We start from the raw sequence: 71,163 nt of genomic DNA on the forward strand, positions 1-71,163 counted from the left end.
TGACCGGTTTGGCTCAGTGGATAGAGCGTCTGCCTGCGGACTCAAGGGTCTCAGGTTCGATTCCGGTCAAGGGCATGTACCTTGGTTGTGGGCACATCCCCAGTAGGGGGTGTGCAGGAGGCAGCTGATCGATGTTTCTCTCTCATCGATGTTTCTGACTCTCTATCCCTCTCCCTTCCTCTCTGTAAGAAATCAATAAAATATATTAAAAAAAAGAATTTAATAGTTTTGGTGCTACTGTACATGGAATATTTATCCTATATGTATTTCTTCACATCTATTGTACAGACCAGATATAAAATTTTAAACATTTATTTTCTATCTGGCCAGCTCACTAAATTCTTTTATTAATCCTTTTAGTATTCTTTTATTAGTCAGCCAGACTTTCAATACAAACAACCATGTTTTTGGCAAAAATAAGATAGTTTTTTTATTTCTTGCCCAATTTTTTTCTTTTTTTCTGGTCATATTGGAGTTCTAAGGCAGCACTGAATAATGATGACATTGGGCATTCTTGTATAGTTGCTGATTTAGGTTGAGTGTTCATTTAGACTATTTTCTATTAGATTTTGGTAGGTAAGTATTATTTGATAATTTTTATTTTACATTTTATCATATTTCCTTTATTAATTAATCAATTTTTATTTATTAATTTTCTCTTCCTATTTTATTATTTTTATTTTATATATATTTAAATATATTTTTTATTGTTGATGGTATTACAGATATCTGCCATTTTCTCCCTCTTCCTATTTTTTTATTTATTTAAAGTTTTGGCTCTTTTTCTAATTTCTAAAAATCAATCACTATATTTCTTTATATATTTATTTAGTAATGAAAATTTAAGGCTATATATTTTATATTTTCCTCTGAATATGGATTTTGTTGTTAATAGGTTTTGATATGAATTGTTCTCTTCGTTGCTTTCTAGATAGTTTCTAAATGCTATTTTGATTTCTTTAGATACTAGGAGTTGGTTCCTTAATTTATTTTTTAAAAAAATATATTTTATTGATTTTTTACAGAGAGGAAGGGAGAGGGATAGAGAGTTAGAAACATCAATAGGAGAGAAACATTGATCAGCTGCTTCCTGCACACTCCCTACTGGGTATGTGCCCGCAACCAAGGTACATGCCCTTGACTGGAATCGAACCTGGGACCCTTCAGTCCGCAGGCCGACGCTCTATCCACTGAGCCAAACTGGTTAGGGTGGTTCCTTAATTTCTAAGTTGTAAAGTTTTGATTACTTAATTATTGTTAATTTTATTAAATTATAATTAGAAAATGTAGCCAGTTACATAAGTTTGTACAAATTAGTCATGATATATAAAAAAATACATATTGCTTTTATTACACATGTCAATAAAAAAGAGTTGCATTTAATTCTCTGACAATAAACTTTCACATGAAATTTTCCTTGCATTTCTAATATTTTTTGCTTTACATATTTAGTTTCATGTTGTTTGGTGCTTACATATTTACAGCTGTTATATCTTCTCTATAAACTGTGACTTTTATAATGATAACCCTCCTTATTTGATTTAGTTCTTCTAATTTTAAATTTTTTAAAAATATAAAAATGATCAAACTTTATTATTATCATTAGTAGTAGTATTTGTATCGAATCTGTATCTCTTTATCCATCCCTTTATTGTCAGTTATACTTTGTCATTACATATACTGTATTATCATATACTGTTTTCTGCTTATAGTATATAGCTAGCTTTTACATTTTAACTGTCTGACATTTCTATCTTTTATCGGGGTCATTTATTCTGTTTAAACTTATTGTATTAACTGATATTCTTTATTTTATTCCTTTTTTATTTTACTTACTACTTTCTTTACTTTGTTGCATCTATTTTACCTTTTTATTTAGGTGAACATTTAACTTAAATTTTTTTTTTCAATTATAGGGTTCATTCAATATTATTTTGTATTAGTTTCAAGTGCACAGCATAGTGGTTAAACAATCATATACTTTACAAAGTGTTCCTCCTTGATGTTTTAAGTATCTACCTGGTACCATATGTAGTTATTACAATATTATTGACTATACTAGGGGCCCAGTGCATGAATCTGTGCACCTTGAAAGGAACTGTGGGCCTTGAGGCTGCGGTGGGCACAGGGGCGGGTCTCAGCCCATCCTCTGTGCCCCTGCCTGGCCCCTCCCACCACGACCCTGGTCCCCTGTCTGCCTGCAGCCCTACTCCCGTCCCCACCGCTCCCATGCTCTGACAGCGCCGGCCCTGCTCACACCTGCTGACCCACAGAGTGATTGGGGCCGGCACCAGCCGCGAGTGTGAGGGGGGCTGGCGCCTTCAGCAGGTGCGAGTGATGGCTGCTGCCCCAATCACCCCTCAGGAGCAGGGGGAGGTGGAGAAGCCCTCAGGGGAGATTGGGGCGGGCAGCCACTGCTTGCACCCGACAGTGCCGAGCAATCGGGACTGGCACCAGGCACTGGCAATGGGTGCAAGCGGTGGCTCCAGTGCCAGCAGCGGGTGTGAGAGGTGGCTGCCAGCCTTGATTGCCTCTCAGGAGCAGGGGGAGGTAGAGAAGCCCTGAGGGGCTAACGGCGCTGGCCCTGGCAGCAGGTGCAAGTACTGGGCAGGACCATGGCATGTGGGAGCAAAGAATTTTCAGTAACCACCAGAGGTTTGCCTCGATGACAGCGACAGGCTCTCTACCTTGGTCTGGTGCTCCTGCTCACCTGCTCCACCATCCCACCGTGGCCTACTCCCACCATGTTCCGCACTTTGCTGCCTGCTGCCAATGCCCGCCATGTTCTGCGCCCACCCCCTGGTGGTCAGCACATGTCATAGCGACCGGTTGTTCGGTTGTTCTGCTGTTCAGTCTATTTGCATATTAGGGTTTTATATATAGAGATTTCCTAGCTGTACTTTACATCCCCATGATTATTTTGTAATTCCAATATATACTTCTCAATCTCTTCACCTTAACCCAGTCCCACAACCCAGCCCCCTCTCCTCTAGCTACTATCAGTCTGTTATCTGTGTTTATAAGTCTGTTTCTATTTTGTTTGTTGATTTATATTATTCTTTTAGATTCCACATATAAGTGAAATAATTCCGTATGACTGACATATTTCACTTAGCATAATACCTTCTAGGTCTATCTATGCTGCTGCAAGTGGTAAGATTTAAATTTTTTTAAATATATTTTATTTATTTTTTACAGAGAGGAAGGGAGAGAGATAGAGAGCTAGAAACATCAATGAGAGAGAAACATCGATCAGCTGCCTCCTGCACATCCCCCACCGGGGATGTGCCCGCAACCCAGGCACATGCCCCCGACCGGAATCGAACCTGGGACCCCTCAGTCCACAGGCCGACGCTCCATCCACTGAGCCAAACCGGTTTCGGCAAGATTTAAATTTTTTATGGCCAAGTAATATTCCATCATATATATGTACCACAGCTTTTTTAACCACTCATCTACTGATGGGCACTTGGATTGCTTCCATAGTTTGGCTATTGTAAACAACTCTGCAATGAACATAGGGGTGTATATATTCTTTTGGATTTGTGTTTTGTGTTTCTTTAGATATATATCCAGAATTGGAATTGCTGGGTCATAAAGCAGTTCCATTTTTAATTTTTGGAGAAACCTCCATATGGTTTTTCATAGTAGCTGCACCAATCGGAATTCCCACCTGCAGTGCACAAGGGTTCCCTTTTCTCCACAGCTTCACCAATGCTTGTTGTTTGTTGATTTATTGATGATAGCCATTTGACATACATGTATGAAGTGATACCTCATTGTGATTTTAATTTGCATTTCTCTGATGATTAGTGACATTGAACATTTTTCCATGTCTATTGGCCATCACTATGTCCTCTTTGGAGAAGTGTCTGTTCAGATCCCCCCACCCCCCACCCCCATACTTTATAATTGGACTTTTGGGGGGGGGCTTGGTGTTGAGTTATATGAGTTCTTTATAAATTTTGGATATTAACCCCTTATCAGATGTATCATTGGCAAATATATTCTCCCATTCAGTGGGTTGCCTTTTCATTTTGTTGATGGTTTATTTTACTTTTTTAAAATGTTTGTTAATTTGATGAAATTGTTTCCTTTTCTTCCTCTTCCTCTCCCTTCTCTGCCAGTTAGGTAGGGAATATCATTGACTTTTCCCCAGATTCCATAATTTAAAAATATAATTATACTAGAGGCCTGGGGCACGGATTTGTGCACCAGTGGGGTCCCTCAGCCTGGCCTGCACCCTTTTGCAATCCAGGACCCCGTGGGGGATGTTGGACTGCTGGTTTCGGCCTGAGGCCTGCAGGGATCAGGCTGAAACCGGCAGTCTGACATCCCCTGAGAGATGTAGCGGTGTGGGAAGCGGCAGGTGGCTGGGGAGTAGCCCGAGCTGGGGCCAGGCACTGCTCCAGCTCATCCCAGCCCTGCTGCACCTGCTGCTGCCGCTGCTTGGTAGTGCTGCCATGGAGGTGGGAGAGGCTTGCGCCACTGCAGCTGCGCTTGGCAGCTGTGAGCCTGGCTTCTGGCTGAGCGGCACTCCCCTGCATTGAGTGTCTGCTCCCTGGTGGTCAGTATGCGTCATAGCGACCGGTTGACCTGTTGTTCGGTCACTTAGGCATATCCTATCTAATAAAAGAGAAACATGTAAATTGACCACAACCCCAACACCCTTCCCATTGGCTAACCAGCAGGATATGCAAATTAACTGCCAACCAAGATGGCCGCCGGCAGCCTGGCAGCTGAAGCGAACAGGAGGCTTGCTTGCTCCAGTGAAGGAGGAAGCCAACGTTCCCGGCCTGCCGCTGCCAGCCTCTGAGCTGCAGTCTAAGAAACAATGTTTCAATTATAGAAGTTAAACAAGCTCCAGAGACCTGCTTTCAGCCAGCTTCGGCCTCAGAGCTTAGAGCTGAAGTGATGGCAACAGAGTTTCAATTATAGAAGCCAAACAGACCCAGAAACCTGCTTTCAGCCCTCAGAGCTGGAGCCAGCTCTCAGCTCCAGTGACAGCTATAGAAGGTAAATAAATTCCAGAATAAAAAAAGAAAAAAGAAAAAAAGGAGAGGCTGGGAGCTTCAGTTGCCCTCCAGCCTGAAAACGGCTCTCAGGCCCTCACCCAGACTGGCCAGGCACCCCAGTGGGGACCCCCACCCTGAAGGGGGTGTGACCAGCTGCAAACAGCCATCATCCCATCATCCAGGCTGGCCAGGCACCCAAGCGGGACCCCCACCCTGATCCGGGACATGCTTCAGGGCAAACTAGCCGGCCTCCACCCGTGCACCAGGCCTCTATCCTATACTACAGGCAGGGCAGGACACCGAGAGCTGCCATCTGGGCCCCATGTGCAGCCCTGGGCAGCAGGGCATAAGCCCTGCCCCCAGCTGGGACCCCTGTGTGCCACCTGAGCCCCCAGCCGGGACCCCCGTGCCGCCTAAGCCCCCCACTGCTAAGCCCCGCCCCCAGCCAGGACCCTATGACTATTGGAGAGCAGGAAAGTGCCGCTGGGCCCTGGGTCGCTGTGGTGATCTGGCCATTGGTAAGTAGAAAAGTGCGGCCTGCAGGCAGCCCCCAGCTGTGCCTGATCCAGGAGCAGGAAAGCCCAGCCTGCGGGCAGCCCCAAACTTTGCCTGCTCCCCAGTTGCCATGGTGATCTGGGAGCAGGAAAGCAAGCCTGGCCTGAGGGCAGCCCCCAGCTGGGCCTGCTCCCCGGTCGCCATGGAGACCTGGGAGCAGGAAAGCCCAGCCTGTGGGCAGCCCCCAGCTGGGCCTGCTCCCCGGTTGACATGGCGATCTGGGAGCAGGAAAGCCTGGCTTACAAGCAGCACCCACATCCTGGCCATAGCTCAAGGGAGAGTACAACATGCAGTGGAGGCCAGGAGCCTGAGAGATCAACACAGAGGGGCTCCTGCTCCAAGCCTCCATGGTGTGGCTGGGGGCAGGCCCCCAGCAGACACACACACACACACACACACACACACACACACACACACACACACACAGTGCCTGCTCTGAGCCTCCAATGTGGCTGGGGGCAGACCCCCCAGTGGGGACACACACACACACACACACACACACACGCACACGGGACGCCTGCTCTGAGCCTCTGCTGCCAGACTGTGGCCATCAGTAGGACATCCACTGAGGGCTCCCGGACAGTGAGAGGGGCAGGCTGGGCTGAGGGAACCCCACCCCCCAGTGCATGAATTTCGTGCACTGGGCCTCTAGTATATATATAAAACAGGACATAATCCACTCCTCTCACTCCCCCTCAATAAGTTGAGACAAACATAATACTTTCATTTTTCTATCTTCCCAGATGAGACATTTAGAAAGCTTTCACTTCTGAATCCTTTCATGTCTAAGTTTTGCTGACAGTTTAATACTCTTCATTCCAGTTAATATTTGAATTTCTCTTGTAATATGTCTCTTCTATTTATAAATACTTATGTAGTATTTATGCTACACAATTTCACACAGTCTTTTATCCTGTTAGATTTAACAGTATGTGTTTTGAAAGGCCCATTGTTTGCCCAACGGCCCAACAGATGTCTGTTGGGACAGAAAGAATAACCCAGATCCCTGGAATAAACAAGGTCCCAATGATCAATACAAGTTCTACTCAGTGAGTGAATGTAAATTACAGCAAACTGAAGAAAGAAGGGCTGGACTTCTCAACGAAATGTTTCACATTAAACAATAGAATAAAGGTCTTCCAGGAGCCATCCAACAATTTTTCACTTAACCAGGAAATATTTCCTTCCCAAATACTTGAAATCATGTGGTGTATTGTGTTGAGGTTTACACTGGATGAATAAATATGTGGGGGGAAAAATGTAAAGCCTGCAATGGCAGCCCAATGCAATTTCTTCAAGATCAAGTACTTTTTTAAAAAAATCCTCACCCGAGGAATGAGGATATTTTTCCCCAAGTTCTTTAGAGAGAGTGGAAGGGGGAGAGAGAGAAACATTGACGTGGTTGTCTCCTGCTTGCGCCCCAACAGGGGCTGGGAATCAACACCGCAACAGGGGCTGGGGATCAAACCCGCAACAGAGGTACGTGCCCTTGAGCTAGGAATCAAACCAGTGACTCTTAGGTCCGCGGGCTGACACTCTAACCACCGAGCCAAACCGGCCAGGGCAATAAAGTACTTTCAATGATATAGTCATTAAAGGGTTTAAGTGTGCAAATCGCAAAATGACAAACAAAAGACAGTAAAAATTGAGACCAAAGAAATCCTATGCCATCACTTCTACAAACATAATTTTTATAAACAGCATTTAGAAACAATGCTAAGTTTATATGAGTGCATTTGGAATATTAAACAAAACCAGCATTAGAGAAAGCTCTCAGTTTATGCTACACCCAGGTCTCTATTTGGGAGTCTATGGGAGCTGGTACTGTGTCAACCAAGCTAAGCTGGAGTTACGTTTCTCAGCATTCCCTTCACTGAACAGGGCCAGATCAGGGTTGGCTACAAGAGAAACCTGTGCAAAATTTGGAAAGAGACATCAAGCAGCAGCAGGGGATATTACTTTGGAAGACAGGTGCAGGGTCCCATGTCACTGCAGCTGCTTCCGTCCTGGTCCCTGATCTGCTCGATGGCCTCATTGGGGCAGGGAGAGGGGGAGTGGGGTGGGGAGAAGAGGGTCGAGGGGGGCAGTCAGCCACCAGCTCCTCCTCCTCATGCTAAATTCCCTCCATGTGCAGCTCTGAGGTGAGTGCGCTGGTGTGTCTTCAGGTCACCCTCAGGCTGTGAAAGACAGATGCAGGTTCCGGTTTGTCCTCATGGATTCTGGTGTGTCTTTGTGGGTTCCCATTCATTCTTCCTGTCCCCCACTTTCAACCAGCCTTTCTTTTCAGCCTGCACTGGCTGACCCAGGTTTACCACTGATTACAAGGGCAACAGCCTCTTGTAGATTTCATCACTTCCCCTGCTTTGTGGTTCCGGTTTGTGACTTTTTTCTGATCTCCAACCGTCGTCTTCCAGATGTTACCTCCCTGGCTTCTCCCACAAAGGTGGAAGGACTGATCACTGTAATAAAGCATTCTAAGGGCATCCCATCGCTATATGAATGCAACCCCACACTCCTCACGGTAGCCTACAGTTTAAGGCATGACCTGACCGCTCCCACCTCATCCTGTGCCCATCTCCCCCTGCTCTCCTCCCTGCTTGCCTGGGCACTGTTTTCACAGCACAAGAGCCAGGTGACTGGACATTGGAAGTTACATTCTCCGTCTAGTAAATCAGCTATTTCAAGATGGCCTGGTTCTGGGGAGGAAGAGGTTAAGGTTGTTGGAAGGCCTGGACAGCCCAGGCCTGTTCTCAATCAGGGGCACAGCAAGAAGGCGTGAGCTGCTTGCTGCATCTGGGAAGTCTCCATAGCAGAGTGATTAGGGAGTGTGGGAGAGAACATGCCGAACTTTCATTTCTGTGCACGGAGAGGATGGGGTGGGCCAGGGCCCGGCAGGAGGGGCTGTCAAGGTCTCAAAGTGGTGACATTGGGCGGTAGCCCTGAACACTGGCTTTGCAACTGCAGAGCTCTGGCCAGCTCTGGGCGGAGGGTCAGTGTCTCACAAAGCCTGGAAGAGGCCCACGGACCAGGCCCGCTGGTTTGGCTGTCCTGCTCTCCCTTCCTTGGCTCCTTCCAGAGGCTTCTTGGCCCAGTAATCGTATTTATGCTCCAAGAAACTTCCCCCAGCTGGCTCCTCTCAGCCGGGCTGCATCTCCAAGGGAGAGGAGGTGTTGGCTCCCTCTCTGGCCCTGCTTGGACAACCTCCACACATTAGGGAGGGGCAGGACAGCTGTGTTGGAAACACTGCAGGCACCAAGGACCTTGACTGGTCTTGAGTTTTCTTTTTTGGCTGCAAAAGTGGAACATAAAACACCTCTCACTTCCCACCTTCTGTTCCAGCCACACTGGACCACATGCTGTTCTCTGACCAGCCAGGCTTTTCATGGCTTTGAACTTGCTGTAGCGCTGCCTGGAATGTCCTTCTCCATCTAAGCAATTCTAGCTCAGTCTCTAAGACTCAACCCAGGTGTCACCTCCTTCCTGAGGGCTCTCCTCATACACCCTGTCTTGTCTTCCTAGGCCAGTGGTATGGGGGTGGGGCCACAACATTAGTAACAAAGAAACAGAATTTCCGGAGGATGAGGCCCAGAAATCAGGATTTTAAAACGATTCCCAGGTGATTCCAATGTGCAGCCAAGGTTGAGAACCACTGTCCTAGGCGCTTCCGTGTAGCACATGAAACTAAAAAAAAAACACACCACAAAAACCCCACACACAAATTAATTTCTACTCTCTACCTTCATTTTTTTGAGCAGAAAACATCTTGGTTAATTTGTGGTAAACTTGGTCATTTTAAGTTAAATTTGGTTAATTCTGAAATGTTCTTTTCGGTCTGCCCATCCCCACCTTCCTGGGTCTCATTTCAGTTTTGCTGCTGCTGCTGCTGCTGCTGCTGCTGCTGCTGCTGCTGGTGCTGCTGGTGCTGGTGCTGGTGCTGGTGCTGGTGGTGCAGGTGGTGCTGCTGCTGGTGCTGGTGCTGCTGCTGGTGCTGGTGCTGGTGGTGGTGCTGGTGGTGCTAGTGCTGGTGGTGGTGGTGCTGGTGCTGGTGCTGGTGGTGGTGGTGGTGCTGGTGGTGGTGCTGGTGCTGGTGCTGGTGGTGCTGGTGGTGCTGCTGCTGGTGGTGGTGCTGCTGCTGGTGGTGGTGCTGCTGCTGGTGGTGCTGGTGGTGCTGGTGCTGGTGCTGGTGGTGGTGCTGTTGGTGCTGGTGGTGGTGGTGGTGCTGGTGCTGCTGCTGGTGCTGGTGCTGGTGGTGGTGGTGGTGGTGGTGGTGGTGGTGGTGGTGGGGTCATAGAGCATCTTGGCAGTTGGGGGTGGGAGCAGGCACCTGGTCCTGGTGGGTGTCATGCTGGTTCTGGGTACATCCTTCAACCCTGACTCCCTCAACATGTCTGAGTTCCAGTGTGGTCCCTGGCACGGCCCAGACCACTTCCTTTCTGTGGGTCCTCTTGTCTCAACTGTGATATATCCTCAGGTCTCTCAGCTTTCTCCCATCTGACTTCCATGCCCTCCTCTGGGATATAAAAATGTTGGCTGTCTTCCATGCCCTCTATAGCCCCCAGAGTTTTCTGGGTCTGCCTAGGTCCCTCCCCTCCTGAAGATGCCATGGCTGCCGGGTTACTCCAGATTATGCCTGATAGAAAGTGGCATAGTTCTTCTCCACTTTCAGATCCAAAACTGTCCTGAAGTCTGAGGGTCTTACTGTCCACTGCCATCCTTCTGGTATAACTCTATTGAAGAGGCAACATGCTGGACACTTCAGAAATCTCTACCAGTGCCCTGGCCAGTGTGACTCAGTTGGCTGGAGCTTTGTCCTGTACATTGAAAGGCCAATTCTGGTCAGGGCACATACCCAGGTTGCAGGTTTGGTCCCTGGTTGGGGTGCAAGTGGGAGGCAGCTGATTGATGTTTCTCTCTCTCTTTCTCACTCTAAAAATCAATAAAAAATTTTAAAAAGAAAGAAATCTCTACCAGCATCTAACTGACTTGCTTCACTATCAGCCCACCACTTCCTGCATCCCATAGGACTATCTTTTTAAGTTTTTTGATTAGTTAATATATGCATATGAAACAATTCAAATAGTACAAAAGAGCACTCAAATTGCTATATAGTTTAGTTAATCTTCTTAAGACAATATCCTTTGACTCTCCACAAGTGATGATGAATCACTGTGCTTCTACTTTATCCCATCTCTCTTCTTTCCTCTCCTCCCTTCCCCTCCCCTCCCTTCTCCACAGTTTTGGTTGGTTATTGCTACGGTTAGTTCCAGTGCTTTATTTCTCCATGGGGATGAGTGATGTTTTTATATGAGACAAATCTTCTTTGTGCAAGACTGTTGAGCGCTTTGCAGTTTTCTCATTTTCTTTGATCCCAAAACACAAAATGACATCAGCGCTGCTCAAATTTCAAGACCACCAATGATGCAGGCACCCCCCACCCCCACCCCCACCCAGCTGAAAAGCGCTATTCTAGTGGGTACTTGTACAACTTTATATCTCTACTAGAGGCCTGGTGCACAAAATTTGTGTGTGGGTATGGTCCCACGCCTAATCTGCAATCAGGGCCATCTTCCCTGGCTGCTGGCAGCTGGCCCTGCCCCCCGCTGCCACCCACCCAGGTGCCCAGTTTGCCAACGGGCGATCAGAGCCTGACGGCTGGGGTGGGGGTCAGCTGGTCCCGTCCACTTGTGGCTCTGCCCCCACCCTGGGTCGCCCTCTGTGTGTGGGAGGACCAGTGTGTGGGGGGTTAGGCAGGGGCCTTGGCCTGGTGCTGCCCGCATCCCCTGCCACCCACTCCTGGGTCCCTGTTTGCCATTGGGTGATCAGAGTCTGAGGCTGGGGACAGGGACCGAGAGGTGGTCAGTGCCCCTCATAGTGACTGGTTGAGCGGTCGTTCTGGTCATTCTGCCATTATGGTTGCTGGGTTTTTATTATATAGGGTTACCTGGGCTATTTACTTTAAACATATCTTTTTATTCCCCTCCTATAAAAAGTGAAATCTTAACAAATACTTAACAAATTCCTACCTTCATTGGTTTTATAACTTCTACATCATAAGAGTTTATATATTTATGTTGTGTTTTAACTTTAATCCCAGTAGTCGTTTTACCTATAATCTCAAATATAAATGTATTCAGTACCCACTTTGCTGCTTTAGCCTCTGTTTCTCTATTCATTTGTTTTCCAAACTTGGTCTTTTATTATTTCCTTTAAGGTGACTGAATTTCTGTAATTTTGAAAATGTTTGCATGTTTTTAGATTTGAAATGACAGTTTGTGATGACATGTAGTTCCTGGGTCATGTTTTCTTTCTCTAAGGACACCATGGTTCTTTATTTATAGCCACTTTGACATTGTCTCTTAGCTTTGAATGTTTTGGTACTGAAGTCTTTAGCCAGCCTGCCTTTTTTTTTTTTTTTTTAATGGGTGATTTGACCTTTCTGCTGGGGAACCAGAGGAATCTTTATCCCTGCAGTGTGGTAACATTAATAGTGTGTGTCAGTGTTAGTTGGTTTATTCCTTCAGCAATTCAGTCAATGAATGTTTATTGGGGGCTCCTAGGTGCCATGTATTATTTTATACATTAGGGACATTGCAGTGACAAATAGAACAAAAATCCCTGTCCCCATACCTCCTGGAACTTACATTCTGGTGCAAGACTTAGGGAGAAGAAAAAACTATATCCATTCTCTCAGAACATAGTGTGTTCTTTCAGTCAATAAGTTCAAGTTCTTTTGTTTTAGAAAAGTTTTTTAAGTGTATAGGGTGTTCCCAAAGAATGTATACATATACTTTGAATAATTATAAAGGCAGTGTTTATTAAAATACATTTCCAAAATTGAGCTATCAGCTGTTAAAGTGTGTATACATTTTGGGGGACACCCTGTATATAATTGGATGCCAGTTATACATATGTTGGATTTCCTTGGTCTTTGTTCTATATCTATTATTTCTTCTTTTTATTTTCAAATTCATTGCCATCCTGCATGTAATTGTGTTCATTTTTCTGAAGTCTACCTTCCATGTTCTTAGCGGAATTTCCACTAGCGTTTTGATGCTTCATTGGGTCCTTCATGTCTATGATGATTTATTTTCTCTTTCACTTCATTCCTGAACCCTGGTGGTTTATATTGCTCCTCTTTCCCTAGTCTTGAACTTTTTTCTCTCATGTACTTGTAAGTTTTCTTTGAATTATTATTTAGAGGTGATTTTAAAAAATTAAGTTATTAAATTCATGAGAAAATCCTTGGTCTCAATTTTCATTCATCCAAGACAAAGTCTTTCTCAACTGTTAGCAAGAAGGCTCTCTCTGGCTCATTGGGAGCTGTGAATGATGCACAGGTGTGTGTGTGTGTGTGTGTGTGTGTGTGTGTGTGTGTGTGGTTTAGCCTTTCCTATGTTAAACAGAGACTGCAGAGCCACTTATCTCACCATACTGTAGCCCTTGGACCTGGCTTACTTCTTTCTCATCAGTCTTGTAAGAAGCTGTTCTTTAAAATCAAACTCTCTTACTTAGGCTGGCTCAAATGACTTCTGTTTCTTGCAACCAAATGGTGTAGTGAGTTGGTTCCTCTAAGTTTCAGTTTCTGAGCCCACCAAGTGATGTTAGATGAGAGGCTGCCTAATACTTTTTTGGCTCCATGATTCTTATTTTTCTTATCCTTCCTCATACCTAGCATGACACCTTGCATACCACAGCTGTCCAGTAAATATCTATCAATATAATTTTGAATGCATACTCAATTTGTGTTATGAGGGAGCAACATTTTCACACTAAGTCATTAATATTTCACTACAATCAGAAATGGAGGGGGAACTTTGATGGAATGTAACCTTGGGGTTAAGGAAACTTGAATGGATTCCTAGAAAAATTAAATAAAATCTCCCATCTAATTTGAAACACAGTTCAGCTACTTTGTTAGGTGGATAGCTGCCCAGAAAGTTTAGCCTTAAGGCTCCCTACCAAATATTTTATGTGAAAAAAAGATATATTGGCTGGAAATAAATAAGTCAAGGCCATGTACTTTGGAGCCTTTGCTCTCATTTCTTTCTTTCACTAGCCCCTGTTTATTCTTTGACTGGAGGAGGAAAAATCTAGAAAAATAAATCTCCTGAGTCTACTTAGATACCTATGGTACAAGAGCTTTAACTCACCCAACCATCTCCAGGCTGAATCCAGACACGTTCCCTCTGAGTCCCCATCATGACCTCCTGCCAGCGCTTGCCCTAGCCTCCACGGTCAACATGCCCTTTCCATGCTGGCCCTTAGAGCCAATGATTCATGTGTTCTGTGTCACATCCCTTCGGCCCACTTCTCATCCCAGCATAGCTGTGGTGGGCAGCTAGCTACATGCACAACGACTAGTTCCACCTCAAGTGCCAGTGACAGCGGCTCCTGCTCTTCTGCCTCAAATGTTTTCTGGAGGCCAAAGATGTCCACACAGCCAGGAAGTAAGAAGAGGTAAGTAAAGCATTCCCAGGAGTGATCCTCAGCTGGTGAGGGGTGAGATTCAGCGGATAAATGCCCCAGCCCCCTGACCTACAGAAAGGACAATTCTGACACTAATTTTACACAGTTCCTGAGAGGGTTCCCAGAGGGATGGAGCCCCAGTTGTGTATCCTTTATTAGCTTCTTCTCCTTGCCTGTCTCATTTTCTTGCTTTTTGGGATCAACTTTTAAGTAAACAACCTGCACCCATGTCTTTGTCTCAGGTTCTGCTTTTGAGGGAACCCAAGCAGGCCTTATGGAAGGCCCGTGCTTCACAATCCGGTCTCCTTCTGAGGCCTCTGGTCCTTGGGAGCAAGTGGGACCTTCTGCATCATGTCTATGCCATGCAGGAACTGTGAAGAGACTCCAGAAAGCTAAACCCAGGCCCTCCCTCTGTGTAGCCATGGTGATCTACTAAGTTGACCTTAGTGAGGCTGCCCCCTCCCCTTGGTCAGTGCCTGAGAACAGGGGAGAGCAGCCAGTGTGGCAGTCTTCTCTCTTCTATTCCCGGAACTCCATTCACCCCTCAACATACATCTTCACTCTGGTCGAAGGCCACAACCCAAACTGAGTAGATGTGGCATTTCCAACTGTCTGTGTCCCCTGCTTCCTCCCTTCTCCTAGAATCTGCTGGGAGCAGAAGAGTGGGCTTTGGGCACCCACTTCTTCTCTGCAATAGCCTGCTCCTACTCAGGCATAAAACAGGATCTACTGGCAAAAGCTGCCTCTTGAGATGTTATAGGGGGACATAAAGGAATCTGGAAGATCATTTTCTGTCTGGCCGTGCTTGACATTTCTGCTACCGTTCTGTAAATGGTGACGTCCTTGCTTCCTAAACTTGTGCAGGCCCAATATGGTAGCCACCAGCCACAGGTGCTACTGAGCACTTGAAATGTGACTAAAAATTCAAATGTGGAATTGAATTTTAAGTTTATGTAATCTTTAATTTAAAAAATGAATACTTAATTCAGTTATTGAGAAACCTCTACTTTTTCAAGTAGAACTTTTATAAACCCCAAATACAGGTCAAGTATTTTTGATGTAAATTTAATATCCGAATTGAGATGTGTGTAAATGCACCCCTGATTTTAGCTTTGTTAGAAAAATAGAATATAAAACACCTCATGAAGATTTCTTTATATTGTTTACACATTGATATGGTAACATTTGGTTTAAATACAACATATTAAAATTAATTTTACTCGTTTCCTTTTACTACTTTTAATGCGGCTAGAAAGTTTTCAAATTCTTCTGTGGTTTGCATTGCATTTCTGTTAAATGACTGGTTCTAGGCAATGCTTATCTGCTGCTTTCCTGCGGCCGTGTGCCTCCTGGCCCAGTCCCTGGGGGTGGAAGGCTGCAAGAAGCAGGGCTTAAGGGGTGGGGGAGTCTTCAATGTATTAGTTTGCAAAATATTATCCTTGATACAGATGTATTGTCCCTATATTGCCTTGAAGGATAAAAGCCTATTCATTTCTCTCCTGTGGCGCCCATATGGGGAAATTGATGAAAAGACAGTTTCTGGTGTCTAAAACTAATCGATCAATTGATTTATTCACCACCATGGAGAGTACAAGTGAAGGGGAGTGGATTTTGTTTTAAGCAGGGTATATGGCTAGGGTTCCTAGCAGTCTAGTTTGAATAAGTTAAGCCTGCCCCTGTCTCCAGTTGATTGGGCTTTGGGTGGTCACCTGACCCAAGCTGGGCCAATGAGTTGCTCTTCTGGGAGATAGGACTAGAGACTCAGGAATTCTAGCTTCACCTGGTGGCTTTCTTCAACAGGGGAGCTCCAAACCCCAGTGATGAAAGTAATTGCCACCCTTTGTCATGTGTCTGGGGTGCAGAAAAGGCCCGTCTATGATGAAAGGGAAGAGTTGGCCCCTACAGAAGACTTCCTGTGTTACTGGAAGCCCTCTAGGCTCTTGATTTGCCTCTTACTAAGCTTTCCTGCAATCCTGACCCAGAGGCTACAGGGAAACCCTCATGTTCTCAGAACACATTCCCCTGAGAGTGCTCATGCTACCTGCAAATGAACTTAACTAATATAGAGGAGTGGGACTTCATGGGAGAACCTTGTGTTCATAGCTCAAGGGGAAAGAACCAGGTTTTTTTTTTTTTTCTTTTTTCTTTTCTTTCCCCCCCCCCCTGTAAAAAAAGCTGGTCAGTGGCCTCCTTGTTCCTGGGTAGCTGACACAGTTTTCAGCACCACCCTACAGCTGCTTTAGGTTCAAAAGACTTTTGTGGCTGGCCTGGGAAGCAGATCACCATGTATAACATTGTTTCTAAGGGAGACACATTCCAAGATCCAAACAATGAATTTAGTGAAGAATGTTCGGCTTTCAGGAGGGATGAGCTGATCCTGCTTTATCTTAGGGGCTGGCCACCCTCCACTTTTAGGTCCCCTTCCCTTTTGGCGTGGGGACTGACTCTTCAGAATTGGGGTATGCATGTGGGAGGAGAATTCTGAAAATAGGGAAGAAACAGATAAGTCCCCAATCCTCCCCCCACGCCCCCTGCTCCGGGGCAGCTGAGATGTCCTAGGGCTTCCTATGCACTGAGAGCCCCTGGAGGGATGGGTAAGGGGGAGGTGAGAGGTGGACAAAGACACTTGGCCTCCTTCACATTGTTGTCACGTCTGCCAGCCCGCCAAGTCGAAGGGACCTGGCTTAGCTCCTGCTCGGCTCAACCCCTTTTTGGAATAAACCTGTGTGTTAGGAGAAAAAAAAAATCCTACATCCTCGCCTGGGAAATCCGGGGTGCTCGAGCGGGGCTCCCCAGGACAGCGTGACTGTTCCCTGGGAGTGGCTGTCACAGCGCGGGGCCAAGACCCCATCCCTCTTGGAGAGGGCAGAGCGAATGGGGGAGGGAAACCAGGGCATCCTCCCCGCCCTCGCACACTAACCACCTCCACGCACTCACCCCCCGCCCTGGCCCCCCACTCCCCGCCCCCCCAGAGCCCGGAAGAGGCAATGACAGTCCCAGCTCTGACTCAAAGGCAGGGAAGGAGGGGACGCTCAGCCACCCCATTGTCTGGGAGGGAGGGGAGAGGCTCCGCCCCCCGGGGGGAGGGGAAGGGGGAGGGGGAAAGGCGGGAGAGCAGGAGAGGAAGAAAGGCGAGGGAAGAGGGGTGTGGAGAGAGATGGAGAGCTCAGGAAAGAAGTGGAGGGAAGATGATCAAACCGGATAGGGGAAGATAAAGGCTTAGGGGCGGGCAGAGGGCGAGGAGGGCGGTCGCCAGCCCTGCCCCGCCCCGCCGGATTTGATCCGAACCCGCTGAAGGCTGGCCCGCGCAGGCTGGAGCAGCCCCCCTGCCGCGGCACCCCGCTTCCAACCCACGGTCTCCGCGGCGCGCGCGATGCTGCGGGCTCGGAACGCAGGCAAGGCTCTGGGCGCGGGGCGCGGGGCGCGGGGCGCGGGGCGCGGGGGCCAGGCTCCGGGCGCAGCACGCGGGACGCCGGGTGCGGGGTCCCCGCGGTCCTCTCTCCCCTGCCAGTCTCCGCCTCCCCGAAAGTTTCCCCGCACGGCCGGGTCCAGGTCAGCCCCTCTCTCCTCGCCTGCCCCCCGGTCTCCTCCCTCCTGCCCAACCGCTGGGGGTTCCCGTGGGGTTTCTGGGGGTGTGGACTCCCCAGGGACTGCGTAGGCATGGAACCCCAGCCGACCTGCCTTCCGGCCGGAGAAAGTTGTGGCTCCAAGTTCGTCCTCCCGCCCCGAGCCCGGGGGTCCTTCCTTCTCTCCGCAACCTGGGCGGCGGCTGGAAGGCTCCTCCGCCCCATCCCCGGGGTCCCGGGATCTCCCTGGCGAGGTGGGGCAGGGCGGCAGGTGCAGGGAGGGGAGGCCCCCACAACCCTGGTGAGTGCCCGGACTGCAATACGGTCCTCTCCTTCCCGGCCCAACGGACAGTCCGTTCCTCAGAGGCGGGTTCCAGCCCCTCCCCCCCCCCAGGCTCCCTCTGCCTCCACAAGGGCTCAGGGTGCTCGGGGGCCCCTGGTCCTCGGGACACTTCCCCTCTGCGGTCTCCCGCCCGCCTCCGGAGCTGGTGCTTGAGGTCTAGGGGACCTCAGCTTTTCGTCCTCGGCGCCGGAGAGAGGCAGGTGCCTTGGGCGGACGCGGCCACTTCTGCATTTCGAGCGCCTGCTTTGCATTCAGCTTCTAAACTGGGAGAAACCGGGGACGGCCGAGCGGCGCAGTGGCCGGGCTGGGAGGCCCAGGGTCCCCTCTTGCCCCAGGGCGCTCTGTGGGGCCTGGGTGGTTCGCAGCACCTCTGCACCTCCGTGACAGGAGGAACTGAGCAGGCGGCTGCTCGCGGCTGCCATGCGCTTCAGTCCCAGGTGGCCGGAATCTGGGCCCTAGAACGTGTTCTCCCAGAGGACAGAGGCTGTGTCCAGAGCCGGCCAGGCTTATAGTGAGTCCCTTACATGTAATGAATGAACGCCTGAACCAGTGAGCTGACCAGTAACCATTTGCCCTGGAGCGGGACTCAGTTCCTGCCACAGTTGATCTTGGTACAATGGGAGGAAAGAATTAGAAACAATGATTGTTTTGAGCAGCTGCCTCAGCCAGAGCCAGGAGCCTTCTTTCCAGATTATCTGGATGAGGAATCTGGGGTTGGAATGATGGTACTTATCAGTCCACATTTACTTACCGGGAACTTTTTCTGCAGGGGGTCTGAAAAATTAAAGACACTTCTCATGACGAAGTCATATTTATTGCGTTGTTTGAGGAGAGTTCTTTCTTTTTAGCTTGTGTCCGAATGCAGTGTCCTAGGGACAGAGTGTGGCGTTGGCGTGGGAGGTGCCCATTTGGGAACAGAGACCCTGGAGTGGGGCCATGAGTCTGCGCACCAGCTGTGCTTTCTCCACTAGACAGGCCAGCTGATGCCTAGGAGCTGGGGCAGGGAACCTGGGGGGGGGGGGGGGGGGAGGGCGGGGTAGATTGAACAGGGAGGGCCTCAAATGATAGTTGAGCTCAGAGAGGTGGGGTATTTTGGAAAGAGAATAGTTCTTGCTCTGGGAGAAGGAGGCATAGCAAGCAGCCTGCGGGGCACCTGGGAGTGTGGGCTGATACAGGTTGGGGCTCTCTGCTTCAGAAGATGGGAGAGCAGAGGGGGAGTATTGGGGAGATCGGATAATTGTGTGGTGCAGCCTACACATATCCCATGCTCCTCTGGCTTCGTTTTTTTGCTGGTGAAATCTGTTAGAATGATGAGGGGCACCTTTGGGGAGCCTGGCTGAGAGGAGGTCAGGGGATCTGGGGCCCTCCCCAGTCATGCCCTCCTCCTAGGGGGGGTGGGGTGTACCTTCTCCACCAGGCTGAGTGGGCCAGGGCATATGCAGTACTTGCACCTGCTGCATCTGTAGCTGGCAGCACCCCACCTTCCTGAGGGTGGTCTCCCCCTGCCCTGGGTCTCCATAACTCACCTCTCTGCTTTTCTGCCTGGCTTCTGTTTGGGGGTTCAGGCCTTCTCTCCAGTTTGTGTTATCTTGGGAGTGGTAGATGACCCTACATCTTGTTTTTGATCCCTCAGTCCTCCTCAGCTCTCCGATGCACTGGCCTACTTGGGACTTTTCAGTCATCTGCTGGTTTTGCTTGGATTTCTTGGTCTATTTCCTGGTGCCCTGGAGCCAAGATTTGTGTCTGCTAGCAACGAAAATAATTTTATGGCCCTAACCGGTTTGGCTCAGTGGCTAGAGCGTCGGCCTGCGGATTGAAGGGTCCCAGGTTCGATTCCGGTCAAGGGCATGTACCTTGGTTGCGGGCACATCCCCAGTAGGGGATGCAGGAGGCAACTGATAGGTTTCTCTCTCATCGATGTTTCTAACTCTATCCCTCTCCCTTCCTCTCTGTAAAGAATCAATAAAAATATATTTAAAAAAATAATTTTATGGTTCGGGGTTACCACAACATGAGGAACTGTATTAATGGGTCGCGGCATTAGGAAGGTTGAGAACCACTGGCTTAGGAACGGCTGAGAGAGTGGGCTAGAGAGATGCCCAGGAGCACACATCCTGGTATCTCTGTGGGGTGCCCAGGGCTGGACCCTGGACCTTGCCAGAAAGGGGTCCTGTCACCAGAGGACCTCGGCCTGATCATTGCTTTTAGTCCTGTCTAGGGTACTTTGGCAGGACGTGTGCTCACTGGGAGGTGGGGTGTAGAATCAGGGCCAGATTGCCAGAGAACCCCATGGAGAGAAGGGGATTCGAACTGGGTGTTCTAAGAGCAGCTCCGGGACTTGCCCACGTTTCCTTCTCCTCTCCCTCTGAGTGAAACCCCGGGCAGGTCTCCGCTGTGCAGTTGGGATGGAACAAGACCCCCAGTCTCTGTCTGTATCCGTAGCTGCTGAGAACTGTTACAGCTGGGTTTGTAAAACCAGGGCAGCGGTCCTCTCCCCCCACCGGTCACAATATGGTGCAGTGATTTACCCAAGACACACTGTCCTATTTAAACACCTCCCTGCCTCTCCAGAAGAATTTAAAATAAATCTTAGGATGGGTTATGCTCCCACAGACCCATGTTTGTGGTTTTATTTATCTGGCCTGCTTGTGAGTTCCCATGAAGGACGTTGAGGGGTGGGGATGGGGCAGGAGGCAGAGGGAAAGCAGGGCACAGAAAACAGGGACAGTCTTCAGCCTTGACTGGCTGGGGGACTAGGGGTCATTGTTGGTCATCCCTTGGATGGCAGACTAAGCCCGTAATCACAGGTTGATGCAGCTGCTGGGATGATGACAGCTTGGGGCTCAGGACTCCCGCCTAAGGCAATTGTGGCTGAACTTCAGAGGGCAGCCTCTCACAGGAGAAGGGGGTGGGGAAGGGCATTTGGCCTGTTCCCGAGGGAAGAGCAAAGGAACTTAGAAGGGCTTTTCTATTCTACTAATAGAAATTGGTAAAAAGATACCCTGTGCTTTCCTTGGACATGTCCACCCAAAGTGCTTGGACAAAGTAAGTTTACTTCACCAGCAAGTTTACCCATAAGTGGCACTCATTTGAGTGTTTGTTTGATTAATGGCTCATTTCTTCAAGAGTAATGAAAACAGTGTTGAATTTGGAGTTGAATTGTATTTGACCATTTCCTAGCTGCGTGGCATTGAGCAACGGCAGCACTCTTCCCATGTTCCTTTGGCCTCGAGCAATGACTGATGGGGGAAGGTGCAGAAACGCTCCAGCTCCCTCGCCTCTTGGTTGGGGTAACTTCGTCCCTCGCCTCTTGGTTGGGGTAACTTCGGGGCATGTTGTCTGCTGGCTCACAGGTAACTGGCTCCCTCCATTGGCTGCCTTCCCTTCCCTGTGCACTTTCTCATTGCCTTCCACTGGCCCTTGAACCTTTATCTTGGGGTCAGCATCTGGGGAATACCACCCTAAGAGGGGCTTTAGTCCATAATTAAAAAGTCATTGGGAGTCTCTTGAGTTTCAGTTTCCCCAACTGTAAGACAGAACTGATAACTGTCTCACAGGCATGTGGTGCTGTGAGCTCAGCCCGGGCCCTGGCAGACAGCAAGCATTCAGGCAAACATTTACTGGCGCATTGATTAGTACCGAAGGGGCTGTGGTGGATTAGGGAGTGAAAATTATAATGGACCATGGAGAATTATAATGCTGTCCTTAGGTTAGGTGAGGAACCCAGGTCAACTGCTCATGGTTTTCACATCTAGATTGTGACCTGTGATGTGCTGAGGAAGGTTTGTTTGGCTCTGCAGGAAGGTGAATAAGCCCCGTTTGGTGGCGTTTGCTGGTTTCTGTAATGTAAATTTACCCACGTGGCAGATTTCAAGCTGCTAACATGGCATCGCTCAACACTGAGTTGGGATGAGATGTGCTTCATCAGCACTTGAGAGCCGGTAGGAGTCAACCTCAGCACATGTCTGGTCATGTGTGAGCTGGGATGTGACCTCAGATCTTTTTTTTTTTTTTTTTAAATACGTATTTTCATTGATTTCAGAGAGGAAGAGAGAGGGAGAGATAGCAACATCATTGATGAGGGAATCGTTGATTGGCTGCCTCCTGCACCCCCCACACGAGCTGGAAACCCAGGCATGTGCCCTGACTGGGAATCAAAACGTGACCTTCTGGTTCATAGGTTGATGCTCAACCACTGAGCCACGCTGGCTGGGCTGATCTTAGATCTTGATTTCCAGTTTCGTACACAGGGTGAGGAGGATAAGAATTGTACTAGGTGTCAAAATTTGGAGTATGTTCAGCCCTGGCCGGGTGGCTCAATTGGTTGGAACACCGTCCCATACACCAAAATGGTTTTGGGATCCATTCCCCGGGCAGGGCACACCTAGGTTGTGGATTTGATCCCCAGTCAGAGTGTGCGCGGAAGGCAGTCGATGGATGTTTATCATCCCCCACCCCTTTCCTCTCTCTCTAAAATCAATTTTTAAAACCCAAAACATATCCTCAAGTGAGGATTAAAAAAAATTGGGAGTATGTTCAACGCTGCCCTGAACTGGCTGATTCACTGTGTGTGAAATTTCTGGGTTCATTGAAAGATTACTGGAATGTTTATGCTATGAGTCTTTCAGTTTCCTTATCTCCAGGGCACGGGGTTAGATGATTCCACAAGTCCCTCCTAGCCTTTGGTCTCTTTAGGAAGGGTCCATTGCATTCTTCCTTTGTCCACACAAGAACAAAACCTTTCACAAAGGAAAACCTTTCGCGTGTCCACACGTGTGTTGCCCACTGTGGGGCACCCAGCACTGGGCCATCCTAGGTTTTGCTATAGTCTTTTTCTGCTGGCCCAGGGAATTCGGTAGGCATTAACCCAGTAAAATTCCACCTTCCTTGTGTACCAGTGTCACTTCATCACACAGGCATGGTGTGTCCCCAGAGGAAGCCCAATGGGGACAGAGCGGAGAGATGATTTCTCATGGAAAAGGCAGTCCCTACTTCCCCGAACCACTATGCAATGTCATAGACGCCCAAGCGGAATCCGAGAAACGCCCACGTGGAGAAACGGACTTTTATATGACAGAATTCAACACCCCTGCTTCAGTTTTTTGTTGACAGTCCTCCCAAGGAAGTCTTGGACTCAACAATTCCACCTGTAGGAATTCTTACCCTAAGGATTCAATTGGACAAGTGCAGAAGAATACGTGCACAGCGATGTCCTTTGTAGCATTCTTTATAATAATCACCATCAGAATAAAAATGGAGACTAGATGTCCAATCATAGTAAACTTGTTAATTACGGTATATCTATGTACTTTGGAATACTATGTGGCTACAAAACGTATAGGACTAAAGAAGTATATATATTAACATGGGAAAATATGCAGGCTCAATCCCCAGTAGGGGGTGTGCAGGAGGCAGCTGGTCGATGTTTCTCTCTCATTGATGTTTCTCTCTCTCTCTCCCTCTCCCTTCCTCTCTAAAAATCATAAAAACATACAAAAAAAGATGATACATATACAGTGGGGCCTTGACTTATGAGTTTAATTCGTTCTGAGACTGAGCTCGTTAAGGGCTCGTTAAGGAGCTCATTAACTCAAATTACTCTATCAACTCAATGCAAAAAATCAGCCGAGAGACAGCTGGTATCTCAAAAAACTCGTTAGTCGGGACACTTGTAAGTCAAGGCCTCATTGTATTTCTAAAGAGCTGGTTCCTAAACAGTATGCTATTTTTATAAAATATATCATGTCATCCATTTATGTTTGCCTCTGTGTGGGGAGCAGCTACAGTGTTTTGGACAGGTTCAAGCCTTGGACAGATGAGAGGGCACAGTCCTCTCATTGCCACGTGCAAGTCCCAGCTTGGAGGGCAGGGCCCTCCCAGCACAATTACAGCCAACAGCTGTAGTTGTAAGCTTGAACCTATGGTCCGAACACGTGGCCCCACGTGCCTGAGTGATGTGGGCTTGGTAGAGTTCAGGTGCATGTAATTGAGTAGGATTGAAACTCAGGAGAACGTTGTAAACATCTTGGTCACACCCTTACTTTGCCTCGTGGAATCCGGCTATAAAATAAAGGCATGGCTGTGGGCGTGGTCGCTGTCTCTCAGAGAAGCAGCGTCCCACTGAGACCCGGCTTTCATTCTCTTGTCTGTCTTTTCTAAGCCTTTCAGCCGCCCCCACTCAGGTTCACCCTTGGCTGTGCTGGTGCGGCACACCTCTGAAATGATGTTTGGCAAAATGTTACTGCTGCTGAATGCCTCATCATCCCAGGGTTTTTGTATGTGTGTGTGTGTGTCGGGGGGGTGGTGGTGGTGGTGGGATGGGGGGATAGAGAAGTTGTGCTTGGGGTTCACAGCTCTCCTGCAGTGAGTGAGGTCCAAACAAGGTGAAAACCATCTTCCTTAAAGATTGTGAACGAGAGCGTCAACCTTTCTATTTCTATTTGTGTGTTTCAAACTCTGCTAAATACCCACATGGTGACTGTGGATATGGCTGCTGGGATATGTGCACAGTCAGGGTCCGCTGTCCGCTGCTAGAGTCCGGGAGGCCCCCAGAACTCCGGGGAGATGGGTGGTAGCCTCAGATAATGGGTGCTGTCTTCCTTGAGCTCATACCCATCTCACAGCCACTCATATGGACATTTGGGACAAGGATCGCTCTCTTGTGCGTGTGCTGGGTTGTGCGTGTGACGGGGCAGTCAGACACAAGGTGCAGTGGGGTGGGGGATGCGGGGAGGCAGGGGAGGAGGTGTGTGCGCTTTATTCCTGCCTGAGGTGAGAGGAGGTTGGGAAACTTCTGGACCCAGAACCAGGAAACCAGTTCATGACTCTGTTCAGGGGTCACAGGGGTGGGTCAAATGGCTTTGCTCTGGGACAACTAGTGCTGTGGGGGCTGCTCTACCTTCTTCATTGCGGGAGCTCCCGTGAGGGCCCGTGAGGCTTCCACTGAGTTGAGGAGAGATGTAGGTCTGGGAGGGACACGTACCGCCGGGCTCTCCAGGGCTTTCTTTACCTGGCGCCTGGCTCTGCCTGTTTCCTGTCTGCCCAGGAGGAGGCTGCTCTTTCACTCCCAGGAAGTTGGGGAAATGCAAAGAGTTTACAGATGTAAAGAGAGGCTTCTGAAGGCCATTTTGAGGAGAAGTTCTGCTTTTTTGTGGTGCTGGTTTTCTGTCAGGGTTAGTCAGCTGGGGACAAGGCAGCGGGGGAGAGTGTGAATGTGGTTTTGTGAAAAAACTTCCCCTCAGTCTCCTGGAAATGTTCTGGAAACCCCAGGACGTGCCCTCTGTCCTGGCAATTTGAGGGGCAAGAGGTCTGCTGTGTGAGGGATCTGCTGTATGCAGTTGTAGGGAGTACACGAGGTTAAAGGGGAGCGGATGTAAGATGCCCCCCAGTGGCTGCCCAGGGGAGGGCTCAGAACTGGGGACCCTGCCTCCACTCTCCCCTCGGGACTGCTGCCCAAGTGCAAGGAACCTCCCTTCTAGGCTGGAGGAGGCCAGTGGTCCTGGCTGTTGGGGTCCAGTTCTGGCCCCAGGTAGCAGGGAGGGGAAACCCGAAGGTCTCGGCACTCAAGGTCGGTGTCAGCCTGTAGCACCAAAAAAGGAAGCAGTGCTGGGGTTCCCTGAGGAAGGGGATGTGAGGTCAGGGATGAGTCTTAGAGAAAGAGCTCAGTAAACAGGAAGTGTAGCCCGAGAAACCTGTGCTGGTCGGAAATGGGGAACAGGAGGTGCCCCTCCTCACCTGCCCGGATAGGTCGCAGGTCCCTGCAGAGCTGAGAGGCTAACCCACAGCCAGCCAGTTGGGGCTCTGAGCACATGGGGTGATACAGGCCCCGATCACATGGGTCTCCACTTAAAGCCTGTAATTACTGGACTGGAGAAGAGCTTAATGTGCCCTTCCTGAGTTAGGACACGACACTACCCTGTAAAAGGGCCCTCAGTCTTGAGAGATGCAGGTCAGGGAATGCTTCATCTTATTTGCCTCATTAGGGCCAGTGTCACCTCCACCAACTTCCCATGACTTCCTCTCAGTCACACGGAATTTCACACTCTGTTGGCTTTTAGCCCATGAGGGGTGCATCCTGGCTGGGCCCCTCTGGTGGAAGGTGATGTAGGTGCTGCTTTAGAGAGGCAGATGTGACCATGCTCTTCCCTGGGGATCTGAAGATATCGTTAGAGAGTTAGCTATCTATTTCTTTGGTTTCTCTGAGCCAGAATCTAAGTCGCATGCGCGCGCGCACACACACACACACACACACACACACACACACACACACACACACACACACATATGCATATACACTCCATACACACACTCTCACAGATCCATACTTATACATTCACACACATACAGCGTTTTCTGTCTGGAGTTTTTACTTCCTTTATGCCTTTTTTTGGTCTCACTCCAACACCCCGATTCTCTGATGTGAGGCTATGGGCCTTTGGGCTTCTTTCTAAACGTCTATCCAGATGTTGGGATTTCCGTCTTTCTTCCTGGGGTGGTTGTGGGGATGAAGTGAGTCGGAGCAGGTAAGAGCCCACAGTAGGCTCGCATTTATGGTAGCTACCTAGTATTCACATGTGTTGTCTTATTATGAGCACAATAATAACACTGTGATTGTTCTGCTCCGGGTTTATGGGGAACAGGTGTCCAGGCCTCCTGCAACTAGTCTGCTAGTTCTCTTTTCTACCTGCCTTCAGGTAAGTGCCTCTCTTGTCAGGCAAGGCAAGCCACCTTCTCCCATATACCTTTCCCTTCCTTCTTGTATGATGCTTGACATTCTTTGAGGCGGGGAGGGGCCAAGCCTTTTATTCACAGTCACAGTAAAGCTGAGAAAGTGCAGTTCATGCACCAGCACACTTGACCTTAACTTTCCCCCTGGTGGTGTTTGATGCTTAGACCCTTTCCTGAGCAGAGTGCTTGGGTGGATCACCCTGGCCCCCCGGGGTGGGGAAAAAGGATGGAGGTACATTTCAGGAAGGGAGGCTCAGGGATCAGTGGGGTGGGCAGGTCCCAGAGAGGACACGGGCCTGGCCAATAAATGGGCCTTTTATTGAATAACTCAGGCAGGCAGGAGGCAAAATTGCATCCTGTTTCTTTCCAAGGCAGCCCGAATTTTGCCCACGTCCAGGACAGGCTCGGGTTCGGGAATCGGGAGGTGGAATCTCTTGTAATCTCTAGATCTTGGCAGGGCCCCAGGCCACAGCTCAAGTCTCATTCCTCGTGTGGCAACAGGGCTGGGGTTTCCTGCTTGCCATCTACATTTCTTCCTGCCCCGATAGCAGGGCGCCGAAGTGCAGAGGGGCCAGCACCGTCTCCGTCAAAGCTGCTGGGCTGCGAAGCAGAGCCCTCAGGAGACCGGCTAGGGCCGCCTTTAACTCTGTAGCACGAAGCACTGTGTGGGATAAAGTGCTTGTCCAACCCAGGAGATACAGATTGTCCCCAGAGGGCAAGGCGGAGTTCAGAGGAGCGGTGGGGAAGGCCCCAAAAGGGGAAGTCTCCAGCGAGCATTTCCTCTGCATCTGGGCCCGGGGCTGGCTTCCTGGCTTCCTGGCCTCTGTGGTGTGGTGCCTGGCTTTGCGTGACGGGCCCTTTGGGTTGGCTGTGCGCCTGCATACACTGGCCCTCTGGGGGCTCAGCATTGTCCCCTTACCCCTTCGGAATATTAGTTATGGGGAAGGGGGGGGCGCTAAAGGCCAAACTCATTGCTTTTAGAAAATTCTGTCCTCTCCACTCTCGAAAAGCTGCTTTGAGAGCAGGTGTCGGTGTCCTCGGTCTCTGTTCCTGTCAGATTTCACGCTGGTTCTCAGCGCCGGTTGTACATTGGCAGGACCTGGGCCCCACCCAGAGCGTCTGATGTTACAGCCTGGACGTGGGTATTTTAAATCACCATCCTGCCTCCCCCAGCCCCACCCTCTGACCCTGGGAGAGTCTAAAGAGGACCTCTGAGATGTCCTGTGGTGCCTCAAGGTCAGCTGCTCCTCCGTCCCCGTTAGGTGTCAGCGGAGGCCCTGCCAAGTGTGCAGCCCTCTCGCTGCTCAGGTGGTCCTGTGGGGTGGCCCTTGGTATTTTCTGTGGAAACCACGCCCCTCCCCACGCCTGGCCCTTTTCCTAGCTACACTTTCTTAGACACAGACTGCCTGTGTCCTATAAATTAGCTGTTGTCCCCCACCTTCCATCCTACTCTGGGAGCTCAGGTGGGAGTGGGGAGGGGCCCGGCTCCTGCTATACAACCAGGAAGACAGTTTAGGAGACGAAAAAAAACACAAACCACCAAAGGGGGCGTGGTTCTTCATCTCACCCTGGACTTTCCTGCCAGGGTTTGCCTACCTTTCTGTTCTGCATTTGTGTCCCCGCCCCCCGTTCTCTTCCCCTGGGGACTTTACAGATGATAAGTGAGCTGAGAGCCACTTTGTCTCTGGGCTGGAACTGTATAGCGATTAGCCCGAGTCCCAGGGATGCTCCAATACCCGATTAATTGCCTTGTGTTTTCGGGGCGCCCTGGCAGAGTGGGAGTGAGGGCACTGGAGCTTGGAGGAACCAAGAGCTAGGAACAGAGGAGAGTCTACTCTTTGGAGCAAGTTTTGTTTTATTTTATATTTGTTATCATTTTTTTGAAGCGAGTTTTGGATGGCTTTTCCCACCTGCTTGCGTTTCTTGAGAGTTGATGTTTGCCCTCTTCACAGGAAGCTGAGCTGGTGACTTCCATTTATCTGAGAGGCCTGGAGTGGGAGGCTGGAAGCACCTGTGAGTGGGAGGTAGGTCTGTGAGAAGGAAGAGGAAGGGATCCTTCCTGCAATAACTTCAGGGTTTTGACTGGTCCAGAGCTTGGGCAAGTCTATTCCCCGTTCCCACAGCTCAGCCCGTCACTGCACCTGGCTATCCTGTGTGGGCAGCTCTTTCCTCCCGGCCTGAGGGTGTGTGGGAGAAGGTGACAAAGCCAGGAGCTGCTTCAAGCCCAGACATAGGGCAGGTAGTGGACGATGCGGGTGCCCACCAGGATCCCCTGTACCTACCGCATGTTGTGGGTGTTGACGTGGGGGGGGCCTTAGCTGCTCCCTAGTCCTGAGAACTGCTCTTGCAGGGAAATGCCTGGGAGCTCAGCCTGTCCTCTGAGGGCTGGTCTGGAGTCGGTGACTGACTGGCACTGGATACAAAGGCCTGGCCTACTTGTCTCAAGGCGGGACAACTGTGCAGTTATTCACACCCTGCAGCTCCCATGGGATCAGGCTGTGGCTGGACTCCAGCTGGGCCCACACACTCCCGGTCCTGCTTCCCTCGCTCCCTTAATGGGTTCTCCTGAAAGCATTTCCTCAGTAGTCACGTGCACAGGAACCCTCATTTCGGGCTGTGCTTCTAGGAATCCTCATTTCGGGGTGTGCTTCTAGGTTTTCCTTGGGCTGGCTGCTGAACCCACTCCCTCCCTCGAAAAAATAATGATAATGAGAATATTTGCTGGAGAGGCTCAGTGTGGCTGCTGGGGGTCCAGAGAGAGGAGGCTCCAGGTCCAGGAGGGAAGAGAAACACCAGAGGATGGTTTCTGTGTGGGAAGTGCTGGGAGGAAGGACAGGCTGAGGGGTGAGCTCCTATCCCTACGCCCCTCCTGCTCCCACCCCCCCATCACAGCTCAGGGGCAGTGGGGACAGTTTATGGGAAGAGCTGGGTTTTGGATCAGGGTCCAGAAAACATGTGAGGGTGCTCGGGTCTGAGGAGGAGCGTGGGCACGCTCACGGCGGGTGAAACGCAGGCCCAGAAAGTTCTCTGTGGCTGGGATGTCATCATACTCAATGGCTTAGGAATTGTCCCTTTGTCAAGGCCTTCTCTTGAATCTTAGGGGGGGGTCTTACCTCCGGGTTGTCTTTGAAGCAGGCAGCAAGTATGGATGGGCCTCCACATGGGACATATGAGGTTCCACGGACAGGCTGGATGGCATCGCCCAGGCCTTTAACGGAGCTGAGGAGAACCTGGAATATTCTGCAGGGGCATGTCATCAATGCCAGAGACTGACTGGTTAGTGGCCCCAATGTGTCTCCAACAGGATTAGGTCCTGGGAGGCTCCCAGCCCACCTTGGTTCTTATAAATGATTCTTACAAGGCATTTTGGCGTCCAGGTAGGGGCCATAAATTCTTTTTTAAAAACTTGTCATTGTTGTTAATCCTCACCTTGAGGATATTTTCCCACTGATTTTTAGAGAGAGTGGAAGGAAGGGAAATAGGAGAGGGAGAGGGAGGGAAGGAGAGAGAAAGAGAAAGAGAAACATTGATGTGAGAGAGACTTGACTGGGAATCAAACCCCAGACCCTTCCATGCGCAGGCTGACCCTCTAACCAATGACCCACACCAGCCAGGACGGGCCTTAAATTCTTAGTAATAACAGAGTTGCAACAGCCAGCTGAGCGAATCCCTCTCTCGAAGGCTGCAGATATTGGCAGGCACCTCGGAGGAAGTGTCCTCCACATTCCAGCTCATCAATGGTCTTCCTCTGGCCCTTCCTTACATGAGAAACAATGCTCTGTTAAGGAGTCTCAGACTGAACTCTGAGCTTCCGGCCTTTTGTCAGCTCTGCTGCTGTGTTGGCCTTAAAGTGTATGCAGATTTAGCAGGCTTTACTTTTTCTGTCCCCTCCACCCCCCAGCTGGCTGGAATAACCAGTGATTTGTGGTGAAGGTTGGAAAGTTTGTGGGGGGAGACGCAGATGTTGTCCCTGAGGCAGACCAAGGAGGGGCTCGATTGGGTCCTATAATCAGTTACCTGTAATTTCAGTTCGACAACGTGGTAGGCGATGTAAGTATTTTCCTAACACTTTTAACCCAAGGCATGTAAAAGTTCCAAAAAAAGGTGGGGAGGAGTCCGGCTGGAGATAAAGATTGGGCAACATGAGCCTATAGGTCGGATTTATAGTGATGGCCTTGGTAGGGTCACCCGACAGATTGAGAGTGACCAAAAGTCTTGGAGAATTCCCGCATCTGGGCCTCACGACTACTTGATTTATATCTGTAACCGAGAAAAGAGTTTGTCCACCGGGCGCTGCAGATAGCCAGTTGCGCTGACACCGGGTGCAGTGAAAGGGAGTGGCGGTGATTGTATCGCCCTGCACCGGGGAGACCGGGTAGCTTGTGCTGGAAAAACCCGAGCTCCTCGATGCTTTACAGACAAGGGCTTTCACAGAACAGAAACCATGAGCGAGGGGCTCAGGGTCCTGGGCTGTGTTGATTGGTCAGTTCTTACTCAAGCTTCAGCAACCTGATTGTTTTCAACCCCTGGGGCATCCTGTCTGGGTCTACTTGACTGTGGGAGAGAACGCGTCTTGGGGCTGTGAGTCAGTGACATTATCCTAAGAACAGCAGGAAAAGAACAGAGCTTTTCATTCCATGCTTCACGGTGCATGTTCTCCTGTTATCTTAAGCGGAGTATCCATACCTTCTGAAACTTGCTTTGCAGGCGGGACTGCAGGCCCCAGGACATGACTGTATTGCAATGCAGCTATGACTCTGAAGGGCTAATTGAATAATTTTAACTAAAAGCTAGATTCTAATATGTCTAGTATGTTATGATTTGCTGTTTGCTTCTATCAGTTGGTAGGTAAAAGTAAAGTGATGAGAAAGATTTCATAGTTTATTAACTATTTGTGTTTATTTCTCTTCAAATTGTCTGTTCATGTCCTTGGACCAGTTTTTACTGAGTGTAGAATCTTTTTCTTTCTGATTTATTAAAGCCCTATACATAGTAAGGACTGTGCTGCGCCAGCACGGCCAAGGGTGAGCCCGAGTGGGGCCAGTGAAAGATGGAGAAAAGACAGACAAGAGAAGAAAGCTGGGTCTCGGTGGGACGCTGCTTCTCTGAAGGAGAGACAGCGCCAGCGCCCACAGGCCATGTCTTTATGTTGTAGCCGGGTTCCACGAGGCAAAGTGAGGGTGTGACCAAGATGTTTACAACGTTCTCGTGGGTTTCGATCCTACTCAATTACATGCACCTGAACTCTATCAAGCCCACATCACTCAGACACGTGGGGCCATGTGTTCGGACCATAGGTTCAAGCTCACAACTACAGCTGTTGGCTATAATTGTGCTGGGAGGGCCCTGCCCTCCAAGCTGGGACGTGCACGTGGCACTGAGAGGACTATGCCCTCTCCTTAGTCCAAGGCTTGAGCCTGTCCAAACACTGTAGCCGCTCTCCACAAAGGACATTTGACTTTTGTCATGTTTTGAAAATATCTTCTCCCAATTTGTCCTTTGCATTTTGACTTTGGGTAGAGAAAAAATTTTTTTAAACAGAAATTTAAAATTTTTACAGATTGGTATCAATTATGTTTTTATTATGCCTTCTGGGTTTTGTTTTTTTCCCCCCAAACGCAAACACGTTCTTCCCCTTTGGCAACCATCAGCTTGTTCTCTATATCTATGGCTCTGTTTCTGTTTAGTTTCATTTACTTGCTTAATTTTTTAGATTCCATGTATAAGTGAAATCATATGGTATTTGTCTTTGTCTGATTTATTTCACTTAGCATAATATCCTGTAGGTTCATGAATGTTGCTGCAAATGGCAAGATTTCATTATTTTTTATTAATGAGTAATTTTCCATTGTACGTATCATCTTTTTTTGTATGTTTTTATGATTTTTAGAGAGAGAGGCAGGGAGAGGGAGAGAGAGATAGAAACATCAGTGAGAGAGAAACATCGACCAGCTGCTTGCTGCACACCCCCTACTGGGGACTGAGCCTGCAACCTGAGCATGTGCCCTGACTGGGAATTGAACCAGTGACCTCTTGGTTCATGGGCTGACATTCAACCACTGAGCCACACTAGCCAGGCTATATCATATCTTTTTTAATCCATTCACCTATTGATGGACATCTAGTTTTTTTCCGTATCTGTTTGTTTTTGTGTTGTTATTTTATTTTATTTTTTTCAGATAAATACTCAGAAGTAGAATTGCTGGGTCATCTGGCAGCTCTGTTTTTAATTTTTTGAGGAACTTCTGTAGTGTTTTCCATAGAGGCTGCACCAATTTATAATCCCACCAATGGTGCATGAAGATTCCCTTTTCTCTACATCCTCACCTACACTTGTTGTTTGCTGATTTTTTGATGATGGCCATTTTGACAGGTGTGAGGTCATATCCCACAGTGGTTTTAATTTGCATTTTCCTCATGATGAATGATGTTGAGCATCTTTCCATATGTCTGTTGGCCATCTGTATGTGCTCTCTGGAGACATGTCTATTCAAGCCCTTTAGCCATTTTTAAATTGGATTATTCATATTTTTTTTGCTATTAAGTTATATGAGTTCCTTATATATTTTGGATATTAATCATTTACCAGATACATGATGTGCAAATATTTTCTCCTGTTCTGTAGGTTGCTTTTTCATTTTGCTGATTGTTTCCTTTGCTTTTTAGTTTGATGTAGTCTCAATTATTTCTGCTTTTATTTGCTTGTGCTTTTAGTATCATATCTAAAAATTTTTTTGCCAAGATCAATGTCCAGAAGCTTTTTCTCTGTTTTTATTTTCTAGAATTTTTACAATTTCAGGTTTTACATGTAAGTCTAATCGATTTCAAATTATTTTTTGTAAGTGGTGTAAGATAAGGGTCCAATTTCATTCTTTTGCAGGTGAGTTTCGAGCTTTCCCAATATTTATTGAAGAGACTGTTGTTTCCTCATTAAGTATTCTTGGCTCCCTGGTCAAATATTAGTTGACTGTATATGCATGGGTTTATTTCTGAGCTCTTAATTTTGTTTCATTGGTCTACGTGCCAGTATCATACTGTTTTGGTTACTAGACTGTTGTAGAAGACCAAAGAAACCCAAGTGACGCTTAGAGAAATGGAGTTACACAGCTTTATTACACCAGCGGTCTCAGAGGAGTTGCCTCCAAAGTCTGAGCAAACCAATATGGAGGAAGCTCTTTTTTATATACCCCTTTGGCTTCTTTGTCCCCCAAATATGGATCATACTTCTGGATCTTTCATGGGCTTTGCAAAAAGCCCTGTGTGTTGGGATGGGGGCCTTCAGATCATATCTAAGGGCCTGGCCTGATGTCAGTCTTGATAACCCCATCCGGGGGTTCATGGTTTATGGCCTCTGTAAAATGTGAGCATTTAGGTAACAGGTCTTGCAAGACCGGATTGTGGAGAAAGGGGCAGTGATTTAATTATAGGTTATCAAGAATGTACATTAGATTATGTGCCATACTGAGTCCAAAGAAAGAAGACTCTGTATTGATCTTTAGATTAAGAGGATGTGCCATACTGAGTCTAAAGAAATAAGACTCTGTATTGATCTTTTAACACATATGCTTGCTAGCAGAGGAATTAAGATTACTCCCAGTCAGACAGAATGTTTTATACAAGAAGTATGTCCATGCTTTTCTGAGGAAGGAAAGGTAAATGTAAAGGCATGGGAGGAGGTAGGCTCAAGGAGCCTTATCCTTAACCCCACTGCAGCCTTTCCACCCTGGGAAAGTGCAGGATTGGCAAGCTCTCCCTGGGGTGATAGATCAGGACTCAGGTAATAGCAGAAAGCGCCAATACTACTCTTAAAATGGATACAAGAGAGCATTTGGGGTTTTTCTTTTTAATGCCTGCTTTTAAAAAATAAAAAAGGGGGAATTTGCCGGGAGCTGGTCTATCCTTGCTGTTTCAAGGGACCTGGCGTATATGGCATACTGTTCTTAATATGTTTGCTCACCTTCTTGGCACTATGTGTTTTAACCAAGGTCACCTCTCTGAGAAAGGTTGTTTCCCCAGGTAGGGATTTTCCCCTGAAGTTAGGGAGGGAATAAAACCCCTCAACTAAGTGCCAGGCGGGTAATTAATCACTTTAACTACAAACAATCATGCTTAAGCTACATAATCTTTACTCCCTGGAATGGAGATAAGAAACGCCCTAACCTTTGTAATAGAGATTGATAGGATTGAATCAACTGGTATAAATACAGATGTAACAAGACAGAAAGAGACAGAACTTAGAACACAGAACTTAGATGAAGATCCTAGAGACAGAACCTGGCTATGGAACCTGGATAGAAAATGGCAAGAGAACCTGACTAGAACCTGGTGACTGAACCTGGCTGGAGAACCTGGACAGAACCTGGCTGGAGAACCTAGCAAGGGAACATGGCTACAGAACCTGGCTGGAGATCCTAAGCAGAACCTCTCTGGAGATCCAGACCAGAACTTGGCTGGAGATCCTGGCTGGAGATCCTGGCTAGGCTGCTGATTAACTGAACACTGTCTCCGTGTCCTTCCTTCTTCGCCGACTCCATCTACGCCTTTGGGAACCCTGGACCTGCTGGGGTTGGACCCCAGCAATGTATATGCATATATGCATAGACCATGGATAAACAATAGTGTGGAGGAGGCTTGGGGACCCTGGGGAGCGGGTGGAAGCGGGGTGGAGGGGGTCAACGGTGGTGGGGGAAGGGGACATCTGTAATAGTTTCAACAATAAAGATAAAGAAGCTATTAAAAAAAAAAAGAATGTACATTAGATTACTGGCACAGATTCAGATTACTAGCCCCCCCTCCCCAAACATCAGGGTTACATTGGAATTAGCCACTTAGCCTTCTCAAGACCTTTGCAGTGTAGTTTGAAATCAGGAAGTTTGATGCCTCCAGCACTGTTTGTCTTTGGCAGGATTGCTTTGGCTATTTGAAGTCTTTTGTGGTTCCATACAAATTTTAGTATATTTTATTTTATTTCTGTGAAAAATGCCATTGGAATTTTGATAGAGATTGTATTGGATCTAGAGATAGCTTTTGTAATATTGACATTTTAACACTGTTCTTCTGATCCATGAGCATGTGATATCTTTTATTTTAGTCTTATTCAGTTTCTTTCATCGAAGCCATAAGTTTAAGTGTGCAGGTATTTCAACTCCTTGCTTAAATTTATTCCTAAGTATTTTATTATTTCTGATGCTATTATAAATGGAATTGTTTTCTTTATTCCTTTTCAGATAGTTTGTTGCTAGTGTATAGATATGCAACTGATTTTTGTATGTTGATTTTGTGTGCTGCAACTTTCCTGAATTCATTGATTAATTCTAACAGTTTTTTTGGTGGAGTCTTTAATGTAAGATCATATTATCTACAGAGACAATTTTGCTTCTTCCTTACTGATTTAGATGCCTTTTTAAAAATTTTACTTGCCTGATTGCTCTGGCAAGGACTTCCAGTACTATGTTGAATAGGATGGTGAGAGTGGGTACCCTTATCTTGTTTCTCTTCTTAGAAAAAAAGCTTTCAGTTTTCATCACTGAGTACGATGTTAGCTGTGGGCTTGTCATATGTGGCCTTTATTATGCTGAAGTACATTCTTTTTATACGGAACTTGTTGTAATTTTTATCATGAAAGGATGTTGGATTTTGTCAAATGCCTTTTTTTTGTATCTATTGAGATGATCATATGATTTTAATCTTTCATTTGATTAATGTCATTTCATTCTATGGCATTTCATTATAATGTTGATGAAATGCCTTAGGAACTTACTCTTGTTTATATCAACTAGCCTATGGTAAAATTGTGTCATTATACATCGTTTTGCTTAAAGTTATAGAACCAATCGATGACTTTGAGGCCTGACTGCATATATATAATTGAAATCTGAATATATATTTATTCAAGTAAATGTATATATATTAATATTTTATGCTTACATACTAGTGTGTATATATATATGTATATATATATATATATATATATATATATATATTTAAAACACATTTTTACTATTGATAGTATTACAGATATCTCCTATTCCCCCTCATTATCCCCCTTGCTTACATATATTTTTAAAAATATTAGACTCATAGTTGTATAGCATGTGTTTTCATAATGTATTGTCATTTTCCCAGGTAATTCATTTGCCTTCACAGTATCATATTTTAATAGTGATTATAGATGTGTAGGCTGCGATTTTTTGCCCCCAGCTCTGTTTGGGCATTTTCAGGTGGTTTACCAATCTTTAGTAGAATCTGAGCCTTCCTGTCAGATGAATCTCTATTCTGTGTTTGGAGGTCTCTTCAGGGAAGACTCACTGGTTGACCTTGGGACCAAGTTGGGTGTCAACATTCTCTGTGGCTAGGGCACTCGTTCTGGAGCTGTCCACGGTGGTCATCTTTCCTTTGGGCATTTTTTCTCTCAGAGGCTATGGCAAGCAGAGGCAGCAGCCGGCAGTGTGGCATCTCACTAGCCCTGGGTCACCTTTGGGCTGCCCACGCTGTGGGTCTGGAAGGGGGAACAGAGAGCCACGTGCCCCTGGTCCCCTGGCCCAACTCCTGCTTATTCCTAAGGACACAACCTAACTCTAACCTCTGCTTCTCCTTTCAAATACAGGTCTCTCCTTCTGATGAAAAGAGGAAAGAAGAATGGACTACAGTCACCAGACTTCCCTCGTCCCGTGTGGAAAAGATAAATACATTTCCAAGTAAGTCTTTTTGCTGTCCTGTTGTGTCCCCATGTGGATGGAAGCCGCTGGCAGAGATGCCTCCTCTGTACATGAGAGGGCTGAGGCTCTTGTGTGTGAGAAAGAGCTAAGTAAGTAGCTGAGTGTGGACTAGTAAAAGCATCAGCAAGGCTGCTGCTCTAGATAACATGTCCCCAGAGTCTGGCCATAGAGAGTGAACTAAGGGGGGATCTTTAAGATATGTCACCTTTGAAAGCTCAGAAGAGATGGTGTCCTGGAGGGCTACCAGGAGGAGGAGTCAGCAGTGGCTGCTTACTGTCCTGTCTGTGGTGTCTCCCGGGGAGTCCCAGCTGAGTTGTGTCCTTATACTGCTGCGGTGCTGGCTCAATCACAAGTTCCCCTGAAAAGGAGAAGACAGTGTTATTGCTTTATAGGCAATAAAATCTCCTGAACTCAGCTTTTTGCTAATGTGATGGGGCTGAGCCAAAATGGGCTTTTTTGAATTATAAGTTTCAGGTTATATATTTATATCCAACACAGGGATTTACACATCCTGGAAGCTCTCTATCTTAATGAAATGTTTAATTTTTCTGAGTTCAAATTGTACTAATTTTTTAAGACACCCTTGGCCATCTACAGACACATGTTGTGTGAGATAATGGATCATTCCTATCGCTACACTGAAGGATTTCCCCGGGGACTTCTACTGACCAGTAATTTTGCATTCTAGTTTCAGATCTGAGTGTTCAAAAGTACCAACAATTTTTTGGTTTAGGTTAGGCTTGTGTAGAATTACTCCAATTTATCTGGACTTAGCTTGTCAAGGGCTTCTTAGAATTCCCAGCCAGCTTTGATCTCTGGCATGGCCCCAAATATCCCCATTGAATGGCTCCATTGCCCCTTGTCTGAGCATAGACAAAAGCAACTAGCAGCCTCCTCAAGCTTCTCCCCCTCCCAGCCCTCATGCACTACCATGCATTTTTAGACAAACCTCAATCAGACTATTCTTAGGTTTGATGAGGGCTCACTCTGATCACAGAGGGATGAAGCCCTCTCTCTTCCAGGCTCAGTAGACCTGGGTCCCAGGGGGAACACTTGGGAATCAGTATTTAGCAGCTACGAAAGCCTGGTAACAGGCTTGTAGGTTAAAAAACGTTTTTTAAATAAATGAAAAGCACCTAGAATAGAATATTGCCAGGGCCCAGAAACCCTCTCCTGCCCACTTCTAGTCACTGCTCCCCAAGGTGAACCACTATCCCGAATTCTAACACCCATTTCAAACTTTATATACATGGAATCATACAATATGTGCTCGTTTGTGCCTGGCTTTTACTCAGCATAATATCTGTGAGATTCATCTATGTCGTGTGTAGTTTATTCATAGTCTCATTGCCATCTAATATTCTGTTGTGTGATGGTAGCTGCCTTTATTCATCCATTCACTGTCGATGGGAGCTTGTGAGTTTTTAAACACATGATCAGGTCATGTCCACGAAGCATAAGTCCGTGTCTGAGAAGCATTCTCAGAAGCCCAGAAGTTCCTGAGTCTCACAAAAAAAGCCTCCGGCGATTGTCCTCTCCTAACGCCCAGCATGCACGAGGGAGGAGAGGCTGGGAGGCAGGAGAGGCTGGGAGGCAGGAAAGAGGCCTGTCTGTGAGCTCATTCACTGGGGTTTGAAGAGTAGCGTCAGAGCTGCCCACCTTCGCCAGCAGACAAGACCCGCCTTGGTTTTCTAGAGTTGCTCCTTACGTTCAGTCTGTTGTAGGTGGTGTTTACTATTGATCTTAATCCTGAAGGAAGATGGCGATGGGGGTGGTGGTAGACTGTGTGTGTGTGTGTGTGTGTGTGTGTGTGTGTGTGTGTGTGTGTACACACACGTGTGGACAAGCACCCAGACTAGGGTGAACCAGGCCAGGTTAGAGGTGAGAAAAAGAGGGAACAACTGCATTATAAGTGGCTTCAGCTAAGAATGGTTTACCTCTTGTATTTTTTCGCCTAAGGAGTGAGCTTCTCCTGCATCTGAAGACCTACAACCTGTACTATGAAGGCCAGAATTTGCAGCTCCGACACCGTGAGGTGAGGAGGCCCTGGGGAAGACCTATGAGGCTCCTTTTCTGGGGGGCCGGCCCAGTCTTTGTCTCCATGTGTCATAGGTCTGGGGCCCTATGTCCTGGATCCCTGTCCCTCCTGCCACAGTGAGTGGCCTCTCATTTAGGGCTAGTACCAGCCTGACTGGGGGGAATCCTCCAAAGGGAGGCTTTTATGAAATGACCCTTTCAGATGGCTTCCAAGCAGGCTTCTGCCCTTGGGGCAATTCAGGTACTTCCCAGTCCTCTATGTTTACACATTTTGGCCCACGTCTTACGTTGCAACAACCCGGGTACATCATCTAGGCTCTGGGTGGTACCCTTCGCCTTTCTCCAGAACTGCAGCAGCCTTCCTAGGTGTCTTCTTGGAAAGCCACTTGTTATCCACCTGTCTCTCCCCAGCCGCCATCCTGCATCTAAGCTTACTCCTCTTGTATCCATTTCTGTAAAACCTGTTATCAGATAGGTGGTGAGTTATACAGGAGCCTGGCAGAGTAATTTATACTCAAGTGTTCTTGACTGATAAGAAGGGATGTGTAATACCCTTCTAAACACATTTTCAGGTTATCAAGCCAGAGTGATTTAATCCATAGAAAAAGATAGCCGTTGGTGGAATTTCAGCCACTGAGGCAGGCTGGTTGGGGATGGGATGTGGATGCAGTGGCCTTCTCTGTGTCCCTCAAATAATTCCACTTCGGCAAAGCCCTACTGTGGGTTAAATTCTGTTATATAGGAATGTAACGTAAAGCAATGATGCCAGCATAGACCATTTAGAAGGCCATATATGCCGCTTGTACTTAAATAAAGCCTTTCTCCCCAAGATCCACAAATGTCCTGAAGTTGTTCAGCTCTTCTACATTCTTTTTTTTAAAAAAATATTTTTATTGATTTCAGAGAGGAAGGAAGAGGGAGAGAGAGAAAAACACCAATGATGAGAGAGAATCATTGAGCGGTTGCCTCCTGCACCCCGCCCCCCGACTGGGGATTGAGCCCGCAAACTGGGCATGTACCCTTGACCAAAATCGAACCTGGGACCCTTCAGTCCACAGGCCGACGCTCCATCCACTGAGCCAAACTGGCCAGGGCTCTACATTCTTTTATTCCCTCTCCCTCTCTAAGGATGATTCTGGGGCTCAGGTTAATTGTCCCCTGGACAGGTATCATTTTCACCCAGGGGGCTTTTCCTGAAGATGTGTCCACGGCTCGGGTCTGACATCTGTGGGCCCTGCCCCAAATAGATTTTTCTTCGACCTGGAGACAAGGCTTGACCCTTTTAGGCACTGACCTCAAAGCTTCTGCTATTTAGTGGTTGGGCCATTAACAAGATTTTAGTCCTCAAACAGCTTTTTCGGGGTGTGTCCTATAGAATAAATTCCCAAAATGCTTGGTAAGTAAAGAGTTTCATGGTCGTAAATGAGATCCATTTCTCCGGATCATGCAAATGCCCTTAGAAGGCTTTCACATTTAACTTATTAGTGAACAACGCTTGAGTATAAATTTGGAATTCTTGCAAGATTTATTCACCTTTCACATAGTCACAATCTAGCACATACGTTTATTGTAGGCTCTGGGAAGTTCTGCTGTTAAGAATTCTGATTAACAGCATCTCCCAGCACATGATCACGTGACACCCGTTTAAAGGTAACAATTGAGCTGCTAGAGCAGCGGTTCTCAACCTGTGGGTTGCGGCCCCTTTGGGGGTTGAACGACCCTTTCACAGGGATCGCCTAAGACCATCGAAAAACACATATATAATTACATATTATTTTTGTGATTAATCACTATGCTTTAATTATGTTCAACTTGTAACAATGAAATTGGGGGTCACCACAACATGAGGAACTGTATTAAAGGGTCGCGGCATTAGGAAGGTTGAGAACCACTGTACTAGAGGATTCTGGATTCTGCTAGGTGTTCTGTGTATTCTGTAGAATAAACTTGGGGAAATGTTACTTTAAATCTCCTTCAACCGGAAGATCAGATTGCTAAATATATGTTGTAGGTTAAGACATCGTTTTTTTTTTTCATAGTGGGGGAGGGGGAAAAAGCTAATTCTGTTCGCAAGGTCGTCTCATTTACTGCCGGGAGCCGGTCCATCCTTGCTGTTTCAAGGGACCTGGCATATATGGCATACGGTTCTTAATATGTTTGCTCACCTTCTTGGCGCTGTGTTTTAACCAAAGTCACCTCTCCGAGAAAGGTTGAATCCCCAGGTAGGGATTTTCCCCTGAAGTTAGGGAGGGAATAAAACCCCTCAACTAAGTGCCAGGCGGGTAATTAATCCCTTTAACTACGAACAATCATGCTTAAACTACATAATCTTTTCTCCCTGGAATGGAGATAAGAAACGCCCTAACCTTTGTAATAGAGATTGATAGGATTGAATCAACTGGTATAAATACAGTTGTAACAAGACAGAAAGACACAGAACTCAGGAGACAGAATTCAGAAGACAGAACCTACACGGAGCCTAGAGACAGAAGAACTTCGCTGGCGAGAGCATGCCAGAGGATCCTGGACCGGGACTGGCCTCGGAGCCTAGAGACAGAGCCTAGCGGGAGAACATGGCAAGGGATCCTGGACTGAACCTGACTACAGAGATTGGCAGGAGAACCTGACTGGAACCTGGACACTGAACCTGACTGGAGACCCTGGACAGAACCTGGCTGGAGAACCTAGCGAGGGAACATGGCTACAGAACCTCGCTGGAGATCCGAAGCAGAGCCTCTCTGGAGATCAAGACCAGAACTTGGCTGGAGATCCTGGCTAGGCTGCTGATCAACTGAACACTGTCTCCGTGTCCTTCCTTCTTCGCCGACTCCATCCACACCTTTGGGGACCCCTGGACCCGCTGGGGTTGGACCCCGGCAATTTACTTTAAGAGATTCTTCTTTCTTTAAAGTCATTAGTATTAAAAACAACAACAAGGGCGGAGGGAAGCTCATTGGTGGGGCTACTCGCTGAGTGCAGAAACAAAACAAACAAACAAACAAAAACAACAACAACAACCAACACACTCTGTTCTTACAATTTGCACATGTGTACTTGAATCTCGAGGCAACTTGTGTGCTGACCTGCCAGGTCCCCCTCAGGGTGGTTTAGAGTGGAGAGAGTCTGGGAGCTGGGGTGTGAATATAACTCACGTGCACCCAGCCAGGCTCCTGTCCGTTGTCCCCCAGCGTGATGCTGGCTTCCGCAGGGCTTTTCTGCTGGACTCACCGCCCCGATTGCTTTGCGGCAGGAAGAAGATGAGTTCATCGTGGAGGGGCTGCTGAACATCTCCTGGGGGCTGCGCCGGCCCATCCGTCTGCAGATGCAGGATGACAACGAGCGCATTCGCCCCCCTCCCTCCTCTTCCTCCTGGCACTCTGGCTGTAACTTGGGGGCTCAGGGGTGAGTGAGGAGGGATGGGACTGGGGATGTCTGGGGGTTCGGTGTGTTCTTGAGCAGGTAGATGCCACCTTCTTCCAGCCAGCCTTGACCCCCGCTGCTATTCCTACCTGCTCCATTGCCCACCTGCTCTGCTCTGGGATAAGGAGAAAGGGGCAGGTGGGGGTGTGATCAGGCTTCCATGGAACCTGTCACCACAATTACTGAGTGACAGTCAGAGTGAGGAGGGGAGATGCTGAGTCAGAGGGAAGTACCAGAGCCTGGGTGAGCAATGTGTCCTCTCTCATGGAGAATTCCAGAGCCTCTGAGAGGTGTTGGTAGTGGCCAGCCAGGCCCAGCCCGCAGATGTCTGACAGGACAACTGGGGCCCCGCAGCCTCCCCACGGGGACCACCTCAGAGAGAGACCCTGCTCTGGAGACCTTTAGGGTTTCTGTGTCTTGGGGAGATGGGGCAAGGAGGGGAATGTCAGGCCCTGTGCGAGGCAGCCAAGAGAGCTGGGTGGTGGCATGATGGTCAGTCGCCTGGGAGGTCCTCTCTTCGGAGCCCCCACTGGAAGGTCTGCGAAGACCACGCCTGTTCCTCCCCTCCCTTCGCCACCAAAGGAGAAGCTGAGGGTTCTGGGAAGGCACACCCTCCTTACTGTCTTTCTGGGACTTCAGTTTTCAGGGTCAAGTGACTAGCCTTGTGCCATCTTGAAACTTGCTGATGCTGACTGCCTTCTGGCCAGAGCGTGGGTGGAGCGTGCCAACCTCTCGGCCAAAACCACAGTGATGTGTGTGTTTTTTTATATTTTAAATGAGAACCAAACCCTCTCTGTTGGCCACCTTGAACATTTTGTTAAGCTCCACAGCCAAAGCTATCTTTCTCTAAAATTGAGAGGAACCCACATTGGGACCAAGCCCTGGAGCGGACCTGGTTGTTTTCCAAGGGAATTCAAGGAGGAAAGCCTGCCCATCCCATCAGACGCTGGGGTGGCTGGTCATGGCTCTGATTTTGCTGGTTTCACACTCCGCTTTGCATGCAGAACGTCTATGGTGCTTGGTTTCCAGTGGGCCAACCCCTTTCCACAGCCCCACCCTGACCCCCAGACTCGGTTACGTTCTGTTCCCTCAGTGAGATGATTTTTGAAATTCCATTGGACCACGTGGCCTTTGGCTGGGCCTGCTAACGGGTCCTTCTCTCCACACATTTGTTCCTTTTTCCCTTCCCCGTGGCATCAGGCTGGTGCTGGTTGGTTCTTGAAACCTGCAACTACTGTGAGAGAGTTCTCAGGAGTGGAAATAATGTTAACCCAGATGCCTGCTGTGATAAAGGGGGTGCCTGGACCACTGTGTTAAGAAGGATGCTGAGACCAGTTTCTGCTTCAGCCAGAAAGAGGGCTCTGGACAGAGAAGGTGCCCAGTGTTCACCAGTCCCAAGAGTCTCTGACCAGTTCCATTCTGGGGTCAGAAGTTTACAAATTATACTACAATAGGAAGTTCCTGTAGATTTTCAATTTTAAATTGATTTCAGAGAGGAAAGGAGAGAGAGAGAAGAGAGAGAGAGAGAGAGAGAGAGAGAGAGAGAGAGAGAGAGAGAGAGAGAGAGAGAGAGAAAGAGAGAGAGAGAAACATCTGATGGGGAATTGAACTGTAAACTCCTGGTTCATTGGTCGATGTTCAACCACTGAGCCATGCCGGCTAGGCTAGATGTTCAGTTTTAATTGTCCTCCCTTAAAACTGTCATTCCCTGAACATGAGTCCTATCTGTCTACTGGGTCCCAGGGAGACCATGCGCTTCTGTCCATGGGATTATCCTAATCCTATATAATAAAGATGTAATATGCAAATGATCATTACATAACGACCGATGGAGTAACGACCGGATCACAGATCAGCAGGAGGGTGGGGTGAGCTACAAGCAGGCGGCAGAGAGCTATAGGAGGGGGCAGGGCAGCAAGCCAATGGGGGGGCAGAGCTACAGGAGGGCGGGGCAGCAGGCAGAGACCTACAGGAGGGCGGCAGTGAGCTACTGGCACACACATTTGTGCGCAGGGCTACTAGTTGTTAAATATTCTTCTTTCTGGCGAAATCCTCTGTTGATTTGGGGTATGTTTCTTGAAGCTGCTCCCATTGTCCTTTTGGCTTTGAGGAGTTATTTGCCAGTTATGGCAGTACCAGATCTCAGCTCAGACTGCCTGCTTGTGGCCCTTTCTCCAGTGTGGCTCACGAGCACCGCTCAGTCCCTGCAACCCCGAGAACACTGTCATCGGCGCCCCTTCCAGAGCCGCCCCGACCTGTGGCAGCCAGCCCGTTACTGTCCATTCCGTTTAGATGCCAGGAGCAGTTTCTGAGTTACTCCTCTCACAGCAGTGGATCAGAACTGGAATCTTGTCTGAGAAATGAATGAGCATTATTGGGGATTTCCAGATAAGCTATAGAACCTGCACCTGCTTAGAAACTCAGCCCAGGGAACACACGGATTTTGTTCTTTGCTGTTTCCCACCCTACGCTTGACGAATGGGTGCTTATGTTGCTGCAGCTGCTGGGAATGAGCATCTTCTCCCCCCAGACATCCCCCGCCCCACCCAGTGCTCAGCCTGGAGCTGGGCCAGCCTCATGGCACACTCAGCACAGCCCACCCAAATCCTTTATCACCTCATGTGTGCTGGTCCCCAGCCCGGCACAAGCAAAGTGCCCCCCGTGCAGGTGTGGGGTGGGGTGGGGTGGGGTGGGCTTGGGGCATCTCCCACAGGGGCTGGAGCAGCCTCTCTTTGTTTTCTGCCCCCAGCACCGTCGTGAAGCCCATCACCATGCCTGACATTCAGATCACAGAGGTGGATGCTCCTGCTGAGAGCGACCAGATGTCAAGCCCCACAGGTACCTCACGGTGGGAGGAGCCTCCAGTTTGGGGCCAGCGTGTGAAGACTGATGGGATAGATGCTGTAAACTGTTATTTACTTTTTGAATACATAAAATCCACATGGATCAAGATTCAGAAATATTAAAAAGAATGAAGAGGTTTCCATTCAGAAATATTAAAAATAATGAAAAGGTTTCTATGTGGTTCCCTCCATAGAAGCAACTTCAAGGCATCCTCCTGAGATATTCTTTGCAAATATAAGCAAAAATACACCCAGAGACCTTTACGGCTGGATGTCAATTCTTTTCTTCCCCTTTTTATATAAGTGGTAGCACTTGCACATCCCTGTTTCTATATCAGTTTGTCTTGAGGATTGTCCCACACAAATCCATAAAGAACTTCTGCATTCTTCATAGCTCCGCAGTACCCCATTGTATGGAAAAATGACCATTTCTGTAATCGTTCCCTATTGATAGACATGTAAGTCATTTCCAGTCTTTTGCTATGACAGACAAGGTTGCAGCCAGTGGCCTTGTTGACGTGTCATTTCACACATTTGTCTGAGTCTGTAGGATTCTTTCAAGGGGGATTGCCAGGTCTGAGGCCATAAGCATTTGTGACTTTGATAGTCAGTTTGCAATACCTTGCAAGTCCTTTTGTTGTGCTTGTCCTCTGTCAGGCATGGTTCCAAGTGCTTTACATGAATTGACTCATTTAAACCCTCACAACAACCCCATGAGCTGGGTGCCGTTATTCCCATTTTATAGATGAGGAAACTGAAGCAAGAGAGGTTAGTGATTCATAGCAATGGTAGAGTTGGGATTAGAATCTGGGAGTCTGGCTCTGAAGTGTGGGCTCTAAACCTTGTATTGCGTCTCAGTAAGTTATGCATTGTGTTGTTCCCCTGGCAGGAAATACTGATTTTATAAAATCCTAGGGGCCCAGTGCATGAAATTCATGCACTGGGGGGAAGTAGGGGGGCGGGGGTTGTCCCTCAGCCCAGCCTGCACCCTCTCCAATCTGGGACCCCCTCACAATCTGGGACTGCTGGCTCCCAACCACTCACCTGCCTGCCTGCCTGCCTGATTGCCCCTAACCGCTTCTGCCTGCCAGCCTGATTGCCCCCTAACCACTCCCCTGCCAGCCTGATTGATGCCTAACTGCTCCCCTGCTGACCCGATTGCCCCCAACTGCCCTCCCCTGCCAGACCCGGTTCCCCCAACTGCCCTCCCCTGCAGACCTGGTCCCCCCCACCCCAACTGCCCTCCCCTGCAGGCCTGGTTGCCCCTAACTGCCCTCCCCTGCTGGCCTGGTCGCCCCTAACTGCCCTCCCCTGCCAGCCTGGTCCCCCCAACTGCCCTCCCCTGCAGGCCTGGTTGCCTACAACTGCCCTTTCTTGCCGGCCTGATCACCACAACTGCCCTCCCCTGTCGGCCATCTTGTGCAAGGGTGTGACCGTCAATTTGCACATTGCCTCTTTATTATATAGGATATGTTTGGGCAGTAAGTGAGTGCTATAGCATTGGCCACCAAGAGGGTACCGTATGCAAACTGCCACACGTTGGTGCCGGCAGACAGGGCTCATTTCCCCCTTCCTCTCAGACTCCAGGGACCTGAAGCCCGTGCAGGAAGACACCCCGCAGCTGATGCGCACACGCAGTGATGTTGGGGTGCGTCGCCGCGGCAATGTGAGGACAACCAGCGACCAGCGGCGAATCAGACGCCACCGCTTCTCCATTAATGGCCATTTCTACAACCACAAGGTAGAGGGAAGAGGGTGGCAATCTGAAGGGAGGGGGGGGGGCAAAGGTCCTTCCTACACAGCTGACACCTCAGGGCGACAGACACCAGGGAACCCAAGTATTTCCCATTCATTCTTTGAGTTGTGGGTGGGCTGCTAGCTCTGTGAGGAACAAGGAATCCCAGAGCAGGAAACCCCCTAGGTGGTGGGTGAGATGATCCCACAGACACCCCTCGTCGGATACCAGAAAATCCCTGTGTTGTCCTCTTCCTGCCTCCCAGCTGCTGTATGGTCTGACTTTTCCATGAGCTAAGGGCACCCCCTAAGCAGAGTTGTGGGACTCAGATAGGGGGTATTAGGACTCCACCCCAATTAGCTGACCCTCCTTCCTTCCTACTGCCTGGGTCACATCTGGCCCCAGAGGCAGGTGCATCGTGAGAGAGTGGTCAGAGTACTTGCGTTGACGTCGCAGTGGAAGGGACTTTGTGTGTTTTATTGGGGGAGAGGGCCTCCCTTATCTAGTCCTGTTCCCTCCCCAACCCTGCCCCTTGGAGATCAGCCCCCTCGAGCTCCTGAGTTAGGCAAAGCCGAGGGCTCTGTTGACAACAAAGCCAATACTTGCCAGGTTATTCGAGGGCTGTCAGTGAGCACAGGTTGAGTGTGATTGTCCCTGTGCCCTTTAGTCCTGGGAACAGGGTGGGACTCCTCGGTTTTAGACCCTGTCCTTGTCCCCACCCTGAGCTGGACCCCTCTATTGGCAGACGTCGGTGTTCACCCCGGCCTATGGCTCCGTCACCAACGTCCGCATCAACAGCACCATGACCACCCCGCAGGTCCTGAAGCTGCTGCTCAACAAATTTAAGGCAAGTTCCCTCTGCTGGCTGGTTTCAGGAGGCAGCACGTGTGCCTCGGTGGCCCCAGAGGTGTAGAGGTGGGGGCTGTGGAGTGCATGGTGAGGGGGGCACCAGGCAGAAGTTTGAGTTCTTTGGACCCCAGGCAGCAGCATCACCTGAGAACTTCTTAGAAAAGCAGATTCTCAGGCCCCACGCCTGAATCAGACTGGCTGGATCGGAAGTGAGGCCAGGGGACCTGTTCCACAGGCTCGCAGGGAATTCTGGGGCCACAGAAGCCTGAGTGGCTGCAGCCCTTGGGTGCTTTATAGACAGCTGGAAGGACTGCGGGCCTGACAACTAGTCTGGGGTCCTGTGCACTAAGTAGGTTGGGGAACCTACTTTGAAAATGAATCTTCAATAAGATGTGCAAATGATAGTGCATGAATGTTTTTAACGTCCTGTTATTCTATATATTTTCCACAATCCCCTTACTATAAATCTTTGGGAGACCAGGTATTCTTATTTTAATGGAAGCCAGTGTCACCTAGTGGCCTAAGGGCACAGGCTCTGGGTTCAAATTCCAACCATCACCTACTTGCTGATTGGATGAGTTGGGCAACTTACTTAAGCTCCCTATGCTTCTGCTGCTTCATCTGTAAAATGAGGATAACAGGACCCTATTATGGGGGACTAGGTGAGTTAAGACATAAAGTGTTAAAATGTAGAAACACCTCACCCAATCCAATAAATGGTAGCTCTTATCTATTATTACTGATAACATCACCTGCTACCCATTTCCTTATCACTTCTGAGAGAGCTGCAGATGAACAGCCCTCCCTCAGAAGAGCCACAAATCTATGTAGCTTTGCAGTGATGAGGCAGGAATGGCTCGGGTCCGGGTGTGTAATGTGTGCTCTCACCAAGCATCTTTTGCTCCTGATTCAGATTGAGAATTCGGCGGAGGAGTTTGCTTTGTACGTGGTCCATACCAGCGGTGGTAAGTCTGAAGAACATGGTGTACTTTAAGACTTTTAATTAACTCAGAATAGTAAGTTAAAAAAACACATACACAAAACCAACCTCTGCCTCATTTTGCTTGTTGTTTATCGTTTGGAAACTTCCAAGTGCCGTCTGCCTCCAAGGCTGGTGGAATGCCAGGTGTGCTCAGTAAGCAAGCCCTAGAACCTAACTGCCTATTAAAAAAGGAAGTGGATTTTCTTGGGAGACAGATAAAACCAATTTCTCCATTGCAGCATCTTCCAAAGGGTTCGAGGCACAGGGGTATTGCTGGGGAGAGATGAGGGAACAGTTGCATTGAACAACATTTATTAAATTGCACATTTGCAAATCAGTCTCCTGACTTGTATGGCCGCATCTCCTAAGGTGCCTGTTCCATTTGGGACCCTAAGTGGACCCCTACTTATGGTGACAAAGGCGTCAGGCCAAACTCAGGGCTGCTCTTGGCTGTGTGTGTTTCCAGAAAAACAGAAGCTGAAGAACACCGATTACCCGCTGATTGCCCGGATCCTCCAGGGCCCGTGTGAGCAGGTCTCCAAAGTGTTCCTTATGGAGAAGGATCAGGTGGAGGAAGTCACCTATGATGTGAGTCCCCTTTTAGTAGATGGACTGTCCTCAGGAGGGTGGGGGTTTGTTTGGTTTACCTGCAACTGGGCTAGAGCTTGATTTTCTGGCTAAGGACCATGCCCCACGCTGTTGCCATTCCTCAATACAAGGTTTTGTCGAAGCAGTAATGGCCATGGTCCAGGAGAATAAATGTAAGGGACTCGTTTGAGGGTGTGCCCCGTGGGAGTTGTTGGAGGAATGTTCAAGCACGAAGTGATTTCTATAACAGGTATAAATGTCTTGAGCCTGTACTGTAAGAGGTCCTGTAAGAGGGCTGAGAAGTTTCTGAAAACCCTCTCTTAGCAACCTCAAGAAGTTAGCAGTGATTTCACCTTATCTTGTGTATTAGTCAGCTTTTGCTACAGTAAGAAACATCCCCAAATCTTAGCCACTGACAACAGCAAACACTTTTTGTTCAGGATTCTGCAGGCTGGTAGCAGCAGCTCTGCTCTAGGCTGTGGGTTGAGGATCTGCACTGCATGTCTCGTTCAGAGACCGAAGCTCAAGGGGCAGTGGCTACCTGGGGTATGTTTCTCATGGCCGATGGCCGGGATGCATGAGACCAGGCCAAACCATGTAAGCTCATTTGAAGCCTCTACTCAGATTTGCTGTATGTCATATTCATATACATCCCACTGGCCAAAGCAAGTCACATAGCCAAGCCCAACATGAAGAGGGTAGAGAAATATACTTCTCCCAGGGAGAAGAGTGGATAGAGTAGGGTAGGGATTCTGGTGGGGGAGGAAGAAATGGTTGTTTAACTTCAACTCACCTGGGAGCCACCCCACCCACAGCATCTCAGGAACAAGTTCACATTCAGATGCCTGTTTGAGACCGGAGACACAGTCATCATTCTGAGTCATGATTCCTTAAATTCTCTTAGGGGAGAGCAGGGAGGTGTATTAAATGTTATGCGTTCAGGCCTTTCTCTGCATCGTGGAATTAGGAGAAAGTGCTATTCCATGTTGGACATCAATCACCTCAGCATGGATTGGATACGTGAGACGAGAAATGCGAGGTATGAGATATGTGTCATGTATGGTACATGAAGGGCTCTTCTCTGCAGACTCTATATCAGCCTTGGAAGAATGAGGCATGGCTCCTGCCTTTAAGGAAGTCCAGGATCAATGCAGAAACAGATTCCCCAAGGCTCTGTGTCTTACAGGAGAGAGACGCCCAAAGGCATTGGAGTAATGCTGGGGGTGGGGGGGAGGCACCCAGCATTACTTACATCTTCCTCCCCAGGTGGCCCAGTACATAAAGTTCGAGATGCCTGTCCTCAAAAGCTTCATTCAGAAGCTCCAAGAGGAGGAAGACCGGGAAGTAAAGAAGCTGATGCGCAAGTAGGCATGGCCCCGGTGGCTGGTTGGGTTTCTCCTGGGGCCTCAGTGGGAGGGCTCTGTTCAGGGGCCTTGCCTGGGGCTGAGCTGCTGCACAGGCCGTGTCTTCTCAGTCTTCTTCAGGGACCTTCCCTCCGATGAATCCAAATCTCCGAGGGCGACACCAAACTCCAGTGCCCTGGTCTCTCTGCTTCTCAATTTGATGTGAGACATGGACATGTTCTGGAGACTGCAGGCAGGTTGTCTTAGCAGTGGCGAGTAGCCTGAGCAACCTACCTCTGAAGTCCTTTCCTCACACCCTTCCTCTCTTTTTTAACATTTCTCTTGTGGAAATTGCACTTGGGCTGGCAAGTTCAGTAAAACTTCTCTATGGAAAGGATTTTATGATTTTTTTTGAAATGCACAGTCATAACGTAGAATGTGGTAGAACAATTGATTGGTTTTTGTCATTAAAGAAAGCCAATGCTGTATTTGCTGTATCAATGATAATAGCAAGTATGATAACAGTTAACATTTATTGAACACTTACTATGCAGCAAACTTTAAAAATAGCATTTGCTGTGCAGTGCAAAGCCCTGAACATGAGGATCTTCCCCTTTAGCCCTGCATTGCTATAGTTCAGGGAAGGGATGGGGATATTGCGTTCCCCAGCGAGCCGTGGGCCTCCAGGCCTGGTAGTTGCTATGGCCTCTTCTGTAAAATTCAGGAACTGGTATCTGGTTGAACCACATGAAGTGGTCATTTTTGTAGCCTCCCCCACCCACCCAATAATAGTTACATAATGGTAATTTCATACGGTCCAGCCTAGGTGAGGGTCTGCTATTGTGAGTATACAGGACTACGCACAGTGCCTCGGGCACAGTAAACACTCAGTTAATGGGACCCTTATCATTGTTTCTGTTGTTATTCCACCTTCTCACTCTTCTTTGCCAGACTTTCTAACTATAGGAAAGCAATCTAGGTTGGGGTTAGCTTCTTCAGTCCCTCTCACCCGGTTGTGGAAATGAACACAAGCAGCCAAGTGGCTAAAGAGTGGGCCACTGACAGATGCAAAGGGACAGGACAGTCGCCCACACTGTGACCTGGGTTGGGAAGCAGGGTGGAGAGGAGGTGTGTGTTGCTTCCTGCTCTCCACCGCGGCTCTTTCTGTTCCCAGGTACACCGTGCTCCGGCTAATGATTCGGCAGAGGCTGGAGGAGATAGCTGAGACCCCAGAAACAATCTGAGCCACAGAAAGAGGGGATCCAGACACCACAGTGGCCGCTGATGACACGAGAAGACCCACAGGAAGCTGGGTGCCTTCCTTCCACAGAAGCACTGAAAACCTTCAGCTCCTGACAAGCCACCATTGGCAGCCTGGATGGAGAAGCCAGCTGACAGCTCCCCATCCTTGGATCTCTGCTCTTCTTTCCTTCATTCACAAGGACTTTTGATTTTTGTTATAAGGAGGACCCAAATGTGTATGTGCGCGCACACACGTCCATACACATATACTAGTACATGTCCACGTGCCTACCTGATACAGTCACATGCAATTAAATTCCAAGCAACCAGCACACGTGCCATGAGGCTGGCGGAGGTGCTGCTCGTGGTCAGGAACATCAGGGGAGTCACCAATCTGAGGGGCTTTATGCTGAAGAAAAATTTCTCCCCTCAAGTGCCTGGGAGCAGCCACATATACCTGCCCATCTTTAGAAAGGGAAGGGGCCTCAGCCAGCTCACAGTTGGGGTATTTACATTAGTAGGGATTCTCCCTGTAAACCTAGAAGGGTCTGTGAATGTGAGATCCTTGGAAGTTAACAAAATAACAGCCCATGCACTTGGGGCAAGTCTGATGGGAAGAGAAAGAGAAACCATCAGTGGGGTAGCTGCAATAAGCCCACAAGTTGTTACACTGGAAACTTGGATTTTAAATAACAAAGATGTATGTGATGAACTACGTGTTTGCCTGTAGAGAACGGATTCTGCCTCCGTCCTTGCCTCCATGGCCACCTTCCTCTCAGCACGCCAAGCTGCTGACCCCAACTCTGGGGCCTCCTTGAGTTGAAGGAAGGATCTTATGAGACAGGCCTCACTCTCGCTGGTTTGCACATGGCACTGACTGGCTAGTGCGACCCAGGCCTGGGCGTGATCTGGCCTCCTGAGGGTAGTGTAGAGGTGCCTATGAGCCCAGCCCATTTCACAGCGTCAGGGGGGCTTGCTGCACTAATGTGTGTTTGAAGTCAAGGCTTTGTTCCTTCCAAGGCTGGATTCTTGCAAGTTGCCCTTGCTTTGTGAAGACAGACTCCAAGGATGAGGACTTGTCCTGCTGCCAACCCACTGTGGGGTCCAGGGAAGCTCTTCGGGCTGCCCCGTGAAGGTTCAGAGCGATCATGGAACTTCAATTGCAGCGTCTCTGAGCAGCCACCTCGGTGATCTTTAGAGCAGACCCCAATTGGCGGGGGTGGGTGGGGGGGGACGGGACGGCAGGAACAGTCTGTCCCCCGTGGCCCCGATCGGGAAGATTGCCAGGCAGCTGGACGCCAGTGTGACTGCTGCTGTTTGATGAGGGGCAGACAGATGCTTGGAGAAGGGTGCCTGGCTGTGGAGAGCAACCAAGCAAGGCCAGGAGCTCCTGATAGCAGGCATCTGTGAGCCCTGTGCGGGCAGGGACGTTTCCCATCTCTTCTCCACCTCCTCGCCAAGAGTGGTTTGAAGAGCTGGCCAGTTGAGGAAAGGAGAACCACTGATCGGTACCTGCAAGGAAGGTGGAGCTTTGTAGCAGTCAGTGCCTTTCCTGCTCCAGGCACCCTCCTGCTCTCTTCCACCCCTGTGGCCTTTGTGGCCGCTTAAGCTGGCTCACAGCTGGTCTTATTGTTGACTTTCAAAAAGATGGCATGCTGCCACCTGGCCCTTTGCCAGGGTTTCTTAGCAAGCCTACCTCCTCTGTTGGGACAGCACCATGAGCCCAGTGGGGTGTGGACTGGAAATCCGGCGGGCCTTAGTCTCAAGCAGACACGTCGGAGGGCTTTGCAACATGCACAGAATTGGGGAACAGGGCTTCCTGTGTTACCGATGAGAAAGGGCAGTTTTGTGAGTGCAGACATACTTTCTGAGTGTTGCATTTGAGAAAATGAGTTGGAAAAACTTCTCTTCCAGTTATTTTTAAGTGCTCAAAGCCTTTGTTGGCCCCAATGATTCTTCTTGGGGGCCAGGGAGAAGAATTTCCACCAAGCGAATACTAACCACTAACTTATTGGACAGCTTTTTCTGGGTAATAAGAGTTCTCCTTAATTTGCACTAGCACTACGATAGTGTTAAATGTGGAAATGCTGTAAAATGTCAGGTGTGTCCGGTCACTTTGTAAAAATGTGGTAAGATAGACTTGGGGGTCGGGATGAATAGGAGGGGAAACAGTTATTTTACACAGTGCATCGCATTTCATGCAGGCCGCACGTTTCCATCTTGGCCCAGCCTGGTTAGAGATCATTTCTCACGTCCTTAATAAACACGATCAGGAATTTTGGAAGGGTTCTTTGAAACAGCAGCAGCTGAAACAAATACTTCTCCACAGCGTGGAGCTGGATTTTCTCATCGGTATCACATGGCCCTGCAGCTTTGAACTTCTCCACTGATCTGCATGGGTTTATGTAATTGCGTGCAATGAACCTGAAATCGCGTGAAGAACAAAGGCCAATTTATAGGGTTTTCCCCTAACTTGTGACAAGCAGTGTAGCCACAATCGCTTTCTTTTGCCAGAGGCTTGTGTTACAAGGTGATCAAATGAAGGAAAACCTGAGTCCATCTGGCTGGGAAGGGGTTCCTGCTCCCCCAGGTGATGGTGGAGTCTAGCACAAGGTCACCTTCTCTGTGACCACATTAGGGGGAAGGTGATGAGTTAAGTGGGGGCCGGGGTTACCTGGGGGAGGGACTGGAAAGCACAAAGGATGGACGTGGCTGTGCGGCTGGTGAGGATGTGCACACTGGTCTCCAGGCCGGGCAGGCTTGACCTAGATGTTGAGGTGGAGGCGTGAGGATCTTAGATCAGCTACCCATCCACGTGAAAAATGCTGAGACCTCAGGTTGAGATTTTGGTCTGAGACTTCAAAGAGAAATATTTTTATTCTAGTCTCCTCCATACTGGGGGAAAACAACAACAACCCGTACTCTCTCCTGGAGCTATCCAGATAAAGACATTTTACGACAAGTGTAGATAACACGGGCATGAAGTGACCAAAAAGTAAATAACTGTTCTCCAATGCAAACACATCTTGGCAGGAATTCTTTTCTGCGGAGTTGGGTGGTTATCTGTGTGTCCGTAGGGTGGGATGGGCCACAGAAAGGCATGAAGCTCTTTTAAAGAAAAGAGCAGCTCTTAACACCCCCCCCCCACCACACACACACACACAAACACCCCCCCACAGTTATGTCAAAGCTCTATAGCATGGAGAACATGGTGTCATAGATGCATCTCCAAGACATAACTTTCTATATGAACAAGGGAATCTCAGTCTCATACAGACCAAACCATGATGTGGGGGCTGAGACAGGAGACAGAGGAGATCTGAAGCGCCCCTGACGCAGCAGCATGAACTTTCCAGACTCTGCTTAAATTGTTTTACACAAAGTCTTGTTTGAATTAGATGAGATAGGAAAGATGTCCTATCTAGATAGAAATAAAAATAAATACATCACTCCTTTCTGATGTAACTGAAAGCGTTTACCCCGTCTCGGGAGGCTACAGCACCCCCTGTGTTTTAACTGAGCACAAGACACGGACAAGCTATGAAGGGAAAGTCTCCCTTTACTTCTGAGTCAGATTGCAGACCTGTTTCCCGGGCTGATAGTTTCTGTGTGTTTTTGCTAGTGTTTCTGAAAGGTTTTCCCCACTTGTTTTAGCTTTGTAAGGTGTTCTTAATCATAACTTGACTTTTAGCAAAGGTACATAACCTGGTTTAATGCTTGGTTCTGAACTTATGAATCGATGGGTTTAGGTGTCTTAACATAATTTGACAAGGCCTCATAGGGAGCCGTGTAACGTTTTGATATGTTTTAAAGCATCTGACATAGACCTTGTTAAATAAAGCACTTTTCAAAGAGCAGTCCCCTGAGGATGGTCTGTGTGTGTCGGCTGGGTGGGAGCTCTGTGCTATGTGAGGGTGTGGGATGGGAATGTGAGAGTGTGCCCAAGAGGAAAGTTGATTTCCTTGGCCTAGAGTTTACGGTTTGAATGGATTAGGACCTGGCTGTAATATTCCAAATAAGTGAAATGAGGGTGTTCCTATATACGTCTTGAGTTCAGGCCCTGGTGGAGACAGGAGCAGCGGTGGAAAGGGCTGGGAACTAGCATTCAATGAGGCTGGATGTTTGTCCTGACTTGTTGGGACTAACTCACGGAACCTTTATCTAGGACTTGGCTTTCTCCTCTACAAAATGGCCAAGCCACCTCTGTTGGAGGCAGCCCCCTTGGAGTCACCAAGTGTAGGACCTCAGACTAAGGCAAGTTCCACCCTATGGTTAATTTTACCCGTCAACTTGGCTAGGCCACGGCACCCAGGTATTTGGTCAAACACTAGCCTAGGTGTTGCTGTGGAGGTATTTTTAAACATGAGATTAATGTTTAAATCAGCAGACTGTGAGGAAAGCAGATTCCCCTCCACAATGTTGAAAACAGTCGGAAAAAGACAGATTCCCCTGCGGGAGAAGAATTCTACCTCCAGTCTGCCTTTGGCCTTGAGTTGCAACATCAGCTCTTCTCTGAGTCTCCAGCCTCCCCTATTGTGTGAGCCAATTCCTTAAACTGAATCTCTCTCTATGGATACACATTCTATTGGTTCTGTTTCTCTGGAAAACTCTGATTAACTCAGAGGAGTATGTGGTTGGTCCATAATGTTTGAATGTGTGATTGATAGCTACCTTCCTAGGAAACTGGCCATGGAGCATAAACAATGACCAATATAATTTTATTTCTACTTTTAGGAGATGGGGTGTTCCTCTCAGCAAGCCAAGCTGCTGACCCCAACTCTATAAAGGTAACATCCAAGACAAGGTTTTAGCAATGCCCTCAAACAATGCTTATGTGTTTTTTTTTAAAAGAGAAAGGTTTAGATAAATCACTATTCCCTTTAAGTGTTGTTTTGATTTTCTATATTTAGAGTTTTCACTCAAAGCAGTTGCTTTTTAGTTGCTGAATTAATGAAGCTGGGTGCAGTAGATGGGCAGATGGTTGACACTTCTGAGGCAGGGAGGTTTTTGGCTGTACAGCATGTGGATGTAGATGCCAATGTAGGTGACATAGACAAAATATGATAAATGGTCCATGTGGGGGCCCCACTGAGACTCCAAATCAGGCAGTAAGCCATAGAAGTTAGAGTGCTTACAACCATCCAACAAATGCTAACAGCCTTCTGCCAACGGCGCCAGCAGTTCTTGCCTTGCTTGGTGGAGACAGATTTCATGAATAATTTGGCGTTGCCCATTTTAGGCAATGAAATTTTCACCGAGTGGAGTTTGCTGTGAGCGCAAGACTTTGCTGTGAAGTTTTGAATACATTTGATTAGGTTTCAAATTCATTTGAACAGGCTTGGCTGACATGCTTAAATGCAAGCAAACCTACTGAAAATTGAGCTTGTTTTTATTTTAAAATCATGCAACATAAAAATTACTACTTATGAATTAAGTTAAGTATATGTTATATAAATAGATAAATTAACTTTATATAAGTATATACTTTATAAGTATACTAGTGGCCTGGTGTACGAAATTTGTGTGTGTGTGTGTGGGGGGGGGGTCCCTCAGTCTAGTCTGCACCCTCTCCAATTGGGGACCCCTTGGGGGATGTCCGACTGCTGGTTTAGGCCTGATCCCTGTGGGACATCCAGCAGTCGTACATCCCTCTTGCAATTTGGGACCACTGACTTAACCACTCACCTGCCTGCCTGCATGATTGCCCCTAACAGCCTCTGCCTGATTGCCCCTAACCCCTCTGCCTGCCTGCTTGATCACCCTTAACTGCCTCTGCCTGCCTGGTTGCCCCCAACTGCCCTCCCCTGCCGGCCTGATCTCACCCCCAACTGCCCTTCCCTGCCGGCCTCTTTGCCCCTAACTGCCTCTGCCTCAGCCCCCACCACCATGGCTTTGTCTGGAAGGAAGTCGGACATCTGGAAGATGGCCAATCGACCTGATCTAATTAGCACATTACCCTTTTATTAGTATAGACAAGTTAACTTTAAAAGTTTTAAAACTACAGGCCCTTTGGTAGGGGCTGTAAGTCCTGGTTTGGCCAGGACAGTCCCAGTTCTGTCTGTTGTTCCAGTGTAATTGTCAACAGCACCCCTGTCTCTCTCACAGAGCCCCAGTTGGAGATGATTATGGTTCTCTACACACTGGCCCCAAAGCAGCTTATTGTAATTTTCATATGTGAGGTTTTTAAGATGAAGCCATACGTTGGAAAAAGTTCAAGTTTTATAAAGTGTAACAGTTTATAAAGTTTAAACTTTATAAAGTTTAAAAGGTTAAGTTTATATCTTAGGATATCTAAACACATGTTCTGGTGGAAGGCAAACAATAATTCGGATATTTTATATGTCAGTGTTTTGATAATACAGATTCCAGTGTTCTTACATTACAAATCCATTTTTCTCAGTGGGTTTTAACATTGGGCACGTTAGCATTACTTTGTGACTTTGAATGTCACCCTGACCATGCCTGCATAACCATCTAAGGGTCGATAGCACCCAGGTTTGGGTCTTTTACAATATCCGCCACTGAGAGAAACCTGGGCTCCCAGGATGGTAGCGGGTGCCAACTTTGGGGCAGGATGAACCGAACAGTGTGGGCATGTTTTGCCAATGGAAAGTCGTTATGTCTCAGAGATGTCCGGGGTATAATTTCCAGAACAAACTGCTGATGAGAACTCCCACGCACAGCAAATATTGAATGTGTGGGACTCTACAAAGTCTGGAATCCAAAATGTCCCCAAGGAAAGATTCTAAAGGTAAGGGACAGAATTACAGAAATGTAATGTATTGTTCACTTATATTGGTCAAGTTCCTTAACCAAATTTTGGCAAGAGCATGAGTTGTCACAAAAATAAATTTAAGTAGTTTGGCCAAAAGTGCTTGCATTAACTAAACAGAAAGAACAAATTCTAACATCTATGACCCATTAAAACCCCCCACAAAAGTTGAATTTAAAATGGTCCTGATAGAGACTTCATTAGAAATATTAAATAAGTTTTGCAAGGTTGCCAAAACAATGTGAATATATACACATTGTACTTCTAGGTATCAGCAATAAAATCTCTTGATTCTAAAATAAAAATGAAAATGGAAAGGTAAACCTCTTTATGGATTATAAAGACAGAAGCTCTCCCCCAAATGTTGTAAGTAATGCTCATGACAAGCCAAGTAGGTATGCCTTGATTAAAACAAAAAAAGCCAAAGAGAACTTCTTCCTTCTTTTTGTGATAAGGCAACAGGTAAAATAAGAACATAATCAAAATATTATTTAACCATTACAAGTATAGTATACAGTTTATTTTAAAACTTAGAAAATATTAAAGTGAATAAAATATCATCTTCAATATGATTGCAGGGCGACGTATAAAAGTCTATGAAAAAAGTTACCTTGGAAGGGGGAGATGACATTTTCTTTATGTTTGTACCTGGCTTTCTTTTCTTTATGTGTCTACATTCAAAAATATTGAAGTTCCAAAAGCACATATCTATGCAAAAACACATAAAAAACAAAAATTAAAGCCAGCTAGGCTCTCATCTCACTGCTGGGGCCAGTTTCCTTCAGGTAAAAGGCCTCAACATCCCTGTTGTAACAGGAGGCCCAGCATGCAATTGAAATGCAGTCCGTATGTGCCCAAATCATGTGTGAATGCATGTAATGTCACACACACACACACACACACACACACACACACACATGCACACACACACCCAGTATGGGAGGATTACACCCATAGTGCCAGGGCCTTTGAGAAAGGTCAGTCACCCTGATGTCTTGTGTGTACAGCAGCCTGAGGGATGGAGTCTCTGGGTGAGAAATTGGGGGATTCCTTGGGTTTAGGTTCAGTTACCCTGGATACCAAACTCACTTTCTAATTGTACTCTCAATGCTTTCAGGCACTGGACAAACAAAAGCTTTCAAAAGGAGGAAAAAAACCTATTGGAAATTCTGGAAACCCAAGGTTAGCCAGAATACGTTGTCAGGCTATCCTGCTTTCAGTTTCTTGCATTCTGAAGTTCTCTTGATTGTGAGTTCCGACCCAGATGCACTGCCTGCGTAGCTAAGCAAGGCCTTGTATGGAAGATTCTGGATGTGTGTTTTGTCCCCCTGGGCACACAGGACACTCGTTATTCCCCATCCTACCTCGTGCACCTTAAAAAATAAACCCAAATGTATTTATTTAGTATATTCATCACAGGGGCTCGACCAGAGACAATTTAAAAAACAGAAACGAGACAAAAATGACATCGCAGTTTAAGATTCAGAGTCCTGTACAGAAAAGGGGAAAACCGACTATCCAAGGACAAATTGAGACAACACAAGGAGAGAGGCTGGACAGCCTGGGGCAGGGCTCCTGGCTGGAGACAGGCTTTGAGTCGGTTTCTTTTTTTTTTTTTCTTTATTGATTAAGGTATTACATATGTGTCCTTATCCCCCTATTGTCCCCCCCCCCACGCCTCACTCCCGTTCATGCCCTCACCCCCCTGGTGTCTGCATCCCATTGGTTATGCTTATTAAGGCTGAGAGTCTTTCCAGAGCTGGCAGGCAGCATGTGTGTTCAAAGGGCTATACCCCTGAAAGACCATAACAATGAAAAAGGCCACAAATAACCTTAAGGAAGTCAAGATATAATTAAAAAGCTCTAACTGACACCAAATGCTAAATAACCTTCAACAGTTCCAAACCACTGTAAAACCTAAAACGTTTAAACTCTAAATCCTTAACAACAATAATTATGCTAAACGATCCTGAATGAATTTTTAAAATCCTATGCAGCAAGAAAGGTCCTTAAGTGGTCATAAAAGATCCGAAATGATCCTCAGTGGCTCCTAACACTCCAGAGGGCCTAAGCCTTCACGGAACCTACCCGAAACCTGAAGAACCCACATGCTATTCAGTGGCCCTGATTGACCTTGAGACTTGAAAAGAGAGCTAAGTCCTTATCCAGCCTATCTAGACCGAAGTGGCCCCTCCCGACCTGCTCCGGGACCCCGTTGCCTCCAGCCTCCTCAACAGTCACCATGCTGTGCACTCTGGCCTTCTGTCCTTCAAACATGCCAGACTTTGTATTCACCATTCTCTCTTTCTGGAACATTCTTTCTCTAACACATCACATGCTAGGCTGCTTTTTGATTTAGGTCTCAGAACAACTTTTGCCTCCTACTGAGGCTGGTCCTGAGCACCCCAATTCCATCAGCTGCCCTTCTGCCAATTACTCTCTGCTTCTATTTTCTTCAAAGCACTTCTCGCTGCCCAGATATATTTGTTGATTCATCTATCTCCTCCACGAGAGCTCAAACTCCATGAGGGTGACTCCAACATCTAGACCAGAATATGACCTTTGGCAGGCACCTTGGTAATGTTTGTGGAATGCATGAATGGATATCCAGATGTATCCTAAACACAAAGACCTCAAGAGGACAAGAGCACTAATATTTTGACAACCCCAATATCTTGACCCAAGTTCCTTAAAAATCTTAATTTCTGCTCTGTTGGTTAGAGCGTCATCCCAATATGCTAAGATTGCAGGTTCAGTTTTCAGTCAGGGCACATACAAGAAATAACCAATGAATGCATAAATAAGTGGAACAACAAATCGATGTTTCTCCCCCCTCCTCTTTCTCTAAAAATTAAAAATAAATAAATAAACAAACAAATCCTGTGATATCTGCTAAAATGACCTCAGATCATTGCAAACTATCAAATGGGCCATAAATCACTCCAAATGCTTCTAAATCCTTTGTGATCCCCAAATTTTCGAAATAATCTAAGACTTCAAACAATCTTAAAGTTTCTGAAGAGGCATGCATTACTCAAGATAACTTTAAGCCCTAAATGATCTTCAGTGACACTAAACGATGCCAAATGATATTAACCATCCTTAAAAAGCTCTAAGCAACCCCAAGAGAAGCTACATCTTAGAAGTCTCTTAAAGACTTTATATTTAAACCCTAAACTATTTTAACTCCAAATGTGTAAAATAGCCTGAATGAAAAATAAAATGGGCCTAATTCTAAGGACTCTAAAGAACCCAGTCATTTTAATGACCCAGTGGCTAATGTGTGACAACCCCAAAGCCCCAATGACTGGAAATGATCTCCAATGACCCCAAATCCTTCTAAAACAGAGGGTTCCAGAGGTGCGGGTGGGCGGGGGGGCTGTCTTATTAAAATGTTGGCTGAGATCCAGCAGATCGGCTTGAGACTCTGCCTTACTATCAAACTCCCAGAAATGCTGATGTTGCCGGTCCACAAACCACACTTTGAACAGAAGCTACATAAATCCCAATGACCCCCAAAATCCTAGGAGAACTGAAACTACCCCATATTCTAAAATGTCCTCAAAGATCCTAAACAAAACGAAACCCCAAATCCTAAGCAACCCTAAATATCCTCAAGTTTCTTAAATGATGCTTAAAACCCAAAGCCCCAAAATATCCCACGTGACCTTAAACTAACTTCAACAAGTCTAACTGCCCCTAAGGATTACAGAAGACTCGAAAAGATTGTAAACTACACACAATCCAAAGAATGGGCAAAGGCCCTAAATAGACGCTTCCACAAAAGGACATACAGACGGCCAAGAGACACAGAGAAAAGCACTCAAGCTTTCCCTGCCGATAGCGCTCTCGCAAACATGGTGAACATTCCGAAAACCCGCCGAACCTTCTGTAAAAAGTGTGGCAAGCATCAACCCCACAAGGAACACAGTACCAGAAGGGCAAGGATCCTCTGTGTGAAGGGGAAGCAGCGTTATGACAGGGAGTGGAGTGGCTATGGTGGGCAGACTAAGCCGATTTTCTGAAAAAAGGCTAAAACTACAAAGAAGATTGTGCTGAGGCTTGAATGCGTTGAGCCGCAGATCTAGGAGAATGCTGGCTATGAAGAGATGCAAGCATTTTGAACGGGGAGGAGATAAGAAGAGAAAGGGTCAAGTGATCCACTTCTAAGCTTCATTTTTTAAAATTATATGACAATAAAATCTTGATATGTTCACTTAAAAAAAAAGTACTCAAAGTCACTAATCATCAGAGATGTGTAAATTAAAACCACAATGAGATATCACCTCACCCCTGTCAGAATGGCTACCATCAGTAAATCAACAAACAAGTGCTGGCGAGGATGTGGAGAAAAGGGAACCCTAGCACACTGCTGGTGGGAATGCAGACTGGTGCAGCCATGTGGAAAACAGTATGGCGTTTCCTCAAAAAATTAAAAACTGAGCTCTAGCTGGCCGTTTTTCTCAGTGGTTAGAGTGTCAGCCCGCGCGGACTGAAGGGTCCCGGGTTCGGTTACAGTCAAGGGCACGTGGCTCGGTTGCAGGCCCAATCCTCAGCCCTGGTCTTAAGCCCTACACCCTTGAATGAATAAGCAATATTAAGACTCTGGTTCTCGGGGTATGGAGCACCATAAAACCTCACCACAACATACCTTGTGTTTAGCCCCATGTGCGTGCCCATCATCTGAGGAACTAGTTACAAAATAAGGTGAAGTAAATACTCCTTAGAAGTTTATTCCACTTTTTACCTGGGGCCCCAAAATCATCTGAGGACTGTGCACCATGGTTTTTCAATAGAATTCATCCTGAATTAAGATGAAAACAATGCGGATTTTAGGCTTTATAACATTAAATTTAAGCTGCCCTTAAAGTCATGAAGTTGCTTTTTAGGCTAATGTGGCATTTAACATGTTGAAGGAAAAAAGTGAAAAAATCCCCGGGTGTCCCTTAAAGGACAAGCCAGGCAAAAAAAAAAACACACCTCATACGGGATGTTGTGAATGAATCCTGCTGGGTATCCTGATCTAAATGGCGTCATTGCATCAAGGAAAATGGTCCCCAAATGCATCCCCTGGAAATTCAAGATCTAGAATACTTTCTTGGACATATTGAAAGATAATAACTTGATTTCAATGAACTACGTAAAGGAGCTTAAAGCCCTGGAAATAAAGGTTTGTCTCACATTGGGCAATAATTTCTTTAGCCAGAATTTGTAGAGAAAGTAAAGTCCATAGATCTAGCACAAAATCAATTCCACTAATTGAAAGTAGGTGTCAAGAAATAATGTTTTTTTCCACAGACAATAGTGTGGTGAAGGCCTGGGGCAGGGGTAGGAGACAGGTTACAGGGGTCAATGGGGGAAAAAAGGGCACATCTGTATCACTTTCAATAATAAAGATAAAATAAAAATGCTTAAAAACAAACAAAAATACTTAAAAAATTAAAAGAAAGAAAGAAAGTTAGTTGCCAGGCCAAAGTGGCTCAGTTGGTTGAGCATCGTCCTGTGTACCGGAAGGTTTGCCATTCAGTTCCTGATCAGGACACACACCTGGGTGGAGGGGTCAACCTCCTGTCAAGGTATCGAAGGCAACCAACTGATGTTTCTCTCTCTCTTGCCCTTCGTTTCTCTAGGCATTTCCTTGGGTGAAAATTAAGAAAGAAAAGAAATAATGTTGAGTGAAAATAACTAGTTAGTAAAAGATACAGACAGGATGGCATTATTTATGTCACACACACACACACACACACACACACACACACACTCCATATATAAACATAGAAAAAGGTTGGAACAGTATATAATTGTAAAAATTACCTTTTGACTAGGATGGGTAGGGGTGGTGGTATCTTTTCCTGTGATGGATCAACTTTTTTCAAAACACAGTTTCCCTTTTCTTCAGTGATACACACGTACATAGTTTAAAGAGGCAAAACCCCTCTCTCTCCTGCTCCTCCGTGGCCCCCCTCCCAGGCCTCCCCACAACACTCACGGCATTCAGGAGATTCTTTGTTATCTTCCAGTTTATCGATCAGTGACACATTGATGTTGCCCTTTCTGATTTGCTCATCTGGGGTCTTATTTTTCTCCATCTCCTTTTCTGCCTTCTTGTGCCAATCATAATTTTTGGTTGGACCCATGGCCAGCCTTTACCTTATATGACTATATGAAAATGCGTTGTAAAGCTGAGCTGTGTCCTGTACCAGAATTATTTTTCATTTCTTAGCCAAAGCAGGGCTGACCCCACACCCCCAGCTCTCAGCGATCTTTCCCTCCTCTAAGCCATCTCAAAGTCACCATAGGTTTATGAGTCATTCCCCAAGCAGTTAGTGAACGGTGGAAGCTTCGGTTCTTTCCCCTGCATTGTTCATTTAACACTGGAAACAATGAAGGCATCAGACAGAGAGACAAGAAAGAGGAGCCACTTGGCAAGTCCGAAGGCCGAGCCCTTCTCTGTGAAAGCGTTGAAGGCATGAGACTGCCCCTCTTTTCCTGCTCCCCGCCCACGGAATGCTCCAACTTGTCTCCCCTTGGGTGAGCCTGTTCTCAGATGATGGCGGATGGCCCCATTTCAGATATTTCACTTGGCTTTTCCTCCTGTAGGGAGTCCAGGCCACTGGGTGTTGGAGGTCACCTTGGAGTTCATTTCCTTCAGTCTTCTAAGCACACACAGCTGCGGACCTTTGGGTATCTGCCAGGCAGAAATGAGTGAAGGCGTTTTGGGGACACACTGCTGAGTTTTCAGTCAACTGCCCCGATTCAGAAACACTTTTCCCTGTAGGCTCAGGGCTTGATTTATGCACCACATGGGCCACCCCGTCACCTGTTCCCTGAGGCGTCCTTAGTCTGTGTCCACAGGGTGGCCTGTGGACTCACAGGAGGCAGCATTTACAGCGCTCAGGTCAGGGGCTGGGCAGTGCCTCCCTGCTGATGGCATTCGGCCTGGCCCCTTTTCTTCTGACACACCTTTTGGTGTGTTCCTGGGGCTCATTTTAGGGGCGCATGTTAGTGCCCACTTGCTGAGCACCCCAGGCCTTGAAGCCCTCCAAGTGAGCCTGGCTCTTCCTGGCTTCTAGGTCCTGCCCATTCCCTGCTGCTTTTCCCTCTGTGGCCACAATGCCCTCTCTGGACAACCTGGACTCCAGTTGTCCCCCTGCTTAGGCCAGTCCTACCACCAGTCCTCAGGTAGCTGCCTCCTTCTCTCTCTTCCTTAGACTCAGCCTGGAGGTGGCTTTGGGGCTCATGAGGTTGGGAGCTCTCTCCTTTCTCCATCTAGTCCCCCAGTGGCTTCCACCTGCACTTAGAATGAACTTCTATACATCAGGCCTTCATCACCAGCCCCTGGCTACCTCCTCACACCTACCCTCCTGCCCCTCTCCCTCACACTTGCCTCCCCACACCCTCAACACATTCTCAACTAGGCCCCTTTGAATGCACAGTTTCTCTTCCTGCCAAGATGCTGCAGGAAAAAGACACCAGCCATTTTGCCATGGCTACTTCATTCTTATTTTTCAAGCCTCAGCTCAATGTCCCTTCTGCAAAGAGGTCATCCTGATCACTCTAGTACTGTCCCTCTTCCCCAGCCACTCTTCATTATTTAAAAACGTTTATTATCGTGATAAAATCTACATGCATTGAAACGCACCCAGCTTAAGTGCACAGCTTGGAGAGTTTCGACAAATGAATACATCTGTGTAGCAACACCCCAGTCAAGAATCAACCGTTCCTCGGCGCTGTGTTATCACATTGCCTTGGTTCATCGGCTTCCCTCAGCTCTATTTAACACTGCCTTGTTCATTTGCTTGTTTGTTTTCTGTCTCCCCTTCTACCATGGAAGTCCCTATAAAACAGAGATCTTCTCTGTCTTTTTCACTGCGACTCCCTCATGTTAAAGACATCCTTCTTGGTTTCCCTGAATGAATAAAGGACTGATCTTTCCATCTCTATGAGCATGTAGCCCCTGACTTATAATGCTGCACACTCACCCACGGGATTCTGTGGGGTTAGGCACTGCCCTCCGCTTGGTGGAAGGGACTCCAAGATGCAGTTACTCCTGGGGTGAGTAACACTCTGGTCCAGGGGTCCTCAAACTCCGGCCCGCGGGCCACATGCAAATACAAATATTGTATTTGTTCCCGTTTTGTTTTTTTTACTTCAAAATAAGATATGTGCAGTGTGCATAGGAATTTGTTCATAGTTTTTTTTTAAAACTATAGTCCGGCCCTCCAACGGTCTGAGGGACCGTGAACGGGCCCCCCTGTTTGAGTACCCCTGCTCTGGTCCCTCTGCTGGAATGAACTTGTCAGCGCTCTTTCCTCCACCTGGCGCTGGGCCTCGCTGCTTCCCCATCCTGCACCTGCCCATTGAGAATGCCATCTTGGAAAGTCATGGTCAAGGCGGTGAAATTCGGTCCAAAAGCCGATGCCATTCATGTTAACCTTGGAACATTATAGGGTGAAGCATGAGTGCGTGCACTAGATTTTGTGTGAGTGAAGGGCACCTTTCAAAATAGATTTCTGTTTAGATGGAATGTCCTCACAGACACTTCTCCCTGAAACCATGAAGAACGTCTTTAAAACCTATCTCCAGGAGTGGTAGGTGTGGAGGCAGAGGGCGCGGTGTCGTCCCCGGTTGGTACCCTCAAGCTCTGGGACTCCCCGAGCATTCCATGGTCACTGTCCCATCCCTGTATTAGCTGAGTGTCACACCTTGCTCCACATCCCAGGCCCAGCCCTGAGAAGGATTTGGGACCAAGAAAGACAGGGCATCTTTCAAACTGGTGGTGAATGAGAGTATGAAACACCAACTCTCAGAAGGCGTTCACGTTCATCCTGAATCCTGGCAGGAGCATCCCTTGCCCATCAGAGTCGGTGGCTTTAGGGCGCCCCCTGGTGGTGCAGGCGCAGTGCTACTCCCGCTCTTCTGAGCAGTGGCCTGTCGCCAAAGTGGGTGGGAAAAGACTACAACCCCCATTTTAATGAAAATCATTGATTTTTAAAAAACTCCAAAATAGTGACACTTTGACCTCGACGGCTTGTGTGTCAGCCCCGTATCATGTTGCATAAGGTAAAGGGGAAGGGGTACCGGGGGACACATGAGAGCCTCTTACCTTGGAGAGGCCGCTGGAGAAAGCTTCTGTGGGCTCAGTGGCTTGTACATGATGCTTTTGACACATCCCTGGTGTGCTTTGGTGATTTCTGAGCCAGACTGCTCAGGTTCAAATCCTTGTTGCACTGCTGGGAGTCCTGGATTACCTCCTGCCCACCTCCATTTCTTCAGCTGTTTAATGGGGGCACGAATGAGGGCCCATCTCCTGGGACTGCTGCAGGGACTAAATGCCTTTAAACCATTTAGAAAAGTGCCTTGGTGGGGACTTCAACTATTATTTTTTAGTTTTACTTAGACGAATACTCTCACAAAAATCCTAAGAAGCTTAACAATTACTGCAAAAACATAGGTAAAAAAAATATAATAATGCAAGTGCAAGAGGTAGAGAAGATAGACCACTAAAACTGATGACATTTAAAAGTGCATGTACTAAATAAATAAATAAATATCAGCACCCGTTAAGAATGCTCACCGAGTGGGTGTCCAATCTGAAGTCTGAGGACCACGGGTTCTGAACCTGGATGGGGATGAGTGATCCCCAATAGAGGTATGGGCTTCTCATCTCAATAGAAGATGAGAAATAAAAATATTAATCATAAATCAGTTGAATGACTGCCCTGATTCTTCATCTCTCCATGCAGCCCCATGCTTGCCTGGACTCATTATGAGCGGAGGACACTGCTCCACTCCTTGACTTTGGGTTTGATCACAAGATTTGCTTTGGCCAATGGTATGTGGGTAGAAGTGACAGTGTGTCAGTTTTGAGCTTAAGTCTTAAGAGATCTCACACATTTCTGCTGGCTCTTTTGTTCCTCTGCCATTGCCATGAGAAAACAACTCCAGTCTGGTCCCAGCAGGAGAATGAGAGATGTGTGGATCAAAGCTGCCCCCGACTGATCCACAGCCATTCCATGAGGAGTTTAGCTGTCTAGCTGAGCTCAGTCTAGATCAGTGAACTGCAGCCAACCTGCAGATGTGAGTGGTAATGGAGAATTGTCGTTTTAAGCCATAGAGTTTTGAGGTGCTTTGTTACACAGCAATAGCTGACTGATACAAGTGCTTTGAATGGAACAAGAGGCTGAAATAGATGCAGCAGAAGGAACCTACTTTAGGCAGAATGGTCTGGGAAGGTCTGGTGGGGAGCTGACATACAGGCTGAGACCTGAAGGTTGAGAATGAGCTTCCCACATGATGAAGGGAGAGGAGTAAAAGCAGACAAAGTGCCTGAGACTGGAGAGAACTTGCTTTTCAGGAGCTGACAGAAGACTTGAGTGACTAAAATAGAGTTAGTCAGGGAAAGAGAGGCCAAGATGAAGTTAAGAGTTTGGATTTTATTATTGGTATAACAGAAGCTTTAAAAGTGTGTGTGTGTGTGTGTGTGTGTGTGTGTGTGTGTGTGTGTGTGTGAGAGAGAGAGAGAGAGAGAGAGAGAGAGAGAGAGAGAGAAGCATTGATGTGAGAGAGACACATCAACTGGTTGCCTCCTGCATATACCTTGACCAGGGACGGGGATCAAACCTGCGACCCTTGGGTGTGTGGGATGACACTCTAACCACTGAACAACACCTGCCAGGGCTGTTCTATGTTTTTAATAGACCATCCTTATTCCTGGGTAAACAGAGGCAGGAATACCAGTTAGGAGCCTGTTGTAGACATCCAGATGAGATGGCAGCCAGGACCAGGTGGCGGCAGTGGCAGTGCTGAGAAGTGAGTGGACTAATGATGCATTCCCCTCCCCCAAAGCCAGTCCTGGGAATGTAGAGGAGAGAAAGGAAGGTAGGTTATGAGTATGTATATGGCATTGGACTGAGAGTGCAGAAGTAATAGCAGCACGCAGTCACTGATATCTGTTGCGTGCTTCCTATGTTCTAGGTACTGCCTGACTTAGCACTTGGCATTCTCACTCCAACCCTATGGCAGGTCATTACCTACACTTTATAGGTGAGGAAACAGAGACCAGGAGGAGCAGTGACTTGCTCAAGGGCACACACAGCTGGTGAGAGGAGCAGAGGGAGCTGGGATTCAGCACACCTCTGTGTTGGCCATGCCCCAGGGGAGGACCCCGGGAAAATGGGGCTGGAGTTAGCCTTTTAAAGCTTTTCCGGGGTCCCTCATTCAGATTGGAGTGACGACCCCTGTACACAGTGGCACCCTGGCTTGGATACCTGGATGCCCAAGACCCTGAGTACCCCACACGCCATAAATTTCTCAGAATCCTTGTATCCCCATCCCCAACCCCAACGTGCAAACTCCTCTTTGCTCCCATCTCTGGACAGTGGCTAATTCATTTGAGAAACCTCTTTTTTGGCTAGTGATGTAAACACATGTGGTATTTTATTTTATTTTTTTTTTGCTTTTTAACATGAGTTTTATTTTTTAAAAAATATTTTTATTGATTTCAGAGAGGAAGGGAGAGGGAGAGAGATGGAAACATCAATGATGAGAGAGAATCATTGGTCAGCTGCCTCCTGCATGCCCTACACTGGGGATAGAACCCAAAACTCAGGCATGTGCCCTGACCAGGAATCAAACTGTGACCTCCTGTTTCATAGGTCGACGCTCAACCACTGAGCCAGGCAACATGAGTTTTGTTTTAAACACATACGGAAAAGCTCTGGTTTTTAAAAATAAGTCTCTTTTGAGATCTCGAAAGTCAAACTCTGGGTTTAGAGCCTGGCGTGGTGTTGGCAGCCAGGGGCTCTCTAGGGCTTCAAGGCCTGTCCCAGGCAGCGGCTCATTCTCACCCAGGTGGCTCCCTCCCCGGTACAATGAGCTCCCGGGCCAGCTGTGACCTCTCCCCAGGCAGCCCCTGATTGTCCTCTGGCTCTTTGTTCAGGGGGTTTCCCTTCCTGCCAGC

General features: G+C 47.7%; 1 protein-coding gene across 4 annotated transcripts; it reads left to right on the top strand.

Annotated features, from left to right (window-relative positions):
• The first annotated feature begins 17,187 nt into the window (after positions 1–17,187).
• Positions 17,188–56,286, top strand: RASSF2 (Ras association domain family member 2). 4 transcript variants are annotated; one of them, XM_059705618.1, is made up of 12 exons: positions 17,188–17,431; positions 28,625–28,696; positions 37,279–37,369; positions 39,350–39,425; positions 42,678–42,829; positions 45,597–45,685; positions 47,271–47,431; positions 48,171–48,272; positions 49,188–49,239; positions 49,723–49,844; positions 51,111–51,208; positions 52,362–56,286. In XM_059705618.1, the coding sequence occupies exons 3-12, from the start codon at positions 37,311–37,313 to the stop codon at positions 52,429–52,431; spliced, it is 981 nt and encodes a 326-aa protein (XP_059561601.1). In that variant the 5' UTR covers positions 17,188–17,431; positions 28,625–28,696; positions 37,279–37,310; the 3' UTR covers positions 52,432–56,286. The 4 variants fall into 4 exon arrangements, with proteins under 4 accessions (XP_059561601.1, XP_059561600.1, XP_059561603.1 ...); XM_059705617.1 differs by lacking the exon at positions 28,625–28,696 and having other exon boundaries at positions 17,190–17,431; XM_059705620.1 differs by lacking the exons at positions 17,188–17,431; positions 28,625–28,696 and adding an exon at positions 18,510–18,670.
• The last annotated feature ends 14,877 nt before the right edge of the window (positions 56,287–71,163 follow it).

The sequence above is a fragment of the Myotis daubentonii genome, chromosome 8 (assembly GCF_963259705.1).
Source record: "Myotis daubentonii chromosome 8, mMyoDau2.1, whole genome shotgun sequence".
In the NCBI taxonomy this organism is placed as follows: domain Eukaryota; kingdom Metazoa; phylum Chordata; class Mammalia; order Chiroptera; family Vespertilionidae; genus Myotis; species Myotis daubentonii.

Excerpts from the sequence above, each read along its gene's own strand:
- RASSF2 (XM_059705618.1), top strand. The coding sequence starts at position 37,311 with ATGGACTACAGTCACCAGACTTCCCTCGTCCCGTGTGGAAAAGATAAA. Across the intron at positions 42,830-45,596 it reads TGTAACTTGGGGGCTCAGGG|CACCGTCGTGAAGCCCATCA; the intron begins GTGAGTGAGGAG and ends TTCTGCCCCCAG. Across the intron at positions 47,432-48,170 it reads GCCATTTCTACAACCACAAG|ACGTCGGTGTTCACCCCGGC; the intron begins GTAGAGGGAAGA and ends CTCTATTGGCAG.